General features: G+C 44.7%; 1 long non-coding RNA gene across 1 annotated transcript; it reads left to right on the top strand.

Moving 5' to 3' along the window:
* Positions 1–43734: 43734 nt before the first annotated feature.
* On the top strand, positions 43735–47423 carry LOC146210168 (uncharacterized). Its single transcript, XR_014708397.1, has 3 exons — positions 43735–44110; positions 44193–44353; positions 45868–47423. It is a non-coding gene; the product is annotated as an uncharacterized LOC146210168 (long non-coding RNA).
* The last annotated feature ends 24666 nt before the right edge of the window (positions 47424–72089 follow it).

Genomic DNA, 72089 nt, shown 5'->3' with positions numbered 1-72089 from the left:
TCGTGCAAGGAGGCGATATCAGCTGATCTGGAAACTGGCTGCGACAGTGGAAGCTCGTTTCGCCGAAGCCCGAAGTCCTTGGTCTCCTCTACACTAAAACGCTGGCCTTTCACTTCTTTATGGCGGTGCACTTGCCGGACAAGTATTAGCGCTGATTTTGATCGTAAAATTCGATTATCCGACTCAGATCTATGGGACGCATGCAACCCAGTTAAATGTCAAATGCTATCACTGATATAAATATTGCAGCACCCCTCGCCATAGGAGCGATAAGAAGCTGTACAAGCATCATCGCTGCTGCCAAGCAAGCTCGTGCCAGTACAAGATTTATGCCTTGTTTATTATTTTTTTTGCTGCTGTAATGATGTCTATACGTGAAAATTGATGATTGAGTGATGCGGTATGCTTGCAAGGTAAGTGAGCCAGCGCGTTCATTTTGTGGATTTTGGAATTATATATGTGATGCACACATATCTCAGCTGTTTCACATTGATTTTGCTCTGTGCGCTTGCTTTCTGCAGGCAAACAGTTGTATTTTCATCGTGCGGATTATTTCTTGGTGCTCACATGCTCACGAGGTGTTCAGCTAACTTGTTTCAAGCTTTAAAAATTTACCACGGGTTCTATAAGCTTCTACGAGTTGGGCTGTCTAAATAGTCGTCTTGGCTGGTAAGACAATTTTTTAAATAATGCTCGGTTGTTAAATAAAAAAAATAAATCAGATGACTTATCGTTAAATATCCGGTCGCTTTTGCTGTAAAAGTTCCATCTAGTTTGAGAAAATTAAGCTGTATTGTACGGAATAAACTTATTGTAGGTTTCATGTAAATATTGGGGAAACTGTTTGTTCTGCCGCTTTGGAATCCCTCATACGCGCTCTATGACAAGCGCGGAAACTTGATTTTGCTAGAATGATTAAATTGCAGCATTAGGATGCAAGAACGCGCTTCGAGACGATAAGGTTTGAGTGCGCTACGGTTGCAAATTGCAACATCATGACTCCAGCAAAGCGCCTCTTTCGCGGATTCACGGATCCTGATTACCTATTGCGGCTTTGCGCTAATGCGTTTTCAGTAGGGTCGCATGAAAGTCAGGCGCATAAAATATATTGATGTGATCGTGCAGTTGGTGGCAGGGAGCAGACATTATTTTTTCTACATTTCCACCCTATATTTGCCTGCAATGTATAAGTTTAGGCGAAAACGAAATATTTAATTAAAAAACTTGTCTTCGTACAGCTGACCAAGATGGAACCTGCCGCAGATCCTACCAGTCGCAGACATCAAGTGATCGACAGGCTGCCAAAAGAAGAAGACCAAGCCTCAAGCCCATCTTCCATATGTGGCACACGCATGTTCTATAGTCAGTCATATATACACTCTTGATGGAACAGCGCAAAACATCGGGACAAGAGACAAGCGCTGAGACAACCAACACAGCGGGACAAGAGACAACCAACACAGCGCTTGTCTCTTGTCCCGATGTTTTGCGCTGTTCCATCAAGAATGAATAACCAACATGCTCAAGCTGCTGTCCTGGCATATATACACGCTTATTAAAAAGCAAATCGCGAGCTTTTTCTGAACGCTGTTCACAAATAAATTTGTTCACCAAATACTGCAGCTTTTGTTTCTTCATGGCATCAGAAAAGCTATTGCTTTTCTTGATGCATTTGTATGTGCTACCCCGTTATATATGCATGGGCCACGATATATTAAATGCATGGCATGAATACCTGCACGAGGGGTGATGCCGGCCACCAACCGGCGTCGGGAAGCAACCGGCCGACGTACGGTCTTTCGTCAGCAAAATAGCTAGGGCAGACGAGCGGCCGACCATTCAGTAACGCTGGCAAATGGCCGGCCCACGTAGGGCAGGTGGTCGGTCACGTCGGGCCAAAAGGTCGGGCCATAGTCGATTGCCGAAAATGGGCCGACGTTAGGTCAGTGTCAATCCCCGACGCCGGCCCTCATTCGGGTGCCGAAGGTCGGCCGGCCACTTTTTGGTCGGCGAGAAAGGTCGGCACTACCTTTTGCCACACACTTTTTTTTGCTTGGGAAGTCGTGTTAAATTGGTACTTTTTATGTGACTAGGGAGTTTGTAGTTTAGGTAGTTAATTAGTTTAATACTCCCCCACGTTCTCCCACCCCCTCCCGTCCCCCCTCTCCTCTTTTCCCTTCCCCTAGTCTTTTTTTTCTTTTTTTTGAATTAGTAGGGATGATATTGTGTCCCAATGAAAGGAGTCGAGTCGAGTGCGGAGGCAGACCTCCGCCCCAATGACCCCCGTTAGTGTTATTGCCCATTATGCTTCCCCCTCCCCCTCTTGTATTTCAATTCTATATAGGTGGCCGGTTGGATGGACTCCCAGCCTTGATGTTCTAGTTGTATTTGAAGTTCTGATAGGTCCCGGGCGTGGTTACGAACCTCCGCCCGGGAGCCGCTTCAGTGAGCGACTGACCACCCTCGTCTTACCGGATGTTGCTTGTGCGAGCTCACCCGTCTGCTATCCTGTAGTGGGATAGCCAGTGTACAGAGTACAGTGAAATGGCCATTGCCCTTCGCGAGCCTGATGTTGGTTTAAAGGCCGGCAGATAGCAGCACTGCGCAGCGGGATGACCTAACTGGGTTAGCCCCTGCCACTCGCGCTGGTTGTAGGCGCTAAGTGAGTGCGCAGCACAGATGTCGGTGTGTTACTGCTAACTCTGTGCCACTTGCGGGGCCCATCAAGGGTAACCCGGTCTGGTGGTTGGGCGTTGCAGGAGGCATTATGCCTGATTATGTTGGACCGGGGCCTCATTGAGTGCATGGCTGTTGGCCTTGCCATATGCCTTATGGTGTTGCTGGGCCTGGGGGTGGTTCTCTCCCAGCTAGGGGAGGGCATAGTCGAGGTTTCTTCTTTTTTTCTTTTCCCCTTCTTCTCCCCTTTTTTCGGGGGAGGAGGAATTGGGTGGATTGTTTTTTCATTGAGTGCCTTTGGATGGCTGATTAGATGGGAAAGGTCCGGGAGAGAGGGGAAATTAAAAAAAAGAAAACATTTAGGAGAAAAAAAAGAATGAGATATATTCCCCCTTTCACTTTCCCTCCCCTCCCTCTGGTAAGAACACTAGAAAAAGGAGAGTAGAAAACATGATAGAATTAAAAAATAGAGAAAATAGGGGAGAGAAGAAAAAAAAAGGTGGAGAGAAGAGAAAATATATATATATATATATATATATATATATATAAATAGAAAAGGGGGGGGGAGAGGATGGACATGAGGTGATTGATGGGTGAATATGGCATTAGTGCCTGGGCCCCACCTCCGCGCTCGTTCCTCAGGATTCGGATGGCTCAGTTTGACTTTGTTTAGGTAGTGAGTTCATTAATTGGGCTCCTCCTACTGTAAGTGAAATTATGTCTGTGTAATTTCTTGATTATTTTTTTCGTTATTTGTTCCAATGCTCTGTAAGTTTCTTTGTGTTTTAGGATTTCTGGTTTGTGTTGAAGTGGTTGTGGGTATTTCTGTATGATTGGCTGTCTTTCTGTTAGGAGGTAGTGGTCTATGTTGTTTGCAGGGGCCCCACATTTACAGTTGTTTTGTATCGTTGTAGGTAGTGTGGTAAGCGTCAGTGTTCTGTTAGTGCTTGGGTGGTGTAGTAGTTGGTGGGGAAGTGTGGTGGGATGCGTTTTGGATTTTTAATCCAGTTGCATGTGCTTGTGTGTCTGCCTGTTGTATGCCAGTGAGTAGCCCATTTTTTGTGCATCTGTGTACGGAGGATTGTTTTAACACATTGCTCTGTGATTGGGGTGTGGAGTTGTGTGCCGTGTTTGGTTGCCTTCTTTGCTGCGTCTGCTATTTCGTTACTAATTATTCCGGTGTGTGCTTTGACATAGTGTAGTGTGATTTTGTGGTTTTGAGATGATTGTTGGAGTGTTGATTTGATATTGTGGATGAGTGGGTTGGTGTTTGTTGGATTTTTAAGGCCTTTGAGTGTTGATAAGTTGTCTGTGAGGATGGCTATTGTTATGTGATGGGTGTTGTTTGCATAGCGTATTGCTTGTATGATGGCGTTGGCTTCGGCTTCAAAGTTAGATGCGTAATTTGGTAGCTTGAATTGTTTTGTTTCTAATAATTGGTGTTTAGAATTTAGAATTGCTATTGCTGATCCGGTTCCGGTTTCGGACTGTGAGTCGTCAGTGTATATGTAAAGACCGGCGCAAGTTGGGTTTTGCCTAATTTTGCAGGATGTGTGAGCCAAATGTCTGCCTTGTGTGCTATGTTGTCGGAGGAGATGAGGAGCTCTTCATGTTGGTATGGCTTGTTGTGTAGAATATTGCAGAGTGTGTTCTCCCATCAATGGTGAGGTGTATGGGGGGTATGTTTGAGAGGATTGAGAGGGCCGAATTTGGTACTGTTCTGAATGCTTCAGTTATTTTGGTGAGTGGAATTCTTTGAATTGTTTGTAGTTTCCTGAGAATTGTTGAACTTTGAAAGAGCGCAAACACACACAACCACTAAAGACAAGAGACGAGACACAAGCGCCTTGTGTCTCGTCTCTTGTCTTTAGTGGTTGTGTGTGTTTGCGCTCTTTCAAAGTTTTCCAAATATGTACCAACTCGCCCAAAAAGAAGTGTTAATGAGAATTGTTAAGCTAGGTGTGTACCAAATTGGGGCGGAATAAATTATTAGTCTTTCTGTGGCGCGGATGTAGATGTCTCGTGGTTGTGATGGTGTCATGCCCCATGTGTGTCCTGTGAATCTAGCGATGTTTGTAGTGATTGTGAAGACTTTTTGTTGTATGTCGTTAAGGGGTGGTAGAAATGAGAGTTTGGTGTCGAATGTTAGGCCTAGTATTTTTGTGTGCTAGTGTTTGCCCGTCGAATTTAATTTTTGGTGGTCTGGTTTGGTATTTATTGCCAGTTAATAGGAATTTGCTTTTATGAGGGCTGAACTGCATTTGTTTTGCTTCTGCCCAGCGTTGAATAATGTCGAGAACGTGTGCGGCTCGTTGTTCTAGTACTGTTCTTGTGTGTCCGTGTATTGTGATTGTTATGTCATCTGCAAACGCTTGTATTTGTGTGTGTTGTGGTGTAGTGGTATTGAGTAGGTCGGTGATTGTTAGGTTCCATAGTAGTGAGCTGAGGGGGGATCCTTGTGGGGAACCTTGTGGGATTTTGTGTGTGACGCTTGTGCTGCCTGTGGAAAAGGAAATTGATCTATCTTTGAGGGTTTGAGCTACAATTTTGTTGAGATTAGGTGGGCAGTTATTTTATTGAAGGAATTTAGTTATGGTGTGATTTGTGAATGAGATTGAAGGCGTTTTTGATGTCCAAGGAGATAATGATAGTGGTGTGGTTTTTGGATTTGTTTTCTTTGATGTTGTTAAGGAGAGATTGGAGTGCGAGTGTTGCGGAAATGTGTGTAAAACCAAATTGGTTGGACGGGAAGGGGTTTTTTGTGTAGAGAAAGTGGTAGATGCTGTTTTTAAGGAGGGTTTCTAGAATTTTTCCGAATATGGAGTTAAGTGCTATTGGTCTAAATTGATTTGGTGTTGGGTTTTTATGTGAGAATTCTTTTTTGGGAATGAGTTTGACCTTGGATTCTCTCCAGTGAGATGGGAAGTGCCCTAACGAGAGGCATGCATTGAAGATGTTAATGAAGAGTTGTTTGTGATGGTCATATAGCGATTAGATAAATGGTGTTGTTAATTATCTGGACCTGGTGCTATATGTTTCTTAAGTGCGTTAATGGTTGTGTCTACTTCTATTTCTGTGAATGGTATGTCATTTTGGATGGTAGCATGCATGTTTGTTGTGTGTTCTGTTGGTTTCAGTGATTGTTTTGTTGTACCTGTTATTGTTGTCTGTGGTGTTGAGAAGAGTGATTCGAGGATAAGGATTACTCATTCTTCTAGTCATTTTGGTTCGGTGCCATCGGTTTTCGTGATTGATGGAATGGTGACTTGTTTTTTAATTTTGTTGGCCGCTATTTTGTAGGGAAGTGTAAATGGTTTTGACACTTTGCTGCAGTATTCTTTCCAGGATTTGTTTGTGGTGTTTGAGATGTTTTGCTGATATGTTTTAAGCGCTGTTGTGTATTTTGTTTTGAATTCTTCTCTAAGTGTTTCTGGAGCGTTTTGATATCTTCTTCGCATAGCCCTTACTTTTTTTCTTTCGATTTCCAGTTCAGTTGTCCACCAGGGGTTTTAGGTATGTTTGTTGTTCACTGTTTTTTCGAATTTTTTGGTCAGTTTTTGTATTTTTTTTTTGTATAGGTGATTGATAATGTGTTCGAGTCGTGTAATTGATGTGATTGGGGTGTTGGCGGTCTCCCTCAGCCATGTGTCGTCTTTAAGCGTTTGGAGTATTTTGTGTGTGCCATTTTGTGTGAGTCTTTTTTGAGGTGAATGTTTGCCCTTAAATAGTTCGAATAGTATGTATTTGTGATCACTGCAGTTCTTGTAATTCAGGTTTTCCAAATTGTTTATGTGGGTTAGTGTGCTTGGTCTTGTTGCCGTTATGTCGATCCAGCTGCGTCCATTGGTTGTTTCGAATGTGGGGGGGCTGTTGGGTTGGTTAAGGATTGAGAAATTATTGTGTTAAAAAATTCAATTAGAGTATCCCCTCTTTCATCGCTAATTGGGCCTCCCCATGCTGGATGTTTTGAGTTGAAGTCTCCTGCTATGATTGTGTGCTCGTTGTGTGGGATGAGTTGTTCAATTAGTGAGATGTGTGTTTCAATATCGTCTTTTGGTGGGGCGTAGATATTTATCAGTAGGAGTTGTTGTTTGTGCCATGTAATTCTTGCAGCTATTAGTGTTTTTGTGACTTTAATTGGGAAGACCTGGATACTTTTGTTGTGTATTATGATTGCAGTTTTTGGTGATTGGTAGAATGCAATAATTTTGTCTTTCAAAGGGAATGATGTGATCTTGTTGTTGTGATAATATGGCTCCTGGATAAGTGAGATGTCGTGAAAGTGTTGCTTTTGATATACGTGTAGAATTTCGTTGGCTTTTGAGGCGTGTGCCAGATTTGCTTGTATGATTTTCAGGGGTTTTGTTTTGTGTTGAGAGTGTGTGTTTTGGTCTATGGCTGTGGTGGAGTGTTGTGTGTGTGTGTTGGGTTGCGAGGACGAGTCCAAATTAATAGCCATGGTTCAGAGGCGGTTGCTTTTGGCTTATTGCCAGAGGGCTTCTTGTTTTGCCTGCAGTTGTCGGAGGGTGGGGCAGGCTGTGCTGCCCATGGGGTGTTCAGGATCGTGGCAGCCAGAGACCACGCGTGCCCTGCACCTAGCTGTGTCGCTGCGGCATTCGTCTTTATGATGACACTGCGCACATGTGGTGCATGCGCGGCCTTTGTTGCGGCAGTGCTTTGCCACGTGCCCGTAGGTGGCGCACTGCGTGCAAAGTGGCGTGTTGTGGTTAATGTAAATGGGGAAGGAGGTCCACCCCATCCTAACCAGCTGTGTCGCCCTCGGGCTGGTATGTTTGTATGCTGGTGGCCAGGATCACGACCCTCCTGTCGTTTGGGTTGACATACTTTGCCGTGATGTGGAGTCCGTCCTCGTCTGTGAGGAGGGAGTTGTGCTTTTCCAGTTCGGGTATTATATTCTCCCTCTCCATTTCCCTGGAGAGGCCAACTATTTTAAACGTCGGCCCCCTCAGGGCTGGTTGTAAGTTGCAAGCTCGTGGGCTCCTGGGTTGTTCTCAAGAGCGGTCTTGAGCTTTCTTAACCAATCTTGGCTGGTGGAACTGACCATCACCCTGTCCCCGCTGACCCGCATCTGTAAGTCCATACTCGGCTGGGTCATAGTTTTTCTGGAGGAATGTGGCGACGGCGGTTGGCTTTGTGCCACTGGGCGTTTTAGCTTGGATGACTATGGTGTTAGTTTGGGGCGGGTTCTCTTTTGTTTGAGCTTTGTGCTCTTCATTGCCTGCATTCTGGGTGGGGGGGGAGAAGCCTTTATCTCCTCGAGGGCCTTCAGGGAGCCTGTGAGCTCTGCGTATTTAAGTGAAGCCGTAATGAATGCGGTTTCTACATTAGTAAAAGCTTCGAGGAGTCTATTTGCTACTGCTGTGGAAAGTCCGTGACCCCGGCCTGCTGCTATGGCCTGCATGAATTCTAAGTCATTCTTCTGTAGGATGGCGGCCGCATCCTCTTTTCCCTCTGCTGCAGTTGCCCCCTCCTCTGGGCCTGGTGGCCTTGCTGTGATATTGTCCCGCGTGGGAGGGTTTTTTGGCACCTCCTCCTCTGATTGGTCCGAGTTAGACTCTGAGTTTGATGAGCTATTGGACGTGCTCAGAGGGTTCCCTTGAACAAAACGTCGCGGGCTAGTTGGTTCATCGCAAGGGGGAAACAGCGCAAGCTAAACACGGACAAAAAGGGAGGACGAGACACACACAGCGCTGACTTACAACTGAAGGTTTATTTCAGACACGTCGGTAAATATACAGTAGCATCAAGGGAAACAACAGCAACCTGGTTGGGAACAGTCATCGCCATCAGAAAACATACAGGTAAACACAGATCATCCAGCTCTCGATAAGTCCTTAAAGAAGGTAAAAAGCAGAGCTAAGAAACTGTGTGAACATTTGAACCTAGGAAAGCTGTGTAGTGCGATTGAAAGCAGCAAACACCTGAGCTTGGAGATGTTTTTCTCGGTAAAAACCCATAAGGTGGATCGTCCATTTCGTGTAATAGTTTCAGAGACGGAGACCTGGCAGAAGTCTGTTGCTTCATTTTTACAGAGACAACTCAAGCTACTAACTGTTGACGACCCATTTTTGGTAAAAAATGCAGGACCTGTGGTTGACTTTCTAAAACCTAACGCCGAATTGACATTGATAGGATGTTCTATAGACGTAGAGGACTTATATTATTCCATCCCCCATGACGACTTAGTTAATTGCAGTAAGGATTGTATCGACCAGCATGGAGCTGTAAAATTTCAGAATGCGAGTTGTGTCTCAACTGCCGGCTTCCTTGAGCTACTGTCAACATACCTGAGATCCACCATCGCGGAATGGAACGGTTCACTTTTTATTCAGAAGAATGGCATCTGTATTGGTTCATCCATTGCACCCATCCTCAGTGATCTTTACTTGGCCATGAAAGACAGAGCGCTACTCAGGTCCATTCAGGGAAGCAATGTGAAACAAATATTTAGATTTGTGGATGATTATCTTGTGTTGTTACAGTGTGAACAGGACGTCTTTTCTTCCGAAACTTCCAATGTTCTTAGCAATTTTGCATGCACTCTGAGCCCATTGATTGTCACTCATGAACTTCCTACTAATGGCTTCATACGGTTTTTAGAATTGGGAATTTATTTTAACCCCAGTCACGCGTGCTGGGCCTTTGAGCCTCGAACCAACAACCCTCCCCTTGTCTTGCGGCCATGCATATGTAGGCCAAACCGGCAGATGCCTCAACAAGAGATTGTCTGAGCATAATTATAATGTTACGCAACGAATCTCGGGCCATCTGGGCATTCATTGCCGAGATTGCAAATGCACCCCTGAGTTGGGCAACACGAGCATGATAAGCAGGTGTGGTGACAAAACCACGCGAGAGATTATTGAAGCTTTAAACATTGCGCATCTTAAAGAGCATTGTGTCAGCACCCCCTCCATAGCCCTTATAAAGAATTGCAGTTCTTATCGAGAGCTGGATGATCTGTGTTTACCTGTATGTTTTCTGATGGCGATGACTGTTCCCAACCAGGTTGCTGTTGTTTCCCTTGATGCTACTGTATATTTACCGACGTGTCTGAAATAAACCTTCAGTTGTAAGTCAGCGCTGTGTGTGTCTCGTCCTCCCTTTTTGTCCGTGTTTAGCTTGCGCTGTTTCCCCCTTGGGTTCCCTTGGTTGTTTTTTTTAGTTGGTGCCTGGCTACAGGTGCGTCCCGGTGTGCGGAGAGTCTCCAAGGGGTTTTTTTTTTTTTGGTTTGGTGCCATTTTTGTAGGAGAGAATTGTATAGTGGGATGTGTCCCTCTGCATATCTTTTACTAGTGGGTATTTCCTTCAGTGGTAATTTGGAATAGATAAGATGATGCAGTTTTGTTAGATAGGTTTAGGTCCTAATCATATGGATGGTGGACACTGAGACACTCAAAACAACACAACAACCGTCGAAAGAGAAAAAAAAAAGAGGAAGAAAACAGAAAAGAAGGTGAATTCACTAAGAGTGAGATATTAGTAAGAGGCTGGAATACGGGTGGGCAGTTTGGATTAGGAGGTTGTTATAATGGAAAGTGAAAAAAAAAAGGTAGGCTGGTGGGATGTTGGAAATGACTAGATTTTGGGTAAAATGATGGAATTGAAGCTTAAGTGAAAGTAGTGTGTTGTTCCTGGGTGTTGTTTAGCTCGGGAGGAAGAGAAGAAGGCAGTTCTGGCGGTTTGAGAGAGTCAGGGGTGAATACTCTAACCTCGTGGTAGGGTAAGCTAGAGGGTCGTTTTGAGGCCGTCAGGATTTGGAAAGTTCGGTTAAAATAGTATATTTTCCGATTGCGTGGGGCGATTTGTGTGAATTTAGTGTTGTTTTGTTCGGCAAGGAGTGTACTTTAAGTAAATCAGGTTATGAATGATGTGTAGTTGTTGATTTGAAAGTTGGCTACACACGTGGTGGTATGTGACTAAGTCCGAATTTGAAAATGTTGGAAAAAATAGTGTAGATTTGTATTGTGTGTGTGGATTTGTGCGAGTTTAGTGTTGTTTTGTTCGGGAGAATTTGAACGTTAAGAATATGTGATTATGGACGTTGTATATTTATTAGTTTAAAAATTAGATACGCACATGGGGGAAAAGGCAAAGGAATTTGAGGTTTTAATATCTTGTTAATTATTAAGGTGAGAAGGTTAATGGGGGTGAGGAGGGGAATCTATTGATGTTATTATTTAACGGGTGGTGTCAATTGAAAGGTGGTTATTTTAATTTGTTTATTTAATTAAGTGTTTCAATTGATTAAATATTTAAGTATGTTGGGCTTGTTTGTCGGCGTTGGGCTCGGGGAAGAGTTGGAGGGGGGGCCCTATAGCGCTTATGCAGGTGTTTTCTTGAGTTCTAGGTGTTAGCTGTAGGGTGCGGCAGGTTAAGAATATGTTGGAAAATTTTAAAGAAAATTTGGCGAGTTTTTCAGTATTTAAGCTGTAAATTAATAAATAATGATTGGTATAAAATAAAAATTATATGAGACTTTGCGGCAAGTAAATATCTACACCATGTGTAACTTTCAGCGAGCTACGACAAAAATTGAAAAAGATATATTGGAGAATGTGTGGCCGTAAGACCAAGACTCATTCAGGAGGGGGCTTTGCTGGCGGAGCTCGGGAGCGTGCATCCGTCCGTGGCGGCGGCCGGAGGGATAGTAGTAGATAGGGACAGAGTAGATTGAGATCCTAAGTGGGATCTCTCCCGCACCACTTATGTATCGCGGGCGAGGAAAGTCCAATCAAAATTTAAATAAAACGGGCTAGTACCAAAATTGCTTTTTTGTATATATAAAAACATATTAGTAGAGTGGGAAGGGTTGAGTAGAGGTTTGAAAAGAGGAAGAGAAAGATAGAGAAGTATACCATCATCGCGTCCCCCAGCCAAGGGAGCAGGCCAGCGCAATCAACGGCGTTTATTTCTGAATGAATGTTTATCAAATATACAGATTATACATAAAAATTCACTGTTGTAACATATGATATAGGTTACATATAATACTAATGTTGTTAAACACATATTAGCAATTACTCAAACAATATACATTATACATTATTTGCTGCAGATAACAATGCTGCAGATAACCAGCGCATGCGTCCATAGTCCCTCTTTGCTTCTTCCCCTCCTTTCTTTTCTTCTCTATATATTTCCGGGCAGATAACCAGTGCATGCCTCGATAGTCCCTCTTTCCTTCTTCCGCTCCTTTCTTTTCTTCTCTATATATTTCCGAGCCGGAAATATATAGAGAAGAAAAGAAAGGAGGGGAAGAAGGAAAGAGGGACTATCGATGCATGCGCTGGTTATCTGCAGCATTGTTATCTGCAGTATTTCCTTCCCCTAATAGCGGTAGCGCTCCACTGGCTTTCTAGTTCTTGTGGACCGGCGTAGCTCAGGAACAGGCCCTTCGGGAAGGTCGTGAGCCTCGTCTGTCGGGGCCCCTAAGGTCGCAGGAGGCGATTCTGCAGGACTTGATACTTCTCTGCTTCCGTCGGTGTCTGATGAGCGTTTTCGGATCTGGTCGACATGACATCGAACGACTCCGTCCTCAGTAGCCACAGTGACTAGACGGGCACCACTCGTCGATTTCACTTTGCCTGGTGTCCACTTTTCTCCTACGCCGTAGTTGCGCACATAGACGGCGTCTCCCGGGGTGAAGTACCAACTGGCGGAATCAGTCTCTGAATGCTTGGGCATTTCGTAGTTCCTGGAAGGAAAACACATATCTAATTTTGTACGCAAACGGTATCCCAGAAGAAGTTCGGACGGAGTAGAGCCTGAAGCTTGTGGCGAATTTCTGTAGTTACAAAGAATTCTCGCCAGAGCAGTTGTCAACTCCACGCCCGGCATTTTCTTCAAACCCTCCTTGACTGTTCTTACGGCCCGTTCCGCAAGACCATTGCTCTGGGGGTGATAAGGCGGGGTACGAATATGCTCGATTCCATTTTTCTGTAGGAATACCGCAAACTCTAACCCAGTAAAGGGTGTACCGTTGTCGGTAACTATGGTGCGGGGGCAATCCAAACCTGCTAAACAAGGTTCTCATGCAGTCGGCAGTGGCTTTAGCGGTTGCTCGAGATACTGGAATGGCTTCTATCCAATTGTTGAGTGCATTGACAATTACCAACAACATTTTGTTTCCAATAGGCCCTGCATAGTCTGCATGCAGCCGTGACCACCTCTCTCTTGAGATCGGCCAGCTGACAGGATTCCTAGGGGGCATGGGCAAAGCCTGCACACAGCTTCGACAATTCGAGACCAATCTACAAATATCTTGATCTAAACCGGGCCACCAAGACTTAGCCCTCGCCCTTGTCTTCATGGTTGACGCACCCTGATGAGACTCGTGTAGCATCGTCAACAGTTTCTCACGCGCCGCACTTGGTATCACCACACGATGCCCCCAGTACAACAGCCCCTTCTCCACAGACAACTCATGTCTCCTTTTCCAGAATTACGCCACTTCCCTGCTGTCACCTTCTACGACGGAGGGCCATCCGTTAGTCACGTGCCTGCATATCTCTTTCCTTCTTCCCCTCTTTTCTTTTCTTCTCTATATATTTCCGAGCCGGAAATAAAGCGTCGTCTTTTCGCTCTGCGAATCTGCCTGGTTTTCATCGCGTCGCTGCCGGCCTTTGGCCGGCGAGCTACGCGATCGCAACATTATTCATTTAGATACACCACAATAATTATATAGACACAAATTTATACTGAACATAACAAATGATATAGGTTACATATAATACTGATGTTGTTATACACATACTAGCAATTACTCAAACAATATACCTTATACATTACACCATTTAGATACACCACGATAATTATATAGACACAAATTTATACTGAACATAACAAATGATATAGGTTACATATAATACTGATGTTGTTATACACATACTAGCAATTACTCAAACAATATACCTTATACATTACACCATTTAGATACACCACGATAATTATATAAACACAAATTTATACTGAACATAACAAATGATATAGGTTACATATAATACTGATGTTGTTATACACATACTAGCAATTACTCAAACAATATACCTTATACATTACACCATTTAGATACACCACGATAATTATATAGACACAAATTTATACTGAACATAACAAATGATATAGGTTACATATAATACTGATGTTGTTATACACATACTAGCAATTACTCAAACAATATACCTTATACATTACACCATTTAGATACACCACGATAATTATATAAACACAAATTTATACTGAACATAACAAATGATATAGGTTACATATAATACTGATGTTGTTATACACATACTAGCAATTACTCAAACAATATACCTTATACATTACACCATTTAGATACACCACGATAATTATATAGACACAAATTTATACTGAACATAACAAATGATATAGGTTACATATAATACTGATGTTGTTATACACATACTAGCAATTACTCAAACAATATACCTTATACATTACACCATTTAGATACACCACGATAATTATATAAACACAAATTTATACTGAACATAACAAATGATATAGGTTACATATAATACTGATGTTGTTATACACATACTAGCAATTACTCAAACAATATACCTTATACATTACACCATTTAGATACACCACGATAATTATATAGACACAAATTTATACTGAACATAACAAATGATATAGGTTACATATAATACTGATGTTGTTATACACATACTAGCAATTACTCAAACAATATACCTTATACATTACACCATTTAGATACACCACGATAATTATATAAACACAAATTTATACTGAACATAACAAATGATATAGGTTACATATAATACTGATGTTGTTATACACATACTAGCAATTACTCAAACAATATACCTTATACATTACACCATTTAGATACACCACGATAATTATATAGACACAAATTTATACTGAACATAACAAATGATATAGGTTACATATAATACTGATGTTGTTATACACATACTAGCAATTACTCAAACAATATACCTTATACATTACACCATTTAGATACACCACGATAATTATATAAACACAAATTTATACTGAACATAACAAATGATATAGGTTACATATAATACTGATGTTGTTATACACATACTAGCAATTACTCAAACAATATACCTTATACATTACACCATTTAGATACACCACGATAATTATATAAACACAAATTTATACTGAACATAACAAATGATATAGGTTACATATAATACTGATGTTGTTATACACATACTAGCAATTACTCAAACAATATACCTTATACATTACACCATTTAGATACACCACGATAATTATATAGACACAAATTTATACTGAACATAACAAATGATATAGCTTACATATAATACTGATGTTGTTATACACATACTAGCAATTACTCAAACAATATACCTTATACATTACACCATTTAGATACACCACGATAATTATATAGACACAAATTTATACTGAACATAACAAATGATATAGGTTACATATAATACTGATGTTGTTATACACATACTAGCAATTACTCAAACAATATACCTTATACATTACACCATTTAGATACACCACAATAATTATATAAACACAAATTTATACTGAACATAACAAATGATATAGGTTACATATAATACTGATGTTGTTATACACATACTAGCAATCACTCAAACAATATACCTTATACATTATACCATTTAGATACACCATGATAAGTATATAAACACAAATTTATACTGAACATATGAATAAGCATAAACTTCATAAACATCTTGCTTCTACACTTCCACTTGTAACACACTTCGATACTTATACTTGAAACACTCACTTGAAACCTTCAGTTGCATTGCACACTTCTCCATGCACCATTCTGAGCTTCACAACATAGCAGAATAACCTTCCTCCTGGTTTGTTGTATCACTGAAGGCACGTTTCGAATATCCAACACTGCACTGCACAAAATACTTTTTTTCTTTAACACACCAACACTGCACTTCACAGCACTGTGCGATCTTCAACACTGCTGGCTCCCTTTCTTCCTGATCTTGCACAAACTTTTCCTTTCTCGGTACATTGTTCCTCTTGACGCCATGCGATGTCCAACCTTCATTGCACTGATGTGTTGTTGACTGCTATGCAAATGTAAATGGTGTCTTGCATCTATACATTCAGAAATTTTCTTGTTTGCCATTACTTGCTGTGTTTTGTTTGTGTTGTATCCCAATTTGATGTGGGGCTAAAGGGGCGGGCATTTGTGCCCACCTCGGTTGGCCTGAGCTGCCCCTCAGCTTCCACACCTGTTATACCCAAAATGTATCCTATATGATCTAATTTAATTCATATGATTTTTCTAATATTATTTGTACCATTCTTTCTAGAATTTTGTATGTTTCCAAGTTTTTAATTATTTCTGGTTTACCTAGTTGTAAACTAGGGCCTAATATTTCCTTCGTATCCCGACATTTTTCAATATAATGATTGAAATTACATATATTTTCTCCACATGAACATTTACGAGAAGCTGAAATGTTGAATCTGTGCAGATAAAAAGGAAATCTTCCATGAGATTATATTGCCTGTGAAGTGTAGTGATTTGTGGGAAAATGATACGGTAAGTTCTTTACACTTCTGATCCATTCAAATGCACTGCTTTCTTTACCTTCTTTGTTCCAAATCTCATTCCATTCATCATAGATTCTCTTTTGTAACTGTTTTTGAACAAATGTTTTTGGAATTGGTATATTTGTTAGCTCTCCTTTCTCTAATGCTTCTTTGGCTAATGCATCCACCATTTTGTTCCCTTTATTTCCACTATATCCTTTTATGTATGTTAAAATGATATTACTTTTCTTCCTTTTGCTTATTCTTTTTTAATTTCTTGTATTGCTGGATTCTGATTATTTGGATTTTTAATCGCTTGAAGTGCCGATAGACTATCTAAATATTTGAATTTTGTTACTTTCATCGCAGCTGACGTATTCTATTGCCTTTTTAATTTCAACTACCTCTGCATCGAAATTGTTTGCATGTTGTGGAAGTTTATACTGTTTGTGAAATACCTGTTCTTCCCTACCATTGAACACTACAAATGCTGCACCCGTATTTTCCTTAATCTGCGAGCCATCAGTATATATTGTTACGTGGAAGATTTGCAGTCCCAAAGCTGTCCGCACAACTAACGTTGACGAGGGCACCGATTTCACAATACTCAGCGTCGTCTTCTCCGAGTCTGTTGCACTTCTTCATCCTCATCACGAACAGCGAATACAGCTAAGTAACACTACCCCCCCCCCCCCCCCCCCCCGCGGGAAAAGCACAGTCCCGGTGCGGTCTATGTTAGCGAAATAGAACGTTGATAATAGGGCTTTAGACGGGACACATGCACTATTTCGGAGGTTGGAGCTGTGGACGGGGACTTCGGAACCACAGATTCAACTTCGTAGGTGACGTCGGTCACGGGGCGCAAAACACGGTAAGGGCCAGTGTAACGGGGCAAAAGTTTTTCACACAAGCCCACTCGACGGCACGGGAGCCACAGCAAAACGAGAGATCCAGGAGTGTAGGGGACATCACGGTGGCGGCTATCGTACCGGATCTTTTGAGAGTCTTGGGATGCAGAGAGCCTGGCATGAGCTATCCGGCGGGCATCATGAGCGCGGGTGACGGCATCACTGGTGTAAGTACTGGTGGCGTCTGCCGCGGGTAGAGAGGTGTCGAAGGGTAGTAACGGGTGTCGGCCAAATAATAAAGTGGGGAGTATCCAGCGGTAGAATGGACAGATGAATTGTAGGCGAATGTGACAAAGGGGAGATGAACGTCCCAATCTCGATGGTCGTCAGACACATACATGGCTAGCATGTCTGTGAGGGTACGGTTTAGACGTTCCGTGAGCCGTTGGTCTGGGGGTGATATGCGGTGGTGAATTTGTGGCGGACGGAGCACGAACGGAGAATTTCGTCAGCCACTTGCGACAGGAAACAGCGGCCACGGTCAGTTAGTAGTTCGCGAGGAGCACCATGATGAAGAATTACGTTTTCTAGAAGGAAGTCAGCGACGTCTGTGGCGCAGCTGGTCGGGATGGCTCGGGTAATAGCGTACCCAGTAGCGTAATCAGTGGCGACGGCGATCCATTTGTTCCCCGAGGTGGAAACTGGAAAGGGGCCAATGAGGTCAACGCCTATACGGGAAAACGGGTCAGTTGGTATGGGTATCGGCTGCATATGACCTGAAGGCGAAATTGTGGGCTTCTTCCGACGCTGACACAGTTCACATGCGGCAATGTACTGCTGGACAGAGCGGTAGAGCCCCGGCCAGTAGAAACGTCGGCGCAGGCTGTCGTATGCGCGAGAGACACCCAAGTGGCCAGCCGTGGGAGCATCAGGGATGGTGGAACGCAGGTGTGGGAACGACGAGCAAAAGGTCTGTGCCATCTGGTCGCATATTACGTCGGTATAGGGTGTTCTCGTGGAGCACAAATAAGGCGAGAGATGGGTCAGGGCGGTCGGAGGTAAGACGGAGGATAATGGAATGCAGAGAAGGATCTAAGTGCTGTTCCTTGGCAATGTTGGCAAAGGCGGAGACAGACAAGACATATGCAGCATCGTCAGAGTCTGTAGGACTAGGGGAGTGGACGGGATGACGTGACAAACAGTCTGCATCTTGGTGAAGCCGGCCGGACTTGTAGACGACGGAAAAGGTGTATTCTTGTAATCGTAGCGCCCAGCGCCCCAAACGGCCAGTAGGATCTTTGAGAGAGGAAATCCAGCACAAGGCATGGTGGTCACAGTAAAATGGCGGCCAAACAAATAAGGGCGGAATTTCGTAATAGCCCAGACAAGCGCCAGGCACTCTCGCTCTGTAATAGAATAATTTTGTTCGGGTGTTGAGAGGAGGCGGCTGGTATACGCAATCACCCTTGTACGGCCGTGTTGTCGCTGAGCGAGTATAGCTCCTATTCCATGGCCACTTGCGTCGGTACGGAGTTCAGTTTTGGCGGAAGGGTTGAAGTGGGCCAAGACTGGTGGCGTAGTTAGAGCAGCAATAAGCTCTGAGAAAGCTGCAACTTGTTCAGGCCCCCAATAGAATGAAACGTCTATCTTGAGGAGTTGGGTGAGCGGACGAGCAAAGGACTTCGAAGTTCAGGACGAATCGTCGGAAACAACATAGGCCAATAAAGCTTCGGACATCGCTGGATGAACGCGGAGTGGGAAAATCTCTGACGGCACGTATCTTGTAAGGGTCAGGCTGAACACCGGAAGCATTAACCAAGTGACCAAGCACTTTGATTTCCCTATGGCCGAAACTGCATTTCTTTGAGTTGAGTTGAAGGCTGGCGCGGCGGAATAGCTCGAGAATGGTAGAAAGGCGAGAGAGGTGGCTGTCAAAAGTGAACGAGAAAACAATGAAGTCGTCTATGTAACAAAGACAAGTCGTCCACTTGAAGCCGCGCAGCAATGAGTCCATCATCCGTTCGAAAGTTGCAGGGGCGTTACATAGGCCAAAAGGCATGACTTTGAATTGATAAAGGCCGTCAGGGGTGATGAACGCTGTTTTTTCACGGTCTCTCTCGTCGACAGAAATCTGCCAGTAGCCGGAACGAAGGTCGATGGATGAAAAGTAGCTGGCTCCGTGCAAACTATCAAGCGCGTCGTCGATACGCGGAAGAGGATACACATCTTTTTTGGTTATCTTATTCAAATGACGGTAGTCAACGCAGAATCTCCAACTGTTATCCTTCTTCTTGACCAACACGACAGGGGATGCCCAGGGGCTACTGGAAGGCTCGATTATGTCGTTCGCTAACATCTTTTCGACCTCCGTTTCAATGACACGTCACTCGGCAAGCGAAACGCGATAGGGCCGCCTGTGAATAGGACTAGTGTCACCGGTGTCAATGCGGTGGGTGACAACTGTCGTTTGACCCAATGGGCGGGTACCGAAGTCGAAAAGGTCACTGTAGGTAAACAAAAGCTTGTGTAACACAGCGGCGAATTCAGGTTGCAGATCAGCTGCAATCATGCTGTTAAGCGGATCAGGGCGCAATGTGGACGACGAGGGGTTGTTGGCAGGGACGGAAGTTGTATGATCTGTAGACAGAGCTGAAATGGCACGATCGGTAATCGGGGACAGCGCAGCTAATGAAATTCCCTCGGGCAGAACTTGAGTTGAAAAGCTGAAGTTAAGGACAGGGAAAGTGGTGCGGTTCTGGGAGATGTGCACAATTAGATGAGGAAGGGTGACGTGCCGCTGCAGCATGACATCAGTAATGGCACAAGCGAGATAATCGCCATCTGGGAAGGGTGGAAATGGCGACATAGGGATGTAAACGGCAGTTTCAGGAGGAAGGCGGCTAAATTGTGCTGATCGAAGGCGGGGTGAGCAGGAGGGGTCTTCAGAGCAGTGCGGAAGGTCTAAGCGAAGTAGGCCGCTAGAGCAGTCACTAAGGGCAGAGTGGGCTGTTAAGAAGTCAATGCCAAGGATAACGTCGTGGGGGCATTCATGTAGGACGGTGAACAACACTGGGGCATGACGGTCAGCAATTGTAACTCGCGCCATACACATGCGAACCACGGCAGCAGGGCTGCCATTGGCGACGCGAACTGTGGACGAGACGGCTGGCGTAAGGACTTTCTTGAGGCGACGGCGAAATGAGGAGCTGAGAACGGACAGTTGGGCGCCTGTATCAATTAGAGCAGAAACGGCAACTCCATCCACAAGGACGTCGATACGGTTATTTTGTAGGGCAGGGGTCAACAGAGGTTTTTCGGTCCGGGTCATAAATGCAGCGTCACCTCCGGGAGCTGCATTGGCTAGTTTTCCGGTACGTGGCCAGAATATGACGGTGGCGAACTGCGGCGAGGAAGAGGAGAACGCGAACGTCGTGCTTGCGGGGATGGTGAACGGTTGGCAGCAAGGACAGTGGAACCGGGGTCAGCAAGGGTCTGGTCGGGGCGAGGTGGGGAATAGCGAGGGGCATAGTCTCCGCGGCGGTCGACGTAGGTGTACTGACGAGATGGCGTGTACCAGCGAGTACGGCAGTGGCGGGAAATGTGGCCAACGCGAGAGCAAGTAAAACAGATGGGGCGATTGTCGTGGGTACGCCATTCATTTGGGTTGCGGTAACGATATCGGGGCGAGAAACCGGCGTTGGTTGAGGTGGCAGAAATTACTGGAGGGGCAGGTCCTGAATCCGTGGTGTCGGTGGTGCTGGTAGATGGGAGGCCCATATTCGCAACCTCTTGGCGAACAACAGCCTTAATAAGTGATATGGTAGCCAGGGTGTTGTCGGATGTATGCGACAGCGAGGCCGCGGGAGTCATTGCCTCAAGCTCTTGGCGGACAATGCGTGTCAAAGTGCTGTCGTTAGCAGGCGGTCGAGGAGTCGGGATGCCGATACAGGAGGAGCTAGCAGCCGTGTTCGGCAGCCGGTCGAAACGGTGAGATATGCGCCTCTGTTTCGCCTGCTCGAAACGTCGGCACACTTGTAGCACAGTGTCCACGGTGGAGCAATCCCTGCACAACAGGAGGTTGAAGGCATCGTCGGCAATGAGTTTTACTATATGGCCGACTTTATCCTCCTCAGGCATGCCTTGGTCGACTTTGCGGCTTGAATGTGAGATAAGACTCCGTAGACGTTTTGGGCGCGAGAGGCGAGCGCTTTTTTGGCGGCAATGTGGCGGCCAATAGGCTTTCCGAATAGGTCGTGCAGCTTCTGTTTGCAAATATCCCAAGATGTTAGCTCGTCTTCGTGGGTTTCAAACCACACCCGCGCGGTCGCAGGCAAGTAAAATATTACATTCGCGAGCATGAGTGTGGCATCCCACCTGTTGTGCTTGCTCACGCGCTCGTGTAGGGCTAGCCAGTCGTCTACGTCGACGTCGTCGGTCCCGCAGAAGGTTCCGGGGTCACGGGGGTGGGCCATTACAACAGCAGGTGCGGCGGCTGTAGAGGTAGAGGCGTGGGTAATCATCGTAGTGGTTCCGATGTGGCAGCCGCTGCGTAGATCCAGCTTGTGACAGGGAATCGAATAGATTCACCTCCACCAAGAGATGTTACGTGGAAGATTTGCAGTCCCAAAGCTGTCCGCGCAACTAACGTTGATGAGGGCACCGATTTCACAACACTCAGCGTCGTCGTCTTCTCCGAGTCTGTTGCACTTCTTCATCCTCATCACGAACAGCGAATACAGCTAAGTAACAATATCTTTATATCTGCTGTTATATTAACTTCTTCTGTATAGTTATATGCTCCATAATACACAGCGCTGTTGTGTACTCCTCTTGTTCCGTGCCGTCTTTGCGCTGTAATAATGAATTAAGATAGTCATATTGATACAAGCTATAGTCGACGACGAAGCGGAGACAGTCAGTGGCCAGTTGGTCCTTCTTGCGGCTCTGACGCCGAACTTGACGCCGACATATTTGTTCAGCGTGCTGAGGAAGCGCGGCAACTAGCACGCCTCAGAATCCACCGACAGCAGGCGAATGACGCTGCTCGGTATAACCTCAGCCGAAGTATCGTCACTTACGAGCCGGGCGACTTCGTCTGGGTGTGGACACCTGTTCGTCATCGCGGTCTATCTGAAAAGTTACTACGCCGATACTTCGGCCCTTACGAGATTGTTCGCCGTATCAGTGACGTCACCTACGCCGTTGTTCCCGCAGCTTCAGCTCCTTCCCGAAGGCCACAGCGTCCTGAAGTCGTGCACGTGGTTCGGCTGAAGACCTGTCATGATCGTGCATGACAACTTTTCGTCAACGCCGCTGGGTCCTTGTGACACTTTTGTGCACCCTTTCGCTAACTTCTTCCTAGTAGCACCGCGTCACATCGAGTCGATGCTACAGAGGAGGGGGGCAGTGATACAAGCTATAGTCGACGACGAAGCGGGGACAGTCAGTGGCTAGTTGGCGTAGACGATGAAGTGGTTGCTGGTTGGCGTAGACGACGAAGTTGGTTGCCTGGAACCGTGCTCAGACCGCTGCTCGGACCACTCTCGGACTTCAGCAGTCTTCTAGGCTCAGGGCGTTACCTGGACGTTTGGCGCAATACCCGTTACAATATGCTAATTTCTCTGCTGGATGGTAGTTCCACATGTCATACTTGTTCGTTATTTCTTTACCAGAAAATTGTTTTCCTTTGAAATAAAATGTTTTGTACCCTTGCATTATTTCAAAAACTTCTTTCTCTGCCTTTATTTTTAAATGGACAGGTGGAATATTTGCTATCAAATTTAGTGTTACATTTGAGGTGGTTCGATAGGCTTTAGTTATTAATATTAATGGAATTCGCTGAATAGATTTTAATTTTCTTTGTATTATTACATTATCTTCATACCAAACTGGAGCGCCGTATACTATCATTCTTTCTATTCCTAATGTGTACAGTTTTCTTAAGTGTCGTCCTTTCATCCCCTTTCCTAGTTTAGAGAATTTACTTAAGTTGGTACTCAACATCTGAACCTTCTCCTTTACATACCTTAGATGTGGTAAAAAGGACATATTATTATCGAAGATTGCTCCAAGTATCTTCAAATCATTTACAATTTTTAGTTTTTCATTATTAGTTTTAATCACCGGGGATCGATTGCCATAACTTTTTTTGATCAGGGGAAATTTCGATTTGTTTGGATTAAATTCTAAGTGGACTTTCCTTCCCCATTCTGAAATGGTTTCTAATGCTTTGTTGGCTTGATTTTCAACCTGTTGCCGAGATTTAAACTTGATTAAAAGAATTATGTCATCCGCAAAAGCCTGGATATGGATGCCTTCCTCAAATTTTAACTTGAATATATCCGCCACTGTCAAATTCCTTAATAAGGGACTTAATGGAGATCCCTGAGGAGAGCCCAATGTTATAGTTTTTGTTATGCTAATTCCTTGTGTTTCATATATCAATTTTCTTTTCGTTAATATTGATTTCACTATATCTACTAAATTAGAATGACACTGAAGTTCTTTCAGTCTCTTTATAACTATCTTCGGTTGTATTGAGTTAAAGGCATTCTTTATATCTAATGAAATTAATGCTGTACCTAATTTGTCTAATGTTGCTTGTTGAAGTCGCTTTTTTATTTCCAATAATGCATTTACTGTTGATGTATTGTGTTGAAAGCCAAATTGATGTCTAGGGAATAATTTCCTACTGTTTAAGAAAAAGTATATTCTATCTTTTATTAACTTCTCTAAAATGTTTTCTAATATGGAGTTTATCGCTATGGGCCCAGTGCGCTGCAGCTTTGGCCGAACATGTGGCGCCGTCTGGGAGGCCACGCTGTAAAAGGCGGCTGTCTGGATCCGCAACCGTGGGTAGCGCCGACGCTGTGTTCCGATTTTTTTTTGGTTCCCCGTAAGAATAAAAAAAAAATAAACGCCGACTGAAACAAGGGCCTGTACTTACTGAGTCATTTCGAATCTCATATCGCTCCCATTGCTTTTCGTTTCGGCTGCGCATTTCCCACTTTTCTTTTTTTCTTTTCGTACAGTACTTGACCCTAGGTTTCTTTCAAGCATGCACGAGCGATCGCTTGTTTGTATCGACCGCGCAGCACGCAAAAAACACACACAAAAAAAACGGTTTTTTTTTTTTTTTTTTTTTTTTTACTTCTGGACCTAACTCGAGCTCTAAAAGTTGTACCCAGCGCTGGCAGGTCTTCGGACACGGCCTGTGTTGTAGAGAGCGCGGAGCCTTCCTGCCCAACGGGAGCTGTTTTTTTTTTCTAACGACTTCCTAATGATAGTTTCTAGCTGTTCTCGGCGCTCGCTTTTGGGCAGCCTAGCCTGACGTAGAAGACGTGGAGAGCGAAGCACATTGCAGGAGTGCGCGCTTTCTGACTTCACACACGTTCATGGCTCCCCGCAAAGAGAAAACGTCCTTTTAAACTAACAGCTCGATCTGCTGTTGTGTTTATGGGTGTCATAATAGTTGTAAAAAAAAAACCGTCGGGAGGCAATCGAAAATCAAGTTTTTTTCTTTTGCGGTTTCCTTGGAAATCATACGAGAGCGATGTGTCGCATCGTTAACAGTGGCACCCGGCCTTGCAGATGCAACTGGCATCCGTCATATTGCGTGGGTTTGCCAACAACTACATACAAAAAAACAAGAATTACATATGTGGTGAAGAGACGCCGAAAGGGCGGAATAAAACTTACCTCCAAGCTGACGTCGTAGAAGGCGGTTTTCATTTCGTTAGCGCATTTTCTGAAGATATCCGAGGGCCCTTCTGCAATGTGAAGTTCCCCGCGCACTCCACGCACATGCTGGCTTCGTACAGTTTCTGACCGCGCACCAAGCAGATATTTTTAAATTAAGTCTCAACATTCCCGATCACGCGAAATCCCCCAACAGCACGCGCTGTGGAGCTTGCTAGCCATGGCTGTTTTTCCGCGCACTGAACCGTCACCACTTATTTCGACGCATCGAGTAGAAAATAAAAACTACGGTAGAACTGCCGAGCGCCGAAAAAGCACGTGCACGCAAGGCCCGACGCCTTAGGGTACGTCTCCATATACAGCCTGCTCGTCCCGACCTAGGGAAAACGTGATTTCTTTCTTTTTTTTTTTAAGAGCCTTTCTATTGACCAACGGAGTCCAGCTCTCGGCTGTCGCTTCTGGGGGTCTAGCATGCCGTTTCCACATACACTGCCACCGAGGGGAAAAGCCAGTGCTGCGCATTGCACACTGGCTTAGTTTTTGTTTTATTTATGTCTTTACTTTCAAAGTGCCATATTGTTCGGGCTCCGAATTCCTACTTCAAAGGAAAAAAAAACCATAGAGCCGCCTGCAGACGCGCTCGCGCGCCGACGATGCGCTGCGCCCAAAGCGCCGGCGGCCTTCTCCCAGACGGCATGAATGGGTAGCGGCTTTCTTCGCTTTGCTTTTGGTTTATTTTTCAACACACACACATGGTACATGTGTCTGTTAGGTAGGCGTGTGGCGTGTTCTTTCTATCTGTCCGGAACACTTCAGAGAACGCAGAACCTTATCAGCACTAGCTACAAGCACTGAGTCTCGATAACCAGCCTCCCTACATCTGTTAGCTTGGATTTCAAGGCTATTATACATTTGATGTGCACAAGACTTATTGACAGCCATCCTAAAACAAGCTGTTACTATTCCAGATTTAACAAGTGTTCCGGACAGATAGAAAGAAAAAATGAAAGAAATAAAATTGCAGTTGTGCCTTATATACATGCATTATCACATCGGTTCAAAAAAGTAGGCGCAAAATATGGCGTACAGGTGTTGTTTTCAGCCCCTAATAAGATTGGCAAGGTAGGTGCAGTGATTCAAAGAAAGCTGGGGGGCACAAGAAGTAAGAACAGATGCCAGGTAAATCACGCCAAGAGTTTCATTAGTTGTAGGATGGGTGTAGTATACCAAATACCATTGTCCTGTGGCCGTACGTATATTGGGCAGACAGGCCGTTGCATCAACATTAGGCTAATGGAGCATGCGCAGTCCTTAAAAAAGAATGAAACAAACTTAGCAAAACATTGTAACGCGTTTGAGTGTGTACCTTTCTTTGTTGATACTAATATATTGTTTCTTCATAAAGACCAGACTACTCGAGAAATCGCCGAGGCTTTCCATATTAACCGGAAGCAAAATGTTTGTGTTAGTAAAACATCCGTCGCATTGACAGAAAAAGAGATGACCATGCTGCACAATCGATAGTGCGTCGGCAGTTTTCACCACGTGCGTGTGATGGGGGGAGTTTTACATGTGTTGATATAGATTTTTATACATTTTTGACTACGCGAATGTGGGTACAACAAGTGTGTGTACTTATATATACTCTTCCGTTCTTCGAATAAAATCAGTTGTCAGTTCTGCGCTGTCGTTGTCCACTTCTCCTTTTTGTCTCGTCTTTTTGCGCACTATACATTACTGTCCATCATGGTTCACCAACTCGCCCAATCAGCCGTTCTTCTTTGGAAACAGTTATAGCGAATAAGCAAATTCCGGACAGCCGGCGGCAGAGTAAAATGAATTTAATTTAACCAGGCGTTATTTATAAAATCTCGTGCTCAGAGTGCTCTGCCTCTTATATCGGCAAAACAAAAAATCTGTCTGCGCATATTGCAGCACAAAAATGACGCCCGGCAATTGAACTCGAAAAGCAACCCCCCTCGCCGAGCACTGCGAATGCGCCGACCACAAAATCGCCTTTGGCGAGGTGAACATACTTGATGTGGTGGAGACCAACCCTTTCAAAAGACGTCATGTCTTTTTTCGGTTCATCCGGCTGACAGCTGCAGCAGTGAACAGGAATCTGGGGACGCTACCCTGGCTCTGCTACACAATTGGACTTCGCCACGTGTGCCTGCTACTGCGGGCCTCAAACTTTAGTCACCCCTGAGGAAGGGATCGAGTTGGACCCGAAACGTCGGGTTCTAATAAAAAATTTGGTTGGTGATGGTGTTTCTTACTTTTGTTTCAAGTACCCAACCAGGCGGAGTTACACCGAAGATGTTCTCGTTCAAGTCAATGAACCAATAGGAAAAGCTTTAGGCCTTTCCAGTGACAGGCATCGTAAAGAACCAATGAGTGCGGAGGACAAGTCTATTTGCCATGTTTGAGCCTAGTCAGAGCCTCTATGAAGGCACACAAAGGACAACTTGATAACTCATTTTGGATATGTTGACATTCATCCAGTTTATGGCTGACTGCATGGCAGTGTAGCCTAGCCTCTGAAATCTGCTTCCAAAAATTGATGTCAACATACGCAGTTTACTTGTGCAATCCGTTGGTGTTGGCAATACCTGTACTTTTTTTTTTTATTTTGTATTTTCCAGTCTACAAGAGTTCTGTTTCTTGCTGTCTTTTTTTGAGACTCACTTTTGACAACTTGGAGACTGGAAGGACCATATGGAAATCTGTGAAGTGGCTCATTTTGTTAGTGGCAGGAATGGCTCATCTGCATACCATGCAGGTTTTTGCAAATGCACATCTGTTTGTTAGCCGACTTTGAAAAATAAGAGGGCTAAGGAACCTGTTCCACATCATGTTCAAAATAGGCTGTGCTTATATGCCTAAGCTGCTTCTGACATTGCCATGGTGCTTTTGATTTTGTATACAAATGCTATATGAATAAAAGGTGCCTACGTATCTTGTATGTTTAATGAACTCAAGCATGTGATGGCTCACATGCATCACATTGTTAATGATGGTCCCCAAGATACACAGCATTTAATTGATGCTAATTATATGGAGTTAGCTGCACGTTAACCCGGTAACCGCCAAATTAACTCCCGAAAAACATACTAACATCGGCAGGTTTAGTTGTAATGTTTTTCATACCATTCTAATTCTAAAAAGTTTCCTTCATTAGTAAAGCATGCTGTCACTTCGCCATCTTTGTTTTGTTTTTTTTACCAGTGTACGCACATCGCAAACGGGGTCAGAGTAACTGTCAGGTACAAATTCTAGATTGTCAGCGAAGCTGCTGTCTGAACTACTTTACGAAAGAGCTCTTTTTTGTTGAGGCATCACCGCCACCGGCACTCTTTGTGTGTGGCACTATCATAAAATGACTTTTGTTATGCCAAAAATGTGTGCTAAAGACTAAAATGCGCATTTTTTTTCCATGGATAACTATTGCTCTGTAGAGTTGAAAATGCAATCAATGTATTTACCAAATCTATTCCTTTTTCATTGGCAGTGCAAGCAATGTAAGAGCAGGTTGGACAAGTGCCACTTGTCACTGGCAATACTGGCACAATTGCCAATGACAAATGAAGCTCTGAGATAAAGGACTAAGCCAGCATATGGTTTTGTGGATGCGGAAAGTTATGTGTAGTTAGTCAAGTTTGTATACAGTCGTCTGAAAGATTCTCAACATTTTTACAATGATTATTGCAGACCTGCAATGAGACACTAGAATGTTCACTTTTACATAGAAAAGTGATGCTGCTTCAATAGAGGCAATATGTGAAAATGCCCGTATGATATGCAGCAGTATTAGTAGTGCACAATAAAGGTTCCCAAGAGGCTAAAATTGTGGCCCTCCTACAGCCTGGAAATAAAACCCCATATACTTTGCTGATATGCACAGAAATACTGCCTTTTGATAACTAGACATACGCTGCACCTACCTCCACCATCTGTGCTTGCCTTGGATTGCAATGCCTTATGTAACGTGCACAAAGGGATTGTACATTATTTTGCAATTAATTTCGCATATACATTTTGGTGAACTGTCTGCAGCCACAGGGCCTGCTTTTGAGCTGCATAGATTTTCTCCTTATGGAAGTTTACAGTTGACAAGTGTTCTGTTCGGTTTATGGGGTTTAATGTCTATAGGCTATGAGGGATGCTGTAGCGGACAGCTCCAGAAAATTCTGACCACCTGGGTGTTTTATGTGCACTGACATCGCAAAGTACAAAGCCGCCTTGCATTTCGCCTCCATCAGCTGCCACCGCAGCTGAGAGTAAACCTGTATCCTTGGGATCGGCAATCAAGCTCTCTTATCACTGAGCCACCACAGCAGGGTACAAGTGAACATGGCTGAAAACAGATCTACGGCATGAAAAGTTTTCCCAGCTGGTGTACCTGTAGGCAGGTGCAGAAACATTTTTCAGGTGCAGAAACATTTTCTAGAAGATTTTGCCTGGCAAACAAGCAACATTTGTGCACAACCTGCGCTGTGTGCAAGGAGGCTGCAGTGACAAAGCCTCAAGCTTACTCAAGCTGTTGCTTCAAGCTTACTCAAGCTGTTGGGCTGTTCCTAATTCGTTAGCATTGTGCAAATTATTGCAGTGCAAGCTTGCCAGCAGGCTAATGTGCATCATTTTAACCCGCAACCAAGCTTGAACAAAACTAGCCAGGGTTCTTCAATAAATTTGCATTTCGGAAACACCCTGGAGCCTGAAAGTTGCAAGGAATGGAGATTGCTAAATGGCTTTTTTCAGCTGCACAGTGCCTTCAATAAGCTCAAGCTTATGACACTATTTGGCAGTAAAGTCTTCTACTGGCCTGATTGGTGCACTACCCACAAAAAAGCATTGGCACTCGTGCTGAGCAGGTCTAGAACAGCAGATGTTAAATGGTTCACAGGGCAGAGCACAAGCTGCTTTATTCTAGGTGTAGGAAATTACCAACATTACAAAATAGAGAGAGGGTACGTACACAGGACAGGAAAGGAAATGGCTGACTAAATATTCTCAGCCTGTGGAGTCATCTGTCTGTTGGGTCAAACGCTATGCAACCACTACATAATTCCATTCTTAAAAGCTTGAGCTCGCCTCATGACAATGGCATTAATATTTTTCTATTTTGCTGCATTAAATAGCCGTATTGCTGACACAAGCTGCAAGTCTGCGAAGTGTTCACTAGACAAACTGCTTTCAAGCAATGTAAACCGTGAACGCCACTACTTCTACCGTTCCACTAGCACAAGCAGCAAGCATCGGTGCCGGAGAGCTTCTAGCAAAGAACACTCAGAAGCATAAAAGTCGCACAAAAAAGTGCCTCGGTAGTAGTTAAACCGCTTGCGTTTTTCATTCCATAAGGTAAATGAAAATGCGGTGCCGTTTCGAATGTCATCAACAGAGCGAGGGGTGCAGACAAGAGTAGTAGCCAAAGGAGAAATCTTGCCTACCGTGGTGGCATTCTATGCCATCAAGAGCAGTTCCCTCGAATACCGCGCGATGGGCCCTACGTAGCCACAGTGCTCATCAATGTGCTGGGCGAGGAAAAAAGGTTAATAAATTATATTAAAAGCGATGGAATTCGGGCAAAAACAGCGGTAAGAGTTTGGACAGCCAGAGAAAAGCCTACATTCTTTGTCCTGATTCAACCTCCTTAGTCCCGGCGTCACCCATTCCTTGGCACTTAGGTGCACACTTCTGAACCTAAGCACAAAGATGTAACTTTCATAAAGCACAAAACAACCGGCGCAACAAAACGCAACACATCGTATAGCGGGAACAATCGCGCCGTCGCGAGGACGTGCGGCGGCCCTTTGACGTCTTATGTCCTTACCTGGAAGAAAAAGCAGCACCTTGGATGCGGGACGTGTTATTTATTAGCGAGGACCGTGAAACTTTGCTATAGGTAAACATTCAGGACGAGAAATCTTCAAAAAAAGACGGTCACTTATGCATCTCAGCGCAAAACATGGAGGCAGCCATCTTGAATGTTTTATTTTTTTTTCTCTTTTTGGTGTACATACACAACAGATGGCGCGAGACGCTACAAAAACGATAATGATGATAATGGCCGCGAATTTTGAAAATTTAATTTGCGCAGAAGGGTGGCGTTTTTCGTTTAAATCAGGCGCAAAGTCGACGAGTTTATAGGCAGACGCCAGGCATGAAAGGGAGATTCAGTTTGGCTACGAAAAAAAATTTACGCCATACATAGCATAAAAACAAATCCCACTAATAGTCATTTTCGACTTCAATTACACTCGGAGACAACTTATGGCAGTGTGGCCAAGGCTAGGCAGAAAAGGTAAGATAGGCCACTGTTCCCTAGCCTTGGAAAATGAGCCAACTCACCCCTAGTGACCTTACACATTCTCTTAAATTTATCCCTTAGTGGCCTGTCCTCTTTCCTTTCCTGTCTGGCCTTAGCCACAGTGAGAAAAAAAAAATGGGGGGGGGGGGGGGGTATCCCTCAGTATATACATAAAATATGCTGACAATGAAACTGATCGGGCAGCGCCTAGCTTGTCCGTGCGACCCTCCATAGCAGTTGCAGATCCTGTATGGCCCGAGAACTTGTATACCGTCCAAAAAGCAAGGAAAGGCACAAGCTTTCTAAACTGGTTTATTTTATTTCATACATACTGCTAGCCTCTTTTTGGAGGCTGTTGCAGGTTTGGGGCATAATATAGAAACAGCAAATGACAGGAATACTGGCAATCCACACTTGTCTAATTTATATATAATTCTATATGGCAGTGTGGAACAAGAAATGGAAAAGAAGGATATGATACAATACAATCACGCTGAAGACATGTTTCACTATATTTGTACAGAGGTCAGGCTACATATATATAGGGTACTCAAGGAACAATTTCCAGCCGTGAACTGAACCCATCTAGTGATGAGCAATTAACCACTTCATCGGCTAAGCCATTCCATTCACGGACCGCCAGGGGAAAGAAGGAGAACATGAACATATCACCAGTGTGCTCGATACTCGACTAAATGCTTGAAATGACGCATTCTTTCATTTCTATGTGCTGACAGTTTAATAAATTTGGGAGCTGTATGCAATCAAGAACATCCACACTGTGCGTGCTGCATAGCAAAAAGCCTTCGGATACTTGCCGTTGAATCAAACTATAATTGGAGTCTCTATAAAAGTCTTGAACATGAACTGCAGTACTTTATGTTGCTTTTCACCTCATCTTGGTTTGCAACTTCAGGTTTAGGTTCATTGCACAGGCAAGTTCTGAGTGTAACTATAGGCAGGGGTGTTGGAAGAGGAGGAAAGGCAGGGAGGTTAACCGAAGAAGAAACCGGTTTGCTACTCTGCACTGGGGGAAGGGGGTAAGTGGATATAAAAGTGATGTGTAAAAGAAAGTTACAGAAATATGAAGTCAGCACTGTCACATCACAGCCATATCACGTCGCATCACAGCAAAATCACAGTCTACCGATCAGGCCCGTGGTTTTCATGAAGCAGAGCAGTGCCTGGGAGGTCTTCACCGCAGACGATCGCCGTAGCCAATGGCATATATTCTTGATTTCTGTCAGCGGGTGTCCATATAGACACTCTAGTGCAGGGCAGAGAAACTGTCTTTCCGCATTGTATGTGGTCCACTCGCAAAGAATGTGGCCTATAGTCTCGTCAGACCCACAGGTTGCACATGCAGGGCTATTAGCCATACCTATCACAAACGAGAGCAAAGTAGAGTTCTGGGCTAGTTGGTAATACATGATAAGTGGGAGGCTTAGCGCGGAACAGACAAGGACAGGAGAGGCACACAGGACGAGCGCTAACTTACAACTGAAAATTGGAAGGGAAAAAGTACGAACTCGAGGAAACAATATGTGCGCATGCTCTATAAAGCCCTGAATTTGCATGACTGGGAAGATAATTCAAGATAATCTAGGGCCACCCAAAGGCAGATAAAACAGAATAGAGACGAAATACCGGAAGCATACAAAAACTTACACAGCATTTAAAAACGATGCTTCCTTTTTCAACAGAACAACCGACGTTTCACTTACGCACTTATCGGTTCCTAGTCTATGGATGAATGAATTGTTTCCTCGAGTTTCAGTTGTAAGTTAGCGCTCGTCCTGTGTGCCTCTCCTGTCCTTGTCTGTTGCACGCTAAGCCTCCCACTTATCATTATCACTATCACAAACGAATGAGAATTTGTGAATGCTACACAAACCCACAGGGAGCACAGCAAAGTTGCTTCACGTCGGGGTAGGCCGTGTAGAATCCGGAGCTTCAGGTCAGGAGCAGGGGTGCCGAGAGGCCTGTTCTGCTTATGATATAATGACAGCACCACATTTAAGCTGCAGTGAATATGGTTTGTTAAGAATGTTGCAATAAGCGGGTACCGCACGGTTGCTGATTTATCTATACATGGGAGAGCGTCCCCCTTATATGATACAGGGAAAGAAATAACCACATAGCGATCAAAAGGATGGAGGAAGGAAAGATTGATGACAGCATGCTTTCTTGCCACTGAAAAACTGGAATAAAAGAAATCAGGCTAGTGCCAAGAGACGGTTGGTTGGTAACTGGTTTATGGGGTTTAATGCCCCAAGCATCTCGAGTCGTATGACATCAAGAGAAGTGGTTATGGAAAAACCAAGCACATATAACAGTAGGACAAAAAAAAAAAAGACATAACAGAACTTGCCTAGACATAACAGATAAACAAATAAACAGACAAGTGTAGCAGTATAACACCAAAGCATTGTGCCTTACAACATATTTACAAATTTGCTTCCATGTGCATGCAGAACTTGTTCAAGATCATGGAATCAAGCATGTTGCATGCAAGGGCAAAAGTGGCTGTAAGCGTGGGAAGAAGGTGACACAAGCCGCTGACAAGGAGAAAGCTTTGAAACAGTTCACAGGAATAGGGAACGTAAGGCACAATGAGCAGGTACAGGTCTGGACAGTATCAAGGAAGTGACAGTGGCTGCGCACGATTGCGTCGCATGAATGTGAAATGTGTAGCCTCTCAAATGACGTCAATGTATCCATATGCATTTGCATTTTAGCGTGCAGTTGCTGTTTGTTTGCTTTTCTTTTTTTAGCGAAGTGGGGGCTTGACTATGGCAGGCCTGAATTGTTTGAGATCAAGTTAAATATTTATTTAAAGCTTTCCTGAGGCCTAAAACTCCATTTGTGTTGTATCTGTGGAAATATGATTTCCCATCATCATTCTGTTGTTCTGTATACTGATGTCCATTTAAAGCAAGAATAACATCAGGAGAATGTGGCTGCTAATATTTAATTTCGCAACAGATGCTTAAGCTAGGGCAGCGCAAAATGCTGAAGCCAGTCTAGTGCTCAATAATACTGGGTGAGGTTAGAGCACTGAAGGATACTGGTTTATATGTACGGCACTCACACGCCATGCACGACTATCCTACGAGGGTGTGAAGGAGCAAGCAGTCGGAGGTTGCAAGCCCAAGCCATGGATGACAACAAGGACCAGTGAGCGGATGTCTATACCATGAGGTAATGCTAATTTAAGCATCTAGATCATCATCATCATCCTCAGCCTGACTATACCCACTGCAGGGCGAAGGCCTCTCCCATATTCCTCCAATTAACCCGGTCCTGTGCGAGCTGCATCCACTTGACCCCTGCAAACTTCTTAGTCTCATCCACCCACCTAATTTTCTGCCGCCCCCTGCTACACTTTCCTCCCTTTGGAATCCAGTTTGTTGCCCTAAGCGACCATCACTTATCCTTTCCTCGCGCTACATGTCTTGCCCATGCCCATTTCTTCTTCTTGATTTCCATTAGAATGTCAGTGACTTGAGTTACTTCTCTGACCCACTCTGCACGCTTCCTATCTCTTAACATTATCTCTACCATTTTTCTTTCCATAGCCCTCTGCGTTGTCCTCAACTTTAGTAGAACCCTCTTTGTTAGCTTCCACGTTTCAGTCCCATAGGTAAGTACAGGTAAGATGCAACTGTTGTATGCTTTCCTCTTGAGCGATACCGATAAACTGCTAGTCATAATCTGGGAGTACTTGCCAAATGTGCTCCATCCCAGTCTTATTCTCCTTGTTATTTCCCTTTCATGGTCCGGATCTGCTGTTACTACCTGTCCTAAATAGATATATATTCGCTTACTACTTCCAGTGCTTCGCTACTTAACGTAAACTGTTTTTCCTTCCCTAGGCTATTAAACATTACCTTAGTCTTTTGCATATTGATTTTCAAGCCTACTTTTTTACTTTTCCTGTCTAGGTCATCATTATTTGCAATTCATCCCCTGAGTTACTTAGCAAGGCAATGTCATCAGCAAATCGCAGATTACTGAGGTATTCTCCATCTACTCTTATCCCTAACTGCTCTCATTCTAGATGTCTTCTTTCTTAGATTCTAGCATCTAGATGTCGCTACATAAATTGTTCATGGTTTTTGTGCACCTATTTCTGCTTACAGCTTTTTCTTTGCTTGTAATGTAAATTATTTGTGTTTATTTGATGAATCCCCCCCCCCCCCCTATGTAATGCCCGCAAAGGCCCTTAGGGTATTTGAAATAAATAAATAAATAAATAAAAAACAATATATGGGTGTGTAGTGCTAACAGTAAGTGCTGGAGTAGCTCGGTGCAGTAAGCAGCCAACAAGTGTGGCAGTTACGAGACGAGACGTAGTGTTGGGTTGAGTGCTGGGGTATTGTAGCGTATAAGTGTGTATTGCAACCCAGATTCAATTTCAGTTTGGTGGAATGACTATACAGGTAATTCATTGGGTATAGGGTGTGGCATGTCCAGACAATACCAACGACAATGGCAACAATGTGGCCTCACAGATTGACACTCATATGTTTTAATTGTAGCTATAAATGTTTTTCAGTCACTTAACAAATTGCTATCCATAGCAGAAACAATACTCATGCACTGAAAAATAAAATGAAAATACTGAATATAATGCACATATATATACCTTGGTACATGTACTGTACATGTAGGGAGCCAAGGATGCGAAAGTTGTCCAGAATAAACGAGCGGCTGCGTCTCCAAGACTGCTGACAGTAAAAACAAAAAATGGCATATACACATGTAAACACTGAAATGAAGTGAGTGCTTTACCAAGCAGCATTGCATATGAGATATCAGCCAAAGTTTATAGTTTACTAACACGTATACAGTAACAAGGCAGCTGCAAGTGACCTGAAGGAAGTTAAGCAAGCTACCTTCCTGGCCGCATTTTGGCAGCTCGCTGCATTCGTTACTCTGGGCCTCAAGCGAACTACTGTATATTGTGTCATAGTGTATACATATATATTTTTTATTTTTGCCTACCCTGCCCTTTCTCCCTCTCGTTCACCTCTTTGATTTCCTCTACCCCTTCCTCACTATCCCTTCAATTCCACCGCCCCTGTTCAGGTGCTTCAGATATCAGATACCGGGGCTGGCAAACATCTTTTCTTTCCTTTTGTATATGTAATAAAATAACCACTAAAACAACAAATGCTGGTAATGCTAATCATCTTAAATTAGAATCAGATAAGCAGATAAGCAGCAAGCTGACACAGTATAGTGCCTACGTTGTCGTGTTGCGCTGTCGCAAGCTCCTGATAGAAAAAAAAAAAATGTATTTGCGCAAAGCTTTGTTGGAAACAATTTAATTCCTTCCAAAGTCATTTTTGCTATACTGTTTATATATCCATACATGTTCTGATAAAACACACGAGTTTTGCACCGTCTTCAGATTGCTTTCCAAAGCTAGAAGGTGGCATCCATGCCCCAGAGATATAAGTAATTGACAAATTGCACGCTAATTTCAAAAACAATTAAGTACCAGGTTGCTGTTTAGCTTAATGCACTGCTAAATGACACCTCTCGCATTGATTTCGCGGACAAAAATGGACACGACACCCACCTACCGCTGCACTCAGCGCACTATGTCAAAAAACAACAGCAATGACAATGGCTTACGTGAGAAGCGACGGCCGATGTCAGATCGTTGACGCAGACATCGCAAATTTGCTCGGCACCCATGAATCGAACGTCCGACTTTTGCAGTTGAATGGTTTAATGTTAAGGGTGCGTTGCACTACCTCCCCTGCAGCAACACCACGGCAATAAACTGAGAGACTTTACAAACACTGCCCGAATGCGCCGACGACGGCGTCGTCCAGAGCTCGTTAATCCAAAAGCTCTGGACGCCGTCGGCGACAACGAGGAAAGAGCCGAAAAGCCCGCCAGCCCGCCACGAATCTGGGGACAAATTCAGACTCAACAAGGCACATAATAGTCAGCATTTAGGTACTTTGTAAAAACATGGCGTTCAATGCGCTTGGAGAAATCTAGGGACAAAATTTCAGCCGAAAAAACCCTATTCATGGCGGGTTTTAGTCTCGCCCCGATGACTAGGCGCATGCCCGTCCTATATGCGTCCGCTGGCCTTTCTCCTCGCTCGTTTTGTTTGAAGCGCTGCTTATTCCGCACTTGGGCGCGGCTGGCGCTGTTTACTGCTCGCGCCGCTCGAGCTATGCGGCCGTCGTGCTCGGCGTGCAGCCAGTCGAAAGCGATAACAGCGCTCGTGCACGGGGCCCGCCACCTTTATACCGAATCATTTAGATCTGTTTCTTTTTTTCTTTCAATAATAACATAACTTCTGGCATGCGATAAAGGTCTCGTTTCTGCAAACTGCCCACTGCGATGAAAACATCTCGATAAAGACACTCGGTCCTTATGCTTCAACTGCGAGCGTTAGCGTGCATCGCAACTCATTCATAGTTATTGTGCCGACCAAAAGCGTAAAAGAGAGAATTAATCCTTAAGCAACAAGTTTATTGTCATAAAACAAAAAATAAAAATAAAACAATGCAGACATCACTGGCAAACGAAAAATTCCTAATACTTGGTGAAACCGCCATCAGCAGAGATGACGCTTGCCAACCGGCGTGGCATCGATTCGTAAAGGGAACGAACCACATCTGTGTCCGCACGAAGCCTTTCCCATTCACCTCTGATCGCTTCCCAGAGTGTGTCTGCGTTGGCATTCCCAATGTGAGACCTCATCAGGTGAGCTTTCAATAGGCCCCACACATTTTCAATGGGACTCATGTCGGCTCCCTTCGGAGGCCATGGCAGCTGCCGCATGCCACGAGCGTCGAGAATAGCGCTCACTTTTCGAGACGTGTGTACAGGACTCCTATCTTGTTGAAAAAGGTAGAATCCATCTGGGAATGGTCCGTCAAGGACATATGGCGTTAACACATTCTCAATGATGTCGACGTAGGCGTCCGAGGTGAAGGATCCATCGACTCTCACCAGAGGCCCCAGTCCATTTCTTGACATGGCGGCCCATACAGCCACGGAACAGCGACCACTGGAGAACACATTTTGCACGTATGGCGGGTCGTATCTATATAGGAGAAGAAAATCAGTACGAAGTTATAATTTGGGTCTTATGCGTCAGGTTGAGCGCGAGTTAAAACTAACTTTTCCGTGTAAAAAGGTTTGATTAGCAACTGTGAATCGTTTCTAAATAGTTAGCACTTGAACCACGCTACTAAATGACAAGAGTTGTTTCGGAAGAGCAATTACTTTAGAGTAAATTGCGGCATCGGCACTAAGAAGCGTTTGCTAATGGACTCTCTTCGGAAGGGCGCTTCTATCAACATCGTGCACCTCTGAGATATTGCATGCTGAGGAGGAGTATTCGGCATTGTTTACGACGTATATTTCATTTGGGAACACGAAGACAGCAGTTTGCCGCTATATCCTACTTTATAAGTATTCTTCATATAAAATATTCAGGATTTACTTAGACGCAAAAAAAAGGGTATCCATACCTGCAATTCACTGGCCTCCAAACTCGGCACTTCTGGTCCCAGCGGGTGGAAAAAGAAGACTCGTCCGAGAATATAACTTCGGACCAGTCGTCCACAGTCCACCCTTTCAGAGAGTTGGCGAACTCGAGCCGTTCCTTGCGCTGTTTAGTTGTCAGATGCGGCTTCTGGGCAGCCATGCACGATCGGAGACCAATTTCTTTGAGCCGCCGCCTGGTAGTTTTAGCAGATATATTCAGTGCAAGTTCCTTGCGGATTTCTTCTGCAGTCATGAAGGGGTCGGCCACCGATGCCGCTATGATCAGGAGGTCATCTTCTTCTGTTGAAGCTCTCGGTCGACCTGGGCGCTTGGAATCTGCCAGGCTGCCTCCATTGAGGAAAACGCGAATGGTTCGGGCTACTGCAGATTTGGAACGACCGGTACGGCGAGCAATTTCTCGCTGGGGAACACCTTCCACGAAGAGACATGCAATCAGTCTCCTGTCGTCGATCGGCACTCTTGGAGGCATTTTGCAACTGGCAGGATTTGCGATGAAATTATATAGGTTTTCCTGGATATCGCTAACAAATCATAAATCAAGTAACGTCGATGGCTGAGCAGAAAATATAGGCGTTATGTGGGAAGAGTGCTTGCGCTATCTCGCCTTTCTACGATCAGACGATGCAAGCATGTGCTCATCAGCCTTATCACGTCAGAGTGACTTTTAAACAACTATAGTTCGAAAATTACGGTATTACATCACATAAAATGACAGTACATTTTACGGCCTTACGTCCCCGACGTGATAAGGCTATAACGCTATAACGCTATAAGGCTATAACGCCAAGGACATATCGCCTATATTTTCTGCTCAGCCATCGACGTTACTTGATTTATGATTGGTTAGCGATATCCAGGAAAACCTATATAATTTCATCGCAAATCCTGCCTGTTGCAAAATGCCTCCAAGAGTGCCGATCGACGACAGGAGACTGATTGCATGTCTCTTCGTGGAAGGTGTTCCCCAGCGAGAAATTGCTCGCCGTACCGGTCGTTCCAAATCTGCAGTAGCCCGAACCATTCGCGTTTTCCGCAATGGAGGCAGCCTGGCAGATTCCAAGCGCCCAGGTCGACCGAGAGCTTCAACAGAAGAAGATGACCTCCTGATCATAGCGGCATCGGTGGCCGACCCCTTCATGACTGCAGAAGAAATCCGCAAGGAACTTGCACTGAATATATCTGCTAAAACTACCAGGCGGCGGCTCAAAGAAATTGGTCTCCGATCGTGCATGGCTGCCCAGAAGCCGCATCTGACAACTAAACAGCGCAAGGAACGGCTCGAGTTCGCCAACTCTCTGAAAGGGTGGACTGTGGACGACTGGTCCGAAGTTATATTCTCGGACGAGTCTTCTTTTTCCACCCGCTGGGACCAGAAGTGCCGAGTTTGGAGGCCAGTGAATTGCAGGTATGGATACCCTTTTTTTTTTGCGTCTAAGTAAATCCTGAATATTTTATATGAAGAATACGAATAAAGTAGGATATAGCGGCAAACTGCTGTCTTCGTGTTCCCAAATGAAATATACGTCGTAAACAATGCCGAATACTCCTCCTCAGCATGCAATATCTCGGAGGTGCACGATGTTGATAGAAGCGCCCTTCCGAAGAGAGTCCATTAGCAAACGCTTCTTAGTGCCGATGCCGCAATTTACTCTAAAGTAATTGCTCTTCCGAAACAACTCTTGTCATTTAGTAGCGTGGTTCAAGTACTAACTATTTAGAGACGATTCACAGTTGCTAATCAAACCTTTTTACACGGAAAAGTTAGTTTTAACTCGCGCTCAACCTGATGCATAAGACCCAAATTATAACTTCGTACTGATTTTCTTCTCCTATATAGATACGACCCGCCATACGTGCAAAATGTGTTCTCCAGTGGTCGCTGTTCCGTGGCTGTATGGGGCGCCATGTCAAGAAATGGACTGGGGCCTCTGGTGAGAGTCGATGGATCCTTCACCTCGGACGCCTACGTCGACATCATTGAGAATGTGGTAACGCCATATGTCCTTGACGGACCATTCCCAGATGGATTCTACATTTTTCAACAAGATAGGAGTCCTGTACACACGTCTCGAAAAGTGAGCGCTATTCTCGACGCTCGTGGCGTGCGGCAGCTGCCATGGCCTCCGAAGGGAGCCGACATGAGTCCCATTGAAAATGTGTGGGGCCTATTGAAAGCTCACCTGATGAGGTCTCACATTGGGAATGCCAACGCAGACACACTCTGGGAAGCGATCAGAGGTGAATGGGAAATGCTTCGTGCGGACACAGATGTGGTTCGTTCCCTTTACGAATCGATGCCACGCCGGTTGGCAAGCGTCATCTCTGCTGATGGCGGTTTCACCAAGTATTAGGAATTTTTCGTTTGCCAGTGATGTCTGCATTGTTTTATTTTTATTTTTTGTTTTATGACAATAAACTTGTTGCTTAAGGATTATTTCTCTCTTTTACGCTTTTGGTCGGCACAATAACTATGAATGAGTTGCGATGCACGCTAACGCTCGCAGTTGAAGCATAAGGACCGAGTGTCTTTATCGAGATGTTTTCATCGCAGTGGGCAGTTTGCAGAAACGAGACCTTTATCGCATGCCAGAAGTTATGTTGTTATTGAAAGAAAAAAAGAAACAGATCTAAATGATTCGGTATAAAGGTGGCGGGCCCCGTGCACGAGCGCTGTTATCGCTTTCGACTGGCTGCACGCCCAGCACGACGGCCGCATAGCTCGAGCGGCGCAAGCAGTAAACAGCGCCAGCCGCGCCCAAGTGCGGAATAAGCAGCGCTTCAAACAAAACGAGCGAGGAGAAAGGCCAGCGGACGCATATAGGACGGGCATGCGCCTAGTCATCGGCCCGCACAACCTCGACGCGCGCACCACGCTGCCTAGTGGCCCAGAGGCAGATTTGAAACGGGGCTCCGACGTCTCGCAAAATATTGTCCATGACTGTACAACTGGTCGCGCAACTTGGAAGAAAACGCGTGCAGCTGCCTACTGCCAGCGGCATCAACTCGATGATGAGGGCTCCTGCGAACTGTGAGGCAAATTACTAGCGCACAGAAAATAAGATCTGCCAGAACTCCAAAGAACTAGAAAGTAAACATAATATTCTCACTCAGGAATGAATGCAGTTTTTGTTTCTTGCGTAAGAAAAAACGTGTCACATTTTTAATAATATTTTAACTTGTTTCTAACGGCCTCTTTCGGCCACTTAATATGCGCTGCGTAGTTGCCCAAAGCTCAGACATGGCGGCTTTTTTCATCCGCGGGATGGGTGCGTCACCCTATCATCGGCCCCGGTTCAACGTTCATCGCTGCGCGCTGCGTACAGAGTGGGATATTTGTAACAAACAGTCAGTATTTTATTATGCTGGTTGTGGTAGAGCTTTACAGCAAGGCGAAGACTGTGTGCTCGATGAGAAACTGATTGCCGCTGCATGTGCGCATTTCCGGACGATGGGACAATGCTGCGTCACAGCTGGGCGGTTCGGCTCGGCCTCCCAGGCATGTCGCAAAAGTGGTGGCTTAATTGTTTTACGGATACACGTCTGCATGAGCGGCGTATCGCTGCATGTTTTAATTGAACGGTGAAGGTGAGATTTTATTGCCCCCATGATGCGTGTCGCATTGCTCAAAGCCTTCCGTTCCGCTCCCTTTGCTGCGTGTTTTGCTTACTGCGTCGTATTACCGCACCAACGTTCGCTGAACGTGCTTTAGCTGTTATTACAGTGATGTTCCTATTGTCAATGGGATCTTTCTCATGAACATGTTAAATGCTTAAGTTGTAAATTTGTAACCTCACATTGACTCCTCTCAGTGGCAAATGAAGCGCGAGTAAAATAATGGAATCATGAACAGGGCGAGATTTATTGGAGAAAAGCTATATCGTAGATATTTTGACTTCTCAGCCGCATTAACTTCTAAATACTAGTAATCCCAATTTGAATTGCTTACCTGAGCTCTTACAGGTTTGCGTTCTAGCGCTAGCGTTAGTTATTCCGTTCGTTTGTTTTTGTCGTTCTTTGACACTGATATGTACTTTGTTAGCAAGATTTTTTACCCTTTTATAATCTCACCGCGTCTCGTTAGGAGACCTACGCTGAGGTCATTTTGTTATCACGAGGATTTCATGAAGACCGTGACGAATGAGCGGTGGTCGCTTTCCTACACTTAAAGATTTCATTGTCGTGAATCGTCCATGTAAGTAATCGTGAATTAATAAAGCCTGGCTTTCTATGCAGCACAGCTTCACTCATTTATGCCCTTAGTGAAATGCCTCAAGCCATGTGATTCTATCCATGTGCTTGCCGAAGCCCCAGAATGCGTTTACATGACGCGCGACGAAAGACTAGGCTAACGACGACGGAGGCAGAACGATGCTATGATAAGGTGGTTAAAGATGCCGTAACATTTCAGTTAACGTAAAACTTGACTGTAGAAATCCATGTCAAGTTGGCTGAACAGTTACGGTGTCCATTTTCTGCCTTATCTGAGCATCGTTCTGCCTCCGTCGTCGTTGGCCTTGTTTTTCGTTTACAAGTAAAAAGACGATCAAATTCCCCGCCAAAATCACGTCCCTGTGACGTCACAAGCAACGTCACGTGTTTGTTGTGCCTCACAGTTCGCAGGGGGCGCTGGGAAACTAAAGCCGTATATGCTAAGACTTATGTCATGTAAACGGCTAGGGTGCACATCGTGCGCCCCCCCGATGCAAAGGATTGCCACACAATCATCATCATCATCACCTCGCTCAGAGTCGACACGCAGGCTTCTATGGGAGTTACGCTACCATTTGTTCTTCTACCATGTATCTTGCATCTCTGTTGGTCCTGTTGGGGCGCTTGAAGTTGTAGTAGTTAAAGGGGTCGTGAAACGTTTTCCGGAAATTTTGCACGGCTTAGTTAAATGGAATCCTTGTCCTGCATCATATATATACCTCGATTCGTTTCATCGCCCGCGTTGATTTAATAGCGACAAAAACAGAATTTCGGTTTCCTAGCGCGCGTCCTCCTCAACTCAACAAAGTACGTCATAGCGCTAAGCCAATGAGAAGCTCCCGTTGCCGGAGCCTGCTGAGCCAAAGTTGACCAAGCTCGGTGTATTTTAGAGGTTCTAATTGTGCCCTACTCTACGCTCACACAGGGTTTTTTAATATGGCCGACGCCTAGGTTCCTTCCTGGGTTCCAGCGTCGCTGTGCTGCTATAGTGAACTAGAATATAGTCGCTACTGTTAAAACATGGTTACATCGTGGGCTTTGAGCCTTACGCCGACGCAACTTTTCGGGTGCCAGGTCGGCGAAGATGGACCCTGCGAGCGACCGGTACAGTAACACTTGTGTCGAGAGGCCGCGGTAACCGCGGCACAACTCCGGCTTGGAGAAGCCCCGACCGTCAGCCTCCCGATCCCAGCCGTTTCGGAACTACGCATTGGTATGTATGTCCGAGTCTTGCAGCCTAGCCTACGTTTGACCGTTGCGAGAGTGCGCAATCGCTAACCGAAGCTTTCGAACAGGTGCAGCTGCGGGCGGTGCGTGCCGATGCCGACTGCTCTTGAGAGCATCTGGCGAGATCCCGGCGGCGACTACGTAGCTGAAGCAGCCGTCTGGGTGTTACAGATCATCCGCATTTACTCCAAATGCTTCTTGATCATGGACTGCTAGTCGAGAACACAAGGTAAGAACCTTGAGCGAAAGGCGACATAACTTGAACAAGCGGCACCTGTTTTTCATTTTCTCGAGCAAGAAATGCTGTAATGAAATCTATTGCGGAAGGCAGTGTTAATAAAATAAAGCTTCCCCTTTAACGTTACTTACCTGCGATCATCTACACTGTCTACAGTGTTGATATTGCGCCACATTAGCGCGAACACATCGCTGGTTTTCATATTTTTCTTGTTTTCGTAGAAGCGCATGAGCATGACGTTTCACCATGCAAATTACTGGTTTGCTTAATTCCATGCACGAGTAAATGAGAAAACACGCATCATCTGATAGTGTGAACTTGCTAAATGGAAAGGGCATGCACATTGATGTGAAGTAACGAGGGGGGGGGGGGACGCTGTCCGGACAAATTTGCTTGTTTTATTAGCCAGTTATGACCTTCAGCAAGTGCAGCACTTCAAAACATAAATACATAAGGAATGCCACAAGAAATGCAGTAAATAAGTACAAAAGCAATCTCATTTCGGAGGACTCTGTGCTAGTAGCCTGTCTCCTGCGGAAGCTGTGGGAAAATGCACTAAAAAACAACACAGAAAAGAAAAACACACAGAGCAGGACTGGCTTCTGCAGACAATCACTAACTAGCCCGACAACTCTTGTTATAGCCTGTCCCCACTTGCTGCCAGAACAATCACCATACCAGCACTCAAAGTTTTATTTGCTAGTTTTTTTTTTACCCACTTGCATTAGGTGAGTGTTGTATAGTGTGCAAATATAATTAAAAAAATTGACTTCACTGATACCATCATCAACACCTGCACACAGTAAACCTCTCCAAAATGCTTTGACACTGACATTTTACATGTGCTGAAATGTAACAACCAAAAAAAAAAAAAAGAAAGACGTTCTCCCAAAGGCCAGTACACCGAAACTTCCACAGTTTGAGTAAGTGTTGGAAATTTTACAGTTAGCAAATGAAGTTATAGAGTAGTTTTGCGGCACTTGCAGAAAGTTTGGCACGTGCCGTGTTGTGGGAAAACAACGGAGAGCTGTTGACAGAAGTGCACTTGTAGTTTATGGCTCCTTCGAATAGAATGACTCCATGCACAGAGCTGCTTAATGCATAAGTCGCATACTTAACATCTTCGTGCTATGTGGATGATATCAGCGTGGACATTGACATCGGCCACAACACTAGTATAGAGGGTGTAAGACGACTACCAGGTTTTTTCAGTCAAAAGCTGCATTGCCTTCAGGCATTATTTTGCTGCAGTAGCAAATTGTGATTGCACTGGAGTTCTAATATTGGGTGGGTCTCATTCTCTCTCAATCACCTGCAGCAGAATTCAAAGTTTGCCATACTTCCAGGGAGAATAAATTGACAGTGAAAGTTACACTGTACAGCTTCTGTTAGATGGGAATTAATTGTACAGATGCATGAATAACTTTCAAATTTGTAAAAGACCTAAATCATATTTTCATTTTGCTATGCTGAAAAGTGAATATTGCTTTTTCTCTTGTCAACAGGAGGCACCACTACATCTGCTACAGCCAGCTTGCGCACTGGCTTTGGGGATGCCTCGGCAGACATCACAGTAAAGTCCTCCCTATTTGTAATGCAAGCCAAATAAGGGAAAGGTTTCCATCTGACAGTTACACTGGTTTCCAGTTTGTGCAAGGTTTGTAGAGTCATCACCTTATTCATTCTGAAACAAGCCGGAAAATATGAGAAGAGAGAATTGCAGGACAGCTGGACTAATAACTGGAATTTTACTAAAGGATAGAGGCAAAAGAAGACTTGCACAGAGATGCACATGTAAAAAAGGCCCCAAAAGACTGTTGACCGATTTCTTAGCCACACACACGTCCTTAGCCTTTGCAGTATAGTGTGCCTTTGGACTTGGATCTGTGGCTTCCCTTTTGTAACGAGTGGTTCTTGACCATAAGGAATTTGCTTTTTTTTAGATTTTGATTTTTTAGACCCTTTCTGCTTTCCACGCTTTCACTGCTTTGGGGGTTTTTCGTGCACGTGCATTTCTGTGCGAATCTTCTTTTGCCTCTTTCCTTCAGTAACATTTCAGTTGTTAGTCAAACTTTGTCTTGTGCTCCTCTCACGTGTTTCGTCTTCTGGCTGGTTTTAAGATGAATCAGTACCAACTCATCCAGTTGTTAGTCTTGTTGATATCACTAGCCTGACTGCACCCACTGCTGGGCAAATGCTTCTCCCATATCCATCCGAATAACCCGATCCTGTGCCAGGTGCATGATTCTCGCAAACTTCCTAATTTCATCTGCTTGCCTGAGTTTCTGCCGCCCCCTGCTAAACTTGCCTTCCCTTGGAATCTAAAAGACATATATAGGCTCACTTAGAATGAATTTTGTGTACTCACTCCCTTCCTTTACCTTTGATGGGTAGAATTTTTCTTCTTTTGGAACTGACCGCAGATACATCAGCTGCATCCATATGATCCCCGCAGACTTCCTAATCTCATCTGTCTGCCCGAATTTCTGCCGCCCCCTGCTACGCTTGCCTTCCCCTGGAATCTACAAGACATATATAGGCTCACTTAGAATGAATTTTGTGTGCTCACTCCCCACCTATACCGTTGATGGGTGGAATTTTTTTTAGCACTGACCGCAAATGCATCATAATTGTGCAGTTGTGTATATACCTGCTTGTATAGATGTCTCTCCCATATCTATCCAAATAACCCGATCCTCTGTCAGCTGCATCCATCTGATCCCCGCAAACTTTTTATCTGCCTGCCTGAGTTTCTGCTGCCCCCTGCTATACTTGCCTTCCATTAGAATCTACAAGACATATATAGGCTCACTTAGAATGAATTTTGTGTACTCAATCTCTAACTATACCTTTGTTGGATGCATTTTTTTTTTATTTAGCACTGACCTCAACACATCATGATTGTGAAGCTGTATATACACATTTGTATATTTAGGAGAGAGGAAGACAGCAAAGAAGCGTGAATAAAAGATGTCTTGCTCTAGGTCAACTTCCTTCTAGCCTAAAAATTTTGTATGTGCTGATGAACCTGCGGCTAACCAATAAATTATTTTGAAAGCAACATGTCTCTAACACTCATTTGGTAACATTAGATAATGCCCAAATGTACTACAAAGTGGTGGTCCTTGTGGCACTGACAAACCTAGATTTTCTAGTTGCCGCGTTCACCTTTACACGGCCTCGAAAAATAGTGGCTCATGGGGAATAGAAAAATCAAACCGTTTTCTGCAAAAGCTGCTTTGAAAGGTGGCCACTATTTTCAGCATTTTGCAGTCTCATTCAGAAGCAAGCCAGCATAATCTGCAATCTGTAGACATGCATACAATAATATGTGCCTTATACTTTGAAATGTACCAGACTTTAACCAGTCATAAAACAGCGTGCTGAAAAGGTATGTATAGTAAAGCCTCCTTCGTTGATGATACCCGTAGTTTGCATGAAAACATCTGCACTAGAACCTGCATGACGTTGAGTTAATTGGCCTGCTGGTTGAATATGCCACCAAAATGCTGGTAATACAATGAACTTTGTCGGTGCTGGGGTCAAGTCTAGAAATATAAAGTTGGGATGATTTAATTGTGAAACCTTGCTGCTGAATTCACTGCAGGCTAGAATTTAACAGGATTAAAGGGCAGCTGTAGACGTAAGGGCAGTCCACATTGTCACGGCATCTTATGCGTCCTAGTACACATATCTACATACCGTGCATGTTTTGCTAGTAAACAATGTATCCACAGATTTGCGAAGCTCCAAGAATGCTACACTGATGCTGTCTGAGTAGCTGCTTGTGTCGCTGAATATTGTGAAAGCCTTTTGATGGAACGAAAACTGCTTGGTGAATACTTATGCAGAGTGAGGTTGGTCAGGAGCGCAGGTGATATGTACACCCTCGCAATTTAACCATACAAGCACAGACTGTATGATACTCATACAAATTGAAAAATATAAGGGAAGGAACTGAACTGAAGACTTCGTGGTTCGACAGTCCAAACTTCTACTACATGTGCTTTGGGCTGTGTGTGCTAGCCCGCCTGCAATCTGATTGCCCGAGCCAGGAAAATGGTACACACCCATATGAGCACCACTCCCAGTACTCTTTAACATTTACATAGAAGTGCAGGTGCTTGGGATAAATCTTGGCTGCCACAATGCACCTCAAACAATGGCATGTTAGCCAGAATAGCAGGTTGGGCTTGTTGGTTTTCCATCCTGAGGTAACAGCGCAAAATGTGGACGGGAGCACAAGACGAGAAGACGATGAGACATTGTGTCGTCTTCTCGTCTTGTGCTCCCATCCACGTTTTGTGCTGTTACTTCAGAATGTCACGTGCCTGCCCAATATCTACATAATTGTCACACGAACCACTTTGTGTGTATTTACGACTACTTGCACAACACCATTGCCACCCACTGATGATGAGCAGCTGAACAGCAGTTTTTCACGTACACTCCGCTGCCATTAATTACAAATGCTATCACGCTACGACTTCCCATACCACCCCACCCAACCTCTGTGTGTAATGACTCAACCTTTTGTGCGTTTGCATGTTCTCGGGATACTGAGAAATCCAAGATATCAATTAGTAGATTCAAGCAACTTAATCTGACATACATCTGGTGAGAATATTACAACTCTATCCATGTATACACAGATCTGTATCACCGCAAGCGTCGCCTACAATTGTGGTGATGCCGCTCAGAACATGACTCATCTTTTTTTTAAGGGCATAATTCTCCACAAACCTCTGCTGAGCTTGTGGCCCCTTGGTAAGAGGCTTTCCACATCTGTGGGAAACCACTTTAGAAGTGGTGTGAATTCACAGTTTCAAAGCCTGCATTACAAATTTTTGGAAGTTTTCAACACCACACCCTTACCACTCTTTGGCACTACACATCACTGAGTTCCTTATATCTACTTGTCCTCAAGGCCACAAGGTAGTGCTTTAGTGGATCCATACCCACTTGCCAATTATATGCCATTATGCATGCTTTCTCCATAGACCATCTAAATGTGGTTTCACACACAAATATTTATACTTAATTGGACAGGCGGACTGCCCAGAATGTTCCACATGTGACATTACGGAGACTCTGGAGCGTGTACTAGTGGTGTGTCCCAGTATATGCGTGCAAAACAATAACTCGAGTTACTTCTTTGAAGTGTTTTGGCAACAGGCCTCTCTCAGAGGACTTATTGGCCGGTTGGCCAGAAATGGAAAGCTCTACAGGCAGTGCAGGCTTTCTGCTGCTTCTTGCATGACACAGGACTTGACTCGTGACTGTGGTGCAAGTTACTATTCCTGTATATATTTTAATCAAGTCACGACCCTCTTTGTTCTTCTCTTTCTGTAGCAGGTCAGATATTAAACTTTTAAGCCAATCTATCCGCCTTTCCAATCAATAACACTTGCGTGAATGCATTTCTCCTGGATGGTTGATCTGGTAATCACACCATCGTAATGCAAGGACATGGGGCGTATGAGCTTTTGAGGTGAACAATTTTTACCCTAGATATGTCTTTTAAATGATGTGAAGGATTCTGAGCTCTGCTCAACATGATCCTCCTCTTTGGAGTCTTCATCAGGTTCTATGGGGCTAGATGAGTGCTGTGGAAAGAACGTGATCGAAGTGGAACCAAGGGGCCTGTTCTGGGTGGTACGATATGCTGGTAGGGGCACCTGTTGTGCTGGCCTCACGGTATCGCTCAAAATAAAAAAAAATCCAAAATGCGCATACTACTGCTATGAGGGCAATCTGGCAGGAAACAATCAAATAGAACTGGTGGCTTCTGCGAGTCGAGTAGTTCTCAAATAAGCATATCTGTAAGGCTACAAATCGCAACTACGTTTACTGCCTTTATCACGCGACCTACACTTTTTTTTGCCAATGCACTGGGCCAGCGGTTTTGCGTCGGTACGACGCATCGTTTGAGGTGAGCTTTCTTCGTTTCCGGTCCATGCCGAGCTTCGAATGACGCCGAGGTTCATTTAGGACTTCCAGTAGAAAGTAGTACGAACACATGAACCCAATCGGTGTGCCAAAACTTGTGAAAGCGAACGTTACTTCCACTCGGAGAAGCCGTGCTGCAATCGATCGCGACGTACACGGTTGGCATATCGAGCACTCAAACACGCACAACACGCCTAAACCCAGAACCTAACGGTGACAGGAAAAATAGGCGAAGTCTGAGCACTGTAGACGTTGTAGGAAGTATGCTCCCTCTTTTTTTTTTTTTTTTTGAGAAAGGTTACGAGAGAGGCGTCGGGAAGGTGGGGGAGCAAAGCTGCGACAACGCGTAGGGTGAAAGGGCCACCCAAGTACATTGTAGCAACCTTTTTTTTTTTTTTTTCGGTTTCCGGCTTTCCGTGTAGTGCCATAGTTCAGGTCATCCGGCCGAAATAAAGGAAGCGAAGCTCGACACGCTATTCTCAGTGATGCAGCGCGGAGGCGAGCAACTATACGAGTACGCGCCGCGGCGCCCGCTCCTGAAACACTCCACCCACCACTCGGATTGAACACACTTGTCGATTTCTTTGACCTGGAACCGTATTTAGATCGTATCTTTAATGACGCCGGGAATAATAATACTTAAAAAAATTACAGCAGCGGCCGCACAACCAAGTTGTACCGGTGGTATGAGACTGCTCAAGACGTTGTGCTCCATCACGAATGTTCACAAAAAGAAAAAGAAAATAACAACAACAAATTAGATTGGAACCATTGTCATTTGGAGTACCCGGCGGAGCGAGGTATAGCCGTCGTTACCGAAAATCTGAACTTGAGCGTCACCTCTCGCTCTGTTCCAGAGCGCAGCGAGAAGCAGACACCACCCGTAAAGTGAGCTTTACCACCCGTCCTGCTCCGCCGCCGCCGCCGACCGCGCGTCACGTGACAGTATTGTTGAAGAAATGCGTTTGCGTGAGCGAATAATTGATATAATGTATTTTTATTTGCTAACTTTAACAGCAACCTACTATTGTATGGGAAATAATGATTATATCTGCGTTTCCAAAAGGCTAAACATGACGTAGGCGAGTACTTCTAATTCCGGCCTACAGGGTCGCATGGTCGCTTCAGGAACGCAAAAATGCTTTGATTTCAGAATGGTATTATTAAATGCAGAAGCAATATTTCGACGAGATATTTTGGAATAGGCATACCTAATGTTTACTGAAGCAAGGAAAATTGCAACTGGGCTGCTACATTTTCGTTTCACGACCCCTTTAATCGCTCCGCCTGCCAAGTATTGAATTCCCTTCTGAAAAAGCTCAAAAACTGGGAACTTATGAAAGCATTTATTTTCACTCAAAAAAAAAAAAAAGACAAAAAAAAAAAAAGAAAGCGTTTCCTGGCCGTGGGAGCAGCCTGGAGCTTGCGGGAGACTTTTTTGACTTTTTCATCTGGAAAATCTCCGGAGTGAGTAAAAAGACTTTGTACTCCTCTTTTATAAAGTGCTAGCGCATCTCTGTTTCAAATTTGAGCTAAATCCGTCCAGTAGTTCTCAAATTAGAACAGTTTTTCTATCCGAGTCAGATGTAAACAAAGCACCCAGGTATGTACTGAACACACATTAGGTGTTAGCGACTAGGTAATTCTTTCTAACCATCTTAAAGTACACGTAGCTTAATCGCGTCGTCTTTCCGATCATTTTGATACCTTATTTATCCATTTTAAGCAATTTGTTCTAAAGTTAGGGACAATATGTAAACAAACCGCCACCTTGCTAGGCCTTTTTGACCAGTACGGGAGAGTAAAGTGCCCTCATAATCTGAATATCTATTTCGGAGTCATAAAGCTATATATTTACAGATTCCCTGAAGTGCGAGGAATACGTGTGTGCTTATCTGATAGCGATTATTTCATTTTTTGGAAAGTTATCGTCGGAAAACTGTACACGTGTTACCTTTGAATTGACTTTTCGGGAAAAACTATTCGTAAATAATTTCTCATTGCAGCAAATAAGTATTGTGATATATCATTTGAACGAGAAACATAAGAGCAAAAAGACGCCGTTAATTTCAACTTTCTAGCACTAATAGTCCCGAAGTTATTGAACTTGTTCTGTTTGACACCTTAGGAAGTTGATTGTTACTATACTGCCCTGCCGAAATTCGCCAAATTTGGCGGAATTGCCCCGAATCGCTGTTTAAGGCTCTAGAGTGGTTCTGGTGTGCTTTTTAGACTTTGTCGGTGTTCTAGCACATTTGGGACATTTGTTTGTGCATAATTGCCTATAAATTTCAAGTTTTTGGATAATAATATTCCTTTTATAGTGAAATTGCTTGGTCTGACATCTATGCTATCTAGTTATTCACTTGTCGACAAAGGAAAAATAAAGAAATAAACCAATAAATAGGATATGTAAATATTTAATGGCAAAGCGCAAGAGTAAAAGAAAGACAGCAGGAGCAAAACATTTCACAGAGCCAAGTATGGAGGGGCAAATGAAGCCGTCCCAGGACACAAGGGGGTGGTTGGGAGCATTCTAAACTGGATGTCGAAGCCGTGGATATGACGGATGTTGTCGACATCGATTCAAGCTTCATGAACAACCTTCTGGAGCTGCAAAAGGAAGGAGCAGATATAGCACGAGCGAGCAGGAAACTGCTAAATGACCCAGAAAATGAAAAGAATGGCTCTGAAAGCATTCGAAGCAAAGGTTTTTTGGAAGGTAGCCTCACAGAGAGATCCATTAGAAAAGAGGAGGAAAGTAGTGGAGTGCTAAGGCAATGAGCCAAGATGTGGTTAAGCCAGGCGGGCAAGCAGCATTGATCATTACTGAACAACAGGGGAGTGAGGAGTCTCCAGCGACGATCAGACAGACTCTGGAGACGTCTTTCAAATCTCAAGACTTCGAACTGAACGAGGTCTCTTTACGACCAATCAGAAATGGAGTCGTCGTGTCGGCCCGAAATATCACGGGGCTGCAAAAACTGAAACTGCAAGAGGTGAGCGCATTCACAGTGTCAGCGGCCGCTCGCTGACTCGGCTGCAACGCGCAATGATCCTCCGTGCACGCATTGGATGTGTGTGGCCTGGGGAACGACGGATGCGCCACGGACTTGCCAATAGTGACGTGTGTGACGGCTGTGGCGAGGTAGAAACTCTCGAACATCTTCTACTGCGCTGCACCGCGCTAGCCGAACCACGACGTGAGTTGCTGGCGGCTTACAGAGCGCAGGGGGTAATCCCGGACAGCGTAGCTGTGCTCCTGTGGCCGCCGGGCTGTGTGCGCGCCCGCGAGCGAGCTCACGTGAGCTTGTGTGAGTACATCGAACAGGCGGGCTTGATGACCCGCCTATTTCACCTCGCCAGATAGTGCGCGCTGGGACTGAACGCTCCACGTGTGCTATTTCCCACAATAACGGCTGATCGCCCACGACAGCCGTCAGTGTTTTGTACAGTGTGCAAGTGCGTGCGTAGTGAACAGTTGCCTGGACGTGGAGCTATTGCGGAGGCCCGCCCGACGTGCCGAGTACTCAGTGACCTAAGACATTTGCGGGTGGGCCTCAAGCAAACTACTGTATACTGTGCCATAGTGTATATTTTTATTTTTATTTTTACCTACTCTTTTCTTTCTCCCCCTATCACTCACCTCTTTGATTTCCTCTACCTTCTCCTCGCTATCCCTTTATTTCCGCCGCCCCAGTTCAGGTGCTTCAGATATAAGATAGCAGATACCGGGGCTGGCAAACATCTTTTCTTTCCTTTTGTACATACAATAAATAACCACTACACATCAAATGGAAAGTGAAACTGTCTGCCGGCAATGGAACCTGAAGATCACTGAAGGAGTTCAGCCAGAAATAAAGGTAGTGGGGATTAGTTCTGATGTGCCTAACGAGGACGTCATCGACAAACTAATCATGCAAAACAAACTGCAGTGCGAGAAAGCGGCTATGAAAATAGTATACGTAAGAGAGAAGGACTCTCACAAGAACGTGACCATCCGCATTAGTGACCGCTGTGTCGCAAGACACTTAGTGGAGAAAAGAAGAGCATACATTGGATGGAACTGCTGCGCAGTCTATGAAAATGTGTTCCTTAAGAAATGCACGAAATGTGCATCGCTGGGGCACACAATGAAGTTTTTGTAAGGCGGAGAGCCCTAGATGCACAGAATGCAGTGGACCACACTTCTACAAGGAATGCACGGCCGAACACCTGAAGTGCCCTCTATGCTTCGAAATGGGCATAAAAGAAAAGGATCACTCGATGTGGGATGGCGCATGCCCCACATTTCAAGAACGCTTCGAACAACGGCAACGAATAATGGGATTCGCACCTGTGGACGAAGGCAACTAGAAATTGCAAGTACACAATTGAAAGAAGCAGAGAAACAGGTCCTTTAGTTCGGTCAGTCGAGGCCGAATACTAGGAAAAAGAAAATAACAAGGTTCTAGAATGGTGAGATCACTGAAGGTAATTCAAATCAACTTAGCAAGATCGTTTAAGCAACCCAGCACTTAAGTAATGTGGAGTGTCAATTTAAACAGGACATAACTTTTATTCAGGAACCATATGCTCTACAGAATAAAATAATTGGCTTTCCCATAAAACAAAGTCTTGGCAGGTTTAAATAACCCTAAAACAGCAATAGTAGTGCATAACGAAAAGATAGGAATTTTTCCTATAAAGTTAAGTCAAAACATTGTAGCGGTGAAAATTAATTGGTACAACAGGGAGCTTCTATGTTTTAATTGCTATATTCCACCAACTCAAGAACTAAATCCAACTTTAATAGAAATAGAAGAAGTAATCGAAAAGTATTCATCACATAACATTATCATTGCAGGAGACTTCAATGCAAAAAATCATATTTGGGGAGGAAAACAAACTGATGATAAAGGTATACAGATGGCTGAATTTATTATCACAAATAACTTAAAGTTACTAAATCAAAATAAGTCCCTGCCAACATTCGAGACTACTAATGGAAAGAGTTGGATAGATCTATCAATTGTTTCGAACTCCATTCGAATACCAAAACTACTCAGCAAGTGATCACAGGTACATAAAACTGGAATTTTTCACAGAACGACATAAGGATGAAATCAGACTGACAAAAATGGGAGAATTTAAGCTTTTGGAGGCACTAAGCAAAGACAAATGGAATGGGACACCAGCCCATACAATCAAAACATCAATTAAATGAGGTAATTAAAACCTTCTATAACAAAGTAGGAGACTTAGTCAAAAAATTCTCAAAGAAGATAAATAATAAAACTGAAAAAGCAAAGGTATGGTGGAAGCCAGAACTTGAGATGGAGAGGAAAAAAGTAAATGCGCACAGAAGAAGATATCAGCATGCTCAAGGAGACATAAGAGATGTTTATAAGAAGATTTATAAAGAGGCCGTTAAGAAACATGAGCAAAACTTAAATGAAGCAAAAAATAAATCTTGGAAAGATCTCTGTGCTCAAACGAGTAAGAATCCATTCACGCTTCCATACAAGCTAGCAGCCAACAAGATTAAAAAAGCAATAATAATACCTAGCATCACAACTCCAACAGGGAATGTCACAAAAACAGAATATGAGGCAGTAGACTGGATTCTGAGAAATTTGTAAGATGTGGTCGACAACAACAGTCAAGAAATACAGGCAGAAACTAATAACGAGGCAGACATCAGGCAGACATTTCCCGATTGTGGGAATGAGAGCAGTAGTCGAATTAGGGTAACAGCAACACAATGGGACATAGAGTTCTCTGAAGAAGAGGTCAGTCACGTAGTGGCAACACTAAAGAAATTTATAGCACCAGGCCCTGACAACCTAGGAACACACTTCATTCAAGAATTGTATAAAAAACAAAAGCAATTTTTTATTAACATATTTAATTCGGCATTTAGGTTAGGGGTTATCCCAGATATGTGGAAAATAACTAAAGTAATACTTATTCCAAAGAACAGTGAAAAAGCAGACGGTTGCAATTCCTTCCGACCGATAGCTATTAACTCCATCTTTGGAAAGATACTGGAAAAATTATTAAATGATCGGGCATATTTCTACCTAGCAAGTAACAATCTTCTTCCAAGTAGACAGTTCGGGTTTAAACACAAAACTTCGGCAACAATGGCATTGAGTTACCTCAGAGAGAATATACACCAAGAAATGGAAAGACTTAAGAAGAAAACATAGAACCTATACTCGACAAGGTAAAGTTCCCTAGTAATATAAAAAACCTAATTCTAGATACGTTAAGGAATAGAATAATAAAGTATGAAACAGACAACGTTAAAGTACAGTATGCCTTACAGAAGGGATCCCCTCAAGGGTCCCCTCTAAGCCTGCTCCTTTGGAATCTAATCGTTGCAGAATTGTTAACACAAGAAAGGTCAGAGAAGTTTAATATCCAAGCATTTGCGGATGATATTACAGTGACAGTAAGTGGTTGTTTGAGGCTCAAAACAAAAAAGTGAAGAAGCGCTAAGAGAAATCTCAAAGTGGGCAGAACTGAATCATTTACAATTCAATTATGGTAAATGCAAGTTTATATTAATTGGAAAGCAAAATTATCAAAAGCGACCACCGCGAATAAGGCTAAATAATGTGACTATCCAGAGAGTAAAAGAATTGAGAATCCTGGGAATAATAGTTGATGAAAATTTATCATTCCTTCCGCACCTGAAATGAGTTCAAGAGAAAGTTAGAGAATTGACGTTAAGGATAGCAAAATTCACTGGGCCTGATTGGGGAATGTCAGCAACACAGCTAAGACCGATATATAAAAGAGCAATTGAAAGAATCATAGTTTATGGACCTCCAGTGTGGTATAGGGAACACACACATATAAGTAGGAAACTGAAGGCAATTCAAAGGATACCACTACTGAAAATTTGTAAAGCTTATAGAACGACCCCAAATGTAGCATTAAACATACTGGGTGGTATTACTCCAGTCCACCTAACAATTGAGAAAGGAAACCAGCTGTATAATGTCATCAATAATAAGCAAGAATTTGTATGGCAAGGTCAAAGATTCGAAGGGGAGGCCATTGTGCAAAGAATAGATAAATGGACAGTGCATCCGGCGAAACGGAAGGGAGTTTCATATAGCAAACAAATTAAAATGTCAGATTATCAAATTTTTACAGATGGATCAGCAACAGAAACATCGGTGGGAGCGGCCTTCATTGTATTTGGGATCAAAGGCGAAGTGATAGATTCTGAGCAATTTGCCCTGCCAAAATATTCGAATAATTTTATTGCCGAGGCAGTAGGAATTAAAGAAGCACTTCTTTACATAGAAGGAAAACCAGGGTGCAAGCATTACCAGATCATCACAGACAGCCTTTCAATATTGGAGGGTCTTAAAAACCCTTATAATGATAATTTCTTTGTGGACGAAATAAGGAACTTAGTTAATCAACAAACTCGGCACAAAATAACTTATAGGGAACTTATAGGTGTTATAGGGAACGAAATCGCAGATGAACTCGCAAATAAAGCGCGAACGCAGGGAAGAGAAGTAACAGTTCCAGTAACAAAACATTTTGTCAGAACTGAATTCTATAAAGAGGCACAAAGAAAATGGGAAAGAGAATGGCAGAGCTCAGGCAAAGAAACATATGTATATCAATGGATCCCGACTCTTAAAACATATACCAAGCAATTTCTCAGCTAATCATTTTATATCGCAGCCAATTAGCGGACATGGTAGATTTCCATACTACTTAAAACGATTTAATTTTGGAAATGTAAACTGCCCCTGTGGCAAAGAAGCAGATGCATTCGATCACTATATAAAAGAATGTGGGATTACGAGAGCATTAGCTAAAATCTTAAAGAAGCACTCCCACGTAACAGCACTGGAAACAAAGCGGAAATAGCAGCTAACAAAAAGCTTTAATAATCACAGAAGAAATGACCAAATTGATAAATGAGAAAATGCTCTCAGCTTAAAAAAAAAAAAAAAAACGCTAACCTACGATTTCGTCGCCGGACGGAGGCAAAGGGGAAAGGACAGGTTGTCAAGGAATTCCAACCGGCTCCCTCTGGGTTGAGCAGACTTCACTTGTGTAAACTGCCCTAAAATGTTACTCATAGTATCAATTGAGGTGGCTATCATACCCATCCTTCGACCTCATATGACATGGCTCCCTTCGGGTTGAGCGGCCCCTGATACGGGACCATCAAAGGAACAAGCTCCCTTCGGGTTGAGCACCTCCACTAAGTGGAGATTGAAGATAACTGCTCCCTCCGGGTAGAGCATAAGCCAAGCTTACCCAACCAAGGGTCAACCAATCGAAACAGAGGTCTAGTCCCATCTTGAGGACACTTTGAGTCAGCTCCCTTCGGGAGGAGCATGTTAGACTCATTTGGGGTCAACCATATAGTATTTAGGCCATTCTTTATGAAACGGCAAGCCAGCAATCACTCTTCTGGACTTCCCAGAGGGTCACCTTCCCCAAACCCCGAGGCGGCACGTTCCACAGTTAGCGACATAATAGTTTCCCATTGGAATAAAATTCCTACGCTGTTACGCTGATATGCTGTTAGAATATATCAAGCCATGGAGGCTAAAAATAACAGCTTTTCTGAACATAGACTAAGAATGGAAAAAAAAAAAAAAAGAAACAATAAAAGAAAGTTAATACAGCTGGAGAGATAGGGTCATTAATGAAGGCCACTCCACCGAGAAAATAAACAGATCGGAACGTATTCACGCAGCCTTTCAAAAAAAAAGAAAAAAGGGTACGTAAAAAAAAAGAAGAAATTGAGGAACATGTAGGTCAAAAAGCAAAAGAAGAAAAACGGTTAGGTTTACAAAATTGAACACTTCAGAATATTCTTCCCAGCATTTTCAATATGGGGAAAAAGGGAACAGTAATTTAGAACAGAGTAAAGGGAAAGAAGGGAAGAGAAAAGAGGGAAATGGGACAATCGAGATGTAGCCTAAAATTGTTACTTTATCAACCAGCTGTTGGAAATTAGCCGTCTAATGCAGCTTAGTATTATACTTATTCTCCCCCCTTTTTTTTGTGTGTTGTTTTTTAGATATTGTTATTAATATAACTTTTTATTTATTTATTTTAGTAGATAGGGACATATAATATGGTGAGGCTTCCCAAAAAAAAAACAAAATATTTTGCCTCTGCCCGTGCCACTAGGTATAACGGGCTTAAACCAATAGTAAGAAAAATGAATAGGGATTGCTCCAATAAAAAATTTAAAATAGAAAGAGAAAAAAAAGGAAGAAAAGAAAATTATCTACTATCCAGCCCAGCCGCCGCCACGGGAACGGGCAAGTCATAGCGGATTTATTTGATTAAATGTTTGAGTGCAGTTATATGAATTTTACATGGTTCTTGTTGATAACATTTGTAGTTACTGGATTAGATGCTTCAGTGGAATTGTATCGCGTTTTACATGCTTCTGGCTGCTAACAATTGTTAGTTACTGTAGCCTTCGGGGTCGTCTCAGGATCGTCGTGGAGGCCAAGGTTTTGCTGTGTGGAGGGAGCAGGTGGAGCCAAGCTTGTGTTGCCTGGATGTTTCTTGCGAAGATGTTTGGTGGACGGGTAGGACACTGTAAGATCTTAAAAAAGATTACATTAGAGGCCCCCCACCCTTTTGTTCCTAGGTGTTTTCCCCTCCCCCCGCCCTCGTCAAAGGACCCCCACCCGTTTTGTAGTATAGAGGAAACTTTTGTTGCAGAAATTAGGGCGAGGCGGGATGAGGGAAGGCCCTTTGGTTGGGCTTCCTGTTGGGTATGATGGAGGTGTAGGGAGGTGGGGAAGAGAGTTGGAGGGCGATATGAGGGAAGGAGGAAAAGGGAAGGAAAGAGAGGGAGAAAAAAAAGGTAATATAGTATAATTAAAAGTGTGTTTAAGAATAAAAAACATAAAAAAAAAAATATATATATATATATATATATATGTATATACACATACACGAATATATACAGACATATATACCTGTTATGTTGTTTTTGAAAGGGGCGGTTGAGTTGTTGGAATTTTTATGCGAGTAGGGAGTTTGCAGTTTAGGTAGGTAGTTAGTTTAATAGTCCCCCAAGGTTATGAAAGTCAATGCCATCTCCCACTCTCCCGTCCCCTCTAATTTTGGTTTTTCCGTTTTCGTTTGTTTTTTTCTTTTTGAATTAGTAGGGAGGATATTTCGTCCAAGTGAAATGAGTCGAATGCGGAAGCTGATCTCCGCCTCAATGTCCCGTTAGTATTGTTGCCAATTGTGCTTCCCCCTCCCCCTATTATATTTCCATTTTGCAGGTGGGTGGTTTGATGGAGCCCCAGCCTTGATGTTCTGGTTGGTTTGAAGTTCTCGTAGGTTCCGGGCGTGGTTACGGCCTCCGCCCGGGAGCCGCTTCAGTGAGCGACTGACCACTCTCGTCTTACCGGATGTTGCTTGTGCGAGCTCACCCGTCTGCTATCCTGTAGTGGGATAGCCAGTGTACAGCGTACAGTGAAATGGCCATTGCCCTTGCCGAGCCTGATGTTATATTAAAGGCCGGGAGATAGCAGCACTGCGCAGCAGGATGGGTTAGCCCCTGCCACTCGCGCTGGTTGTAGGCGCTAAGTGAGTGCGCAGCACAGATGTCAGTGACTCTGTGCCACTTGCGGGGCCCATCAAGGGTAACCCGCTCTGGTGGTTGGGTGGTGGAGGAGGCATTGTGCCTGATTATGTTGGGCCGGAGCCTCATTGAGTGCATGACTTTGGCCTTAGCTTTGTCGTGCCTTATGGTTTTGTTGGGCCTGGGGGTGGTTCTTCTCTCCCAGCTAGGGGAGGTTCCTTTTTCTTTTTCCCTTCCCCTCTTCTTCGTTTACCCTTCAGGAGAAGGGGGAGGGGGAATTTCGTGAGTTGTTTTCCCTTTCCTTTTTCTTTTTTTTCCCTTTTCCTTTCTCTTTTTTTTTTTGAGTGAATTTGGTTGATTGATTAGATGGAGAAGGCCGGGGAGAGAGGAGATTAATAGTAATACGGAAAAAAAAGTTATATATATAAATATATACATAAAATGTATATAAAAAAAAACAAACTAAAAAAAATATATAGGAGTTCTTTCCCTTCCCTCCCTATACTAAGTAAGGTAGAAAAAGGAGAGCAGAGGAAGAGAAAAAAAGAGTATCGGGGGGGGGGGGGGGGGAGGATAAAAAAAAAAAGAAAAATAAAAAAAAATAAATTTATCTATGTAGATAGATGTATATAAATTGGAAGGGGAGAGGATGGAGATGGGATGATTCATGAGTAAATCTGGCATTACTGGCCTCCTGGGCCCCACTCGGCGCTAATTGGTCAGGATTGGGATGGTTCGGTTTGACTTTGTTTGGGTAGTGAGCTTGCTAATTGGTTTCATCCTCCTGTAAGTGAATTTATGTCTGTGGAATTTCTTGATTAATTTTTTCCATTATTTGTTCCAGCTATGTAAGTTTCTTTGTGTTTTAGGATTTCTGGTTTGTGTTGAAGTGGGTTTGGGTATTTATGTATGATTGGTTGTCTTTCTGTTGCTGTGATGGGGCAGTCTAGGAGGTAGTGGTCTATGCTGTTTGCAGGTGCCCCACATTTACAGTTGTTGTTATTGGTGATTTTGAATCGTTGTAGGTAATGTGGTAAGCGTCCGTGTTCTGTTAGTGCTTGGGTGGTGTAGTAGTTGGTGGGGAAGTGTGGTGGGATGTGTTTTGGATTTTTGATCCAGTTGTATGTGCTTGTGTGTCTGCCTGTTGTATGCCAGTGAGTTACCCATTTTTTGTGCATTTGTGTACGGAGGATTGTTTTAACATATTGCTTTGTGATTGGGGTGTGGAGATGTGTGCCGTGTTTGGTTGCCTCCTTTGCTGCTTCATCTGCTATTTCGTTACCAATTATTCCGGTGTGTGCTTTGACGTAGTGTAGTGTGATATTGTGTTTTTGAGATGTTTGTTGGAGTGTTGATTTGATGTTGTGGATGAGTTGGTTGGTGTTTGTTGAATTTTTAAGGCCTTTGAGTGTTGATAAGCTGTCTGTGAGGATGGCTATTGTTATGTGATGGGTGTTGTTTGCATAGTGTATTGCTTGTATGATGGCGTTGGCTCCGGCTTCAAAGTTAGAAGAGTAATTTGGTAGCTTGAATTGTTTCGTTTCTATTAATTGGTGTTTAGAATTTAGAATTGCTATTGCTGATCCGGTTCCGTTTTCAGACTGTGAGCCGTCAGTGTATATGTAAAGATCGGCGGAAGTTGGAATTTGTGTGGTGTAGTTAATTGTGGTTAATTTTGCAGGATGTGTGAGCCAGATGTCTGCTTTGTGTGCTATGTTGTCAGAGGTGATGAGGAGATCTTCATGTTGGTATGGCTTGTTGTTGTGTAGAATGCTGTAGAGTGTGTTCTCCCGTTCAATGGTGAGGTGTATGGGGGGTATGTTTGAGAGGATTGGGAGGGCCGAATTTGGTACTGTTCTGAATGCTTTAGTTATTTTGGTGAGTGGAATTCTTTGAATTGTTTGTAGTTTCCTGAGAATTGTTGAGCTAGGTGTGTACCAAATTGGGGCGGAGTAAATTATTAGTCTTTCTGTGGCGCGGATGTAGATGTCTCGGACGTGTGATGATGTCATGCCCCATGTGTGTCCTGTGAATCTAGCGATGTTTGTAGTGATTGTGGAGACTTTTTGTTGGATGTCGTTAAGGTGTGGTAGAAATGAGAGTTTGGAGTCGAATGTAACGCCTAGTATTTTAAGAGTTGTTTTGTGTGTTAGTGTTTGCCCGTCGAATTTAATTTTTGGTGGTCTGGTTTGGTATTTATTGCCAATTATTAAGAATTTGCTTTTGTGAGGGCTGAACTGGATCTGTTTTGTTTCTGCCCAGCGTTGAATAATGTCTAAAACGTGTGCAGCACGTTGTTCTAGTACTGTTCTTGAATGTCCGTGTATTGCGATTGTTATGTCATCTGCAAATGCTTGTATTTGTGTGTGTTGTGGTGTGGTAGTATTGAGCAGATCAGTGATTGTTATGTTCCATAGTAGTGGGCTGAGGGGGGATCCTTGTGGGGAACCTTGTGGAATTTTGTGTGTGATGACTGTGCTGCCTGTGGAAAAGGAAATTGATCTATCTGTGAGGGTTTCAGCTACAATTTTGTTGAGATTAGGTGGGCAGTTATTTTGGTGGAGAAGCTTAGTTATGTGGAATTTTTGAATAAGATTGAAGGCGTTTTTAATGTCCAAGGAGATAATGAGAGTGGTGTGATTTTTGGCTTTGTTTTCTTTGACATTGTTAAGGAGAGATTGGAGTGCAAGTGTTGCGGAAATGTTGTGTGTAAAACCAAATTGGTTGGACGGGAAGAGGTTTTTTGTGTAAAGGAAGTGGTAGATGCGGTTTTTAAGAAGGGTTTCAAGAATTTTTCCGAATAGGGAGTTAAGTGCTATTGGTCTAAATTGGTTTGGTGTTGGGTTTTTATGTGAGAATTCTTTTTTGGCAATGAGTATGATCTTGGATTCTTTCCAGTGAGATGGGAAGTGTCCTAATGCAAGACATGAAGAGTAGTTTGTGGTTGTCATATAGCGATTGGATAAATGGTGTTGTTAAATTGTCTGGACCTGGTGCTATATGTTTCGTAAGTGCCTTAATGGTTGTGTCTACTTCTAGTTCTGTGAATGGTATGTCATTTTGAGTGGTAGCGTGAATGTTTGTTGTGTGTTCGGGAGGTACCAGTGATTGTTTTGTTGTACCTCTTATTGTTGTCTGTTGTGTTGAGAAGAGTGATTCGAGAATAAGGTTTACTGATTCTTCTAGTGTTTTTGTTTCGGTGCCGTCGGTTTTCCTAATTGATGGAATGATGACTTGTTTTTTAATTTTATTGGCCGCTATTTTGTAGGGGAGTGTGAATGGGTTTTTTGCCACTTTACTGCAGTATTCTTTCCAGGATTTGTTTCTGGTGTTGGCGATGTTTTGCTGGTATGTTTTAAGCGCTGTTGTGTATTTTGTTTTGAATTCTTCTCTAAGTGTTTCTGGAGCCTTTTGATGTCGTCTTCGCATAGCCCTTACTTTTTTCCTTTCAATTTCAAGTTCGGTTGTCCACCAGGGATTTCGGGTATGTTCGTTGTTCACTGTTTTTTCGAATTTTTTGGTAAATTTTTCTATTTTTCTGTATAGGTGATTGATAATGTGTTCGAGTCGTGTAACTGACGTGATTGGGGTGTTGGCGGTCTCCCTAAGCCATGTGTCGTCTTTGAGGGTTTGGAGTATTTTGTGTGTGCCGTTTTGTGTGAGTCTTTTTTGAGGTGATTGCTTGCCCTTAAATAGTTCGAATAGTATGTATTTGTGATCACTAGAGTTTTCGTAATTCAGGACTTCCCAGTTGTTTATGTGGATTAGTGTGCTTGGTGTTGTTACAGTTATGTCAATCCAGCTGCGTCCATTGGTTGTTTCAAATGTGGGGGGGCTGTTGGGATGATTAAGGATTGTGTAGTTAATTGTGTTAAAAAATTCAATTAGAGCATTGCCTCTTGCATCGCTGATTGGGCCTCCCCATGCTGGATTTTTTGAGTTAGTCGCCTGCTATGATTGTGTGTTCGTTGTGTGTGATGAGTTGTTCAATTAGTGAGATGTGTGTTTCAATATCATCTTTTGGTGGAGCGTAGATGTTTATAAGTAGGAGTTGTTGTTTGTGCCATGTGATTCTTGCAGCTATTAGTGTTTTTGTGATTTTAATTGGGAAGACCTGAATACTTTTGTTATGTACTATGATTGCAGTTTTTGGTGATTGGTCGAATGCAATAATTTTGTCTTTCAAAGGAAATAAGGTAATCTTGTTGTGTTAGTGATATGGCTCCTGGATGAGTGAGATGTCATGAAAGTGTTGCTTTTGATATACGTGTAGAAGTTCGTTGGCTTTTGATGCGTGTGCCAGATTTGCTTGTATTATTTTAAGGCATTGTGTTTTGTGTTGAGAGTGTGTGTTTTGGTCTATGTTTGCGGTGGGGTGTTGTGTGTGTGCGTTGGGTTGGGGGGACGAGTCCAGATTAGTAGCCATGTTTCAGAGGATTGCTTTTGTCTTATTGCCAGAGAGCTTCTTGCTTTGCCTGAATTTGTCGGAGGGAGGGGCAGGCTCTGCTGCCCATGGGGTGTTCGGCATTGTGGCAGCCAGAGACAGCGCATGCCCTGCACCTAGGCGTGTCACTGCGGCATTCATCTTTGTGATGGCACTGCGCACATATGGTGCATGCGCGTTCTCTGTTGCGGCAATGCTTTGCCACGTGCCCGTAGGTGGCACACTGCGTGCAGAGTGGCGTGTTGTAGTTGATGTAGATGGGATATGAGGTCCATCCCATCCGAACAAGGTGAGTCTCCCTCAGGCGTTGGAAAGTGTTTGTACTGGTGGCTAGGATAACAACCCTCCTGCCGCTTGGGTTGACATACTCCGTAGTGATCTGGAGTCCCTCCTCGTTTGTGAGGAGGGAGTTATGTCTTTTTAGTTTGGGGACTATGTCCCCACTCTCCTAGTCCCTAGGGAGGCCAACTATCTTAAACGTCGGCCCCATCAGTGTTGGTTGGTATGTTGTGAGCTCGTGAGCTCTTGGGTTACTTTCCAGAGCGGTCTTAAGCTTCGTTAGCCCCTCCTGGCTGGTGGAGCTGACAGACACCCTGTCCCCAGTGACTCGCATCTCCACATCCGTTAGTCCATATTCTGCCGGATCGAAGTTTTTTTGGAGGAATGTGGCGATGGCGGTTGGTTTTGTGCCACTGGGGGATTTAGCCTGGATAATGATGGTTTTAGATACAGTGGGAATCTCGTTAATCCATTCATGCGCGTCACTAATTAGATGATGAGGCATTTGGCTACTCTTTCGTAGTTTGGTTCGATGATGCCCAAACAGTCTTACTCTCTTGTATGATGATCCGGGCAGAGGTACCCTCTTTGCTGCACTGCAGCGATGGATCAGATTAGCGATCCAGATGCTCAGCGTCACACCGTCCCAAGCTTACCCGACCACAGCTGACCGCCGCTCACCCCCGTTGACGAACTCATTTTCGTCCCCGTTGGCTTGCAGCTGGATTCTGCCGCTCCGAACCGTGGTCTTCCGCTGATGCACCCAGAAAGCCCTAAGCCCGCCCTCAGTGTGTCAACTGATTTCTTACACCAAACGCCCTGATAAGACACCGTGACACTTCTCACTATCGGTTTGTTAGGACTCTTCCCGTGTACCAGGGCCAAGATCGAGGGCTCACTGTACTTCTGCACCTTTTTGGTGTAACATACTTCCAGCGGTGCCCTCGTCCCGACTACCTGCACATCCAGAATCCAGCACTGCCCCTCGTTTTGAACGACAATGTCTGGCTTCCGATCGCCTACATCGGTCCTGTATAGTGGTTCCACCATGACTTTCATTCCTTTATCATGCAATCGCTTTGCCAAATACCGCACAATTACGTCATGATGACGGATTCTTTCCTGATGCGTGCGGTGGCACTTCTGCAGGATATGCCCCAAGCTTTCGTCGGCGAGACAGTCGGCTCTGCATCTGATACTGGCCTCACGGCCTCTCCAGAGCCTTGTAAGGGTTGGGAGAGCATTGATCCAAATCTTTACGAGGTTAATGAACTCCCTCCCTCGAAGGAAGGTTGTCCCCTCGCCCAGCCATCGGGTGCTCCCCTTTGCATGTTTGCATCCCTTCAATGCGTTCCCGTCGGCACTGTTATGGAGACTGTCTCGCCAAGTCGCTTGGTATTCCTTTTTCATGCGGATCTCCTTCCCCCGGTACGTTGAGAGCCGCATGGCAGGTCCAGGCAGAGCCCCACATACGCTCCTGTGGCTGCTTGCCGACACAACAGGCTATCGGAGTCTTTCAGACGTTCAAGCCGCTGGATGCGTAAGCCTGGAATTGAGGTTCACAGGCTGGGGATACCTAGTCCACCATGCATCACCTCCGCGTGGAAGAACCCCACCGGGACGTCATGCGAAAGCATTAGCCACCGGCGGACCGAGGATCGCACTAATCTGTCGATTTTAAGGAGTAGCTTTGCCGAGATAGGACCTAGTACTAGCAGGTGATAAAGCCGCGGCAGGAGATAGAATTTAAGGATAACCAGACGCTGCTGAGGCTTCAGGGGTCCCTTAGACACCCTGGTCAGCAGGTTCTTCACCTCCGTGTCGATGCGGGCTTTCTCCAGTCCCGACGCCGTGTAACGTACTCCCAGGTAACGCCTGCTACTGGCTGTGTCGGCCTTCGGTATGGACTCACCATGCAAGTAATAGGTGTTGGCAATATCAAGCTTTACCACCTTCCTTCTCCCACTCGGTAACAGGGTGAGGGATAGTGACTTGGCGGCGTTCAGCTTCAACCCACGCTCTACCAAGAAACCTTCGAGGCTGCTCAGCTGCTCCAGCAGCCCTTCAGGCGTAGTTGCCATTATGACGATGTCATCGGCAAATGCCATGGCATTTACCTCTACCGTCGCTCCGACGAACTTTATGTTTGGGTCTAAGGTCTCCAACCATTCGTCCACCACAAAATTAAACGGTAGCGGGGACAGCGGATCGCCTTGCCGTACTCCTACGGTAGGCTTAACTAGCAGACTTTCGTCACCATAGGTGAGCACTGTACTTGACGCCGTGTAGAATGACTCTATGTATCCTACAAATTCCTCCGCAATCCCTTTCCTCCTGAGCCCTCTCAGGATAGCTGCTAGGTTCACCCTGTCAAACGCCTTAGCTATGTCCACTGACGCCATACAAAGCGGCCGGACTCGGCTTTTGGCCTCCTCCAGCGCTGTGGCCAGAATTACATTTTCGGCGCACCCATCCACAGGGATAAAAGCCCTGTGACGTACGTCCAGTTTCACGTCTCCGAGTATCCTGCTGGCATAGATCGATAGAGTAGTCTATTACTGATGACATCGTAATAGGTCTGAAGTCTGCAGCCCGCGAGGCGCCCATCTTCTTAGGGATGAACACAGTTCTCGCGGTCTGCAGACACGTTGGAAGCCTTTTGAGGATCTGTAGTGCATTAAGAAGCACACGGAGTATCGCCATGGGCACCGTTCGCAGCAACTTACCCGTGATGTTATCGGGACCGGCCAAGCTTCCTTGTGACGGCATGCTCGCCTTAATCTCAGCTATGCCGATCGGCCTGTAGGGATTGATTTGGTCATCAAGTACCGGCTCCACCTTGGAAGAAACAGTTCCTGTGGACATCGACTCCATTACCAGTTTCCATTCATTCAGCAACGCTTTGGGGTCCTCCACCGCGGCAGTCACCTCACCATCCAGAATCTTCCGAGCGCATCGCCCCTGGTGGCGTTTGAAACTCTCCTGCGTTTCCGCGTTCATTCTCCTTTTGTACGACCGCCTGCTCTCGGGTTTCCGCGGTGACCTGGGGCGCGGGCGTCGTTTTTTGACGGCATCTTGCTGAAGAGCCTCGCGCACATAGCTGTTAAGTGCGTCACATAGACCTTCCAAATTGATCTGGCCTTCTAAATAGAGCTTCACGATTTGCCACAGTCTGTGCCCTTCGAAATCAGGCGGCGGTGTTTTAGCCACCAGAGCTTTAAGCTCCTCTTCAATGCCCTTAATCCTTTCATGTGGTGACTGTGGTTGAGGAGGCAGTGTCCCTGCTATTAGAGTGGTCGAGGCAGGGACCCCCCAGTCACCGTCCCCGGAATCGGCGTCCGATCGCAGTTTTGCGACCAGTTCCCTGTACCGGGGACTCTTCCAATGGGACCTGATAGCGTCAAGACTGCGCCCTGGTAGGCGGTCCTTCAGTAATTTATTGATATTAGGCCTCTGACCTGTTCTTGTTAGTTCGGCCTCTTTCCTTGCCATCAGGTACTCCTCCTCCGTACTCCACCGCGGCTTTGTCCGCGTGATATCGATTGCTCTATTGTACTCCGCCAGATGAGCTCTCCACCTGTGTAGGCTGAGGCCGCTTTTCTTTGAAAAGGCTCTCCCGCATTCTGGACAGATATGGTGGCCGCTGTTTTGGGCCCCGCAGCTGCTCGCTGAATACTCCGAGTCACTGGGATGCATCTTTCCAACTTCAACCCCGTCGCTGTAGAACACAGCTTCGGAGGAGTGAACTGTCTCTGAGACAGGCTTAAGAGTCATCGGCCTGCTCCTTGGTCTATCTCCCGTACCCTCCCAGGCTGACTGCGAATGAGGTGCATCTACCTGTTCAGGCAAAATGGCACCCTCTCTCGCTTCTGGAAGGTCGAAAGGGACCGCGCTAGTCTCCTGGTTGTCATCGATCTGGACCTTGCATTGGTAAGGCCGAGCCCCACTCTTTTGGGGCCCTGCCCTTCCTTTTGTCACTTTTTCCCCCACTCTGTCCTGAGGCAGCATCCACGCTACCTGCATTTTCCCTGGGACAGCATCCCCGCTAGTCCCTGGGTTCACTCCTAACGAAGTCCCTTTCCTCGTCGTCGACAGATTGGGTTCGATTGCTGGGGCACAGCTATTCAATCCCGCCCCAGCTCCTTCTTTTGGAGACCTTTCTGAGTCAATGGCAGTCGCCTCCAGAACCCCTTCAGGCGCCTCAGGGAGGCCCTCAGGTGTGGCCCGTCACCAGGGACGGGTTGACCTGCTTTGTGGACTCTCGCCACATGGATCCTTAGGCCTTGACTGTTTTTCAGCCGCTTCTGGCAAACTGAACATGTCCGTCCATCGTCCACAGGGGGGGCGCTGGACCCCCCAGTGCTCCCACAGGGGGTTTTGTGCGTCCTCCCTCTCCAGACTTGGTGCGACCGCCACTCGGCGGCCGCTTTCTTTCTGATTCTTTTGATTGTCCTGGCCAAGTGCTTTAAGGTCGAGGGGCTGGCAACTCCGTCAACCCGATTTCACTGCACATTTGGCCCACAGGACTTAGGGGAGGGCGTTGTTCTGCCATTGCCCCTTGTACCCGATAAGAGGGCGCCATGTGCGGAGGTATCATTGCCCGGGCATAAAAACATCTGCGCCCACTCCCTCGCAATGCACCTCCCGGTTACACCCTTTGTGGGTTCCTTGCGTAACCGTTGCCCTGGCCCGATAAATGAAGGTGAAAAACCATGCCTTCTCTCTCCTGGCTGGTTAAAAAAACACCTCCCAAACGGTTGCCAGTTGGCCCTCTGTGAAATCAGTGGTATCTCCGGGGCTCCGGCTGGCCTGAATGGAAATTACGAGCGCTGCGACGGAGAACAACAACGAGAGAGTAATGACCTGAATCGCTGCAGCGTCAAATCGTCTGAAGACGACTTAGGTAACAGTCGTGGTGCTGTAAGTAGTAGAGCAGCCACCACACTGCGAGCTATTGAGGCTTAGCCTCTGACTGGAAGGTTTGTCCGCAAACAGAATAAGAAATTAAACGTTCATCTTTCCTGCACAATCGCAGCAGAAGACGGGTACAAAAACGCTCGTTTTCCCAGCGTGCGAGCAGGTACAAAAAAGGATTGTTTTTCCAGCGCGAGCGGGTTAGGTGTGTTTGCAAGCAGAAATGGGCCCTCTGCGTGGCGGCGTCTTTACATGGCCGCTGGGCAGAAAAAAGGCCTGAACGAAAGCCTAAGGCAATTTCCAAGCATGCATCGAGCCAAAGACTCCAGTTCGCAGAATAAGGGCGCAAAGAAAATGGGGCAGAGCGAGAGTTGGACTGCGAGAAAGAAAAAATTTTTTTTTCTTCTGCGCCGAGAGCGAGTCAAAGACCCTGGCTCGCAGAAAATTTCCAAAGACGCCGGAGACCCGGCAAACTCATTGCGGTGGTGGAATATGCGGCCGAGGGCCGCATATTCAGCTAAGAGCGAGTGCTCGCCCTCTACAGAGGCCCATATGGGAGCTCGACTCGAATTGTCTGACAGCCAAATCCTACGCTGCCCACGCCGGGTTGGCGCAGTGGTTACGGCGCTCGACTACTGTTCCCAAGGACGCGGGATCGAATCCCGGCCTCGGCGGCAGCTTTTCGATGGAGGCGAAAAGCAAGGCGCCCGTGTGCTGTGCGATGTCAGTGCACGTTAAAGAACCCCAGGTGGTCGAAATTTCCGGAGGTCTCCACTACGGCGTCTCTCATAGCCTGAGTCGCTTTGGGACGTTAAACCCCACAAACCAAACCAAACATTCCCCTCCAACTTCCCATAACCCTATCCTAATTCCTATTTCCGATTGCCCTTCAACCCATCCCTTCCGCTACTTCCCAGGGGAGATACGTGGGGTCTCCTCGGGCCCGCTTCCTCCTGGTATCGAGGCACCCTAGCTTCCTCGTCTGTGGGTCGCTTTAGTAGCGCCTCCCCCTTTTATGTAATAACTTCCAAACAAAAACTTTTGTTGCATTGACCTATTCATTTATTTTTCGAATTGCGGAACTTTCTCTCCTCGCGATACATTAGTGGTGCGGGGAGTCTACTTCAATTAGACTCAACTACACTCTGTCCCTACTACTAGGTGGCGCCACCGTCTTTTCGGCCTCGGACGCAAGGGAGCAGAGCTGCGTCGTTTTTTCAACTTTCAAGCATCAAAACGAGTGGCCAAATTTCTTTTTATACTCCAGGTCTATAGACATTTTCTTTTCCTTCTTCCTGGGGGGCACTACGAGCGGCTGAGGCAAGCGGACGTGTCTCACATCGCCTCCGCGGTTTTTCGATGCTTTCTGCGGATTTAAGTCTGCGTCTTCAGAAACATTTGCGGGGACCGACGCCGGAAGTCTGCAGGACTACCGGGATAACAAATCCATGGCAAGTGAACTGACTTTTTGTGCTCACATCATGATCTCCAGTTCGCCAGCTTGACGACCAAGCTAAGCCTAACGTCGACCCCGGCCGCCGACGCCCGTAGGGTGCCGG

This window comes from Amblyomma maculatum, chromosome 1 (assembly GCF_055883805.1).
Source record: "Amblyomma maculatum isolate TAMU_Amacu chromosome 1, ASM5588380v1, whole genome shotgun sequence".
NCBI lineage: Eukaryota > Metazoa > Arthropoda > Arachnida > Ixodida > Ixodidae > Amblyomma > Amblyomma maculatum.
Note: the sequence above shows the minus strand (reverse complement) of the source record. Positions and strands in the feature narration are given on the sequence as shown.